The sequence below is a fragment of the Hyla sarda genome, chromosome 8 (assembly GCF_029499605.1).
Source record: "Hyla sarda isolate aHylSar1 chromosome 8, aHylSar1.hap1, whole genome shotgun sequence".
NCBI classification, from domain to species: Eukaryota; Metazoa; Chordata; class Amphibia; order Anura; family Hylidae; genus Hyla; species Hyla sarda.
This window is the reverse complement of record NC_079196.1, coordinates 198,547,465-198,619,553: the sequence shown is the minus strand read 5'-3', so window position 1 is coordinate 198,619,553 and position 72,089 is coordinate 198,547,465. Positions and strand designations below refer to the sequence as shown.

Genomic DNA, 72,089 nt, shown 5'->3' with positions numbered 1-72,089 from the left:
GATCGAGACCATCGCGGTGAAATCGCGATGTCCCGATCAGCTACAACAAGAGCAGAGGGTCAGTAACCTGCCTCCGGTATGTCTGATCGGCAATTGATTGCTCCAAGCCTGAAATCCCCGGCAGCAGAGACGGTCAGGAGCGGCGGGGACACCCCGAGGACGCGGCAACAGCGATGGAGAGCGACATCCAGGGCAGCAGAGATGGTCAGGAGCGGCGGGGACAGGCGAGTATAACTTCCTATACTTTACATTGCACAGATCCCTCAACATACAATGGTTTCAACTAACGATGGTTCATTTGTAACAAATTATCATCGTATGTTGAGGGATCACTGTATTTCCCAACCAGAGTGTATCCAGCTTTTGCAAAAACTACAACTCTCAGCATGCTGGGATTTGTAGTATTCCAACAGCAGGAGGCCCCCTGGTTGGGAAACATTGATATATACACACACATACATGCCAATCAGGATGCCCCCAGCTATTGCAAAACTAAAAAAAATCCCAGCATGCCCAAACAGTCTATACAGCTGGAGGCATCCTGGTTGGGAAGCTCTGATAATGATATATATATATATATCAAATGTTAGCGCCATGAGATTTTGCCACCGCTGTGATATTTGCTACACTAGGGTTGGGCCTTAGGTAGGTCTAGTGACAGATAGGAACAGATGCACCACTATATATCACATATATAAAAAAAAAAACTATACATATATACATGCATACATACAACACATACCTACTCACTCACACATATATCATACGTGTATATACATACCTGAATTACACACACATACAGCACACTATACACAAATACATGAAACGGATGAACTGTATACATCACACATGTACATTTACACATTGGGGGACATGTATCATCAGGTGTCTATTGTAGACACAGATCTCCCCCTTTACACTGCTTGTCTAATTTACACTCTTGCTCAAGATTTACTTAAGTTGTGCACATACTTTAATAAATTTTGTGCAAATATAGATACACCCCCCCTGGCTTTACCGTGCACTCCTTCTCTACCGCACACTCTACAGACCTGTGACATTTTCCCGCGGTACACTGCTCACATAGCTAGAAGTGCCGGAGCAGCAGTGTGCGCCGAACAAAACTCTGCACAATAGTAATATTTATAAAGTACTTTATAAAGTACACAGAGGGGGAGATTCTCAAAGAATTTTGCGCCAAAAAAAGAATAATAATTTGGTGCGAAAAGTAACGACCATATTTTCAAAGAGCTTTGTGCCGCGGTTTACACTGTTCACGTCAGTTTTGTAAAAGTGGGTGTGTCCACGTATATTGTCTGCTTTACATGATATTTTCAAAGGGGTGAGAGTCCAGTTTGCATCAAAAATTTCCCACTAGCTTTTTGATAGGGTAGAAATCACAGAAATGGTTGTAGTTTTATTTTTATTTTTTTTTTTTTTCCTTTTTTGGGGGGGAGGGGGGGGGGGGGGAGGTGTTATGTAAGTGATTATTAAAATAAGAAATAATTATTACTGAAAAATATTTTTATTTAAAAAAAATATAAATTCTTGGTCACTGCACCTGCAATCACATTTAAGCTCAGAAATGTATTATTTATACTGTTATCGCTTGTCTGGGCACTAGTAACCATGTTAAAAGTTGGCACAAAAATCAAAAATATGGCTGCAACAACATGGCTGCAAAAATGGCTGCAAAAATGAATTTTCACTTATTTTCAAAGCAGCAAAAGAGACCTTTGAAAATGTAAGGAGAAAAAAAAAAGGTGTCAATAATATCGCTGGAACAGAAATTACTGAAGTTTTTGAGAATCTCCCCCAGAATGTCTGGGTTTAAAAAATATGTAATTTGGCTGAACAATCTGTCCCCTTAACTCTATATCAGTGTTTACCAACCAGAATGCCTCCAAGTGTTGCAAAACTTGACATGCTGGGAGTTGCAGTTTTGCAAAAGCTGGAGGCACCCTTCTAGCAGAAATTAGTGTGTGGCATGGGTATGCAGCAGAGCTGAATGTGTGATTATGTGTAAGCATGACCATGCACACATTCAACTTTGCTACATACACCTGATCACACACTCAGCTCTGCTACATACACACACTCACACACTCAGCTCTGCTACATACACACACCCACACTCAACTCTGCTACATACACACTCACACACTCAGCTCTGCTACATACACACGTTTACATACTCAGCTCTGCTACATACACACATTCACACACTAAGTTCTGCTACATACACACACACTCAGCTCTGCTACATATACACACACACTCTTCTCTGCTACATACACACATTCACACATTCAGCTCTGCTACATATTCACACACTCATCTCTGCTACATACACACACTCAGCTCTACTACATATACACACACTTAGCTCTGCTACATACACACACCCACACATTCAGCTCTGCTACATATACACTTTCACACACTCAGCTCTGCTATATATACACACTCACACACTCAGCTATGCTACATACACACACTCTCACACTCAACTCTGCTACATACACAAGCTCACACACTCAACTCTGCTACATACACAAGCTCACACACTCAACTCTGCTACATACACACACTCACACACTCAACTCTTCTGCATACACACAATCACACATAAACATAGACCTAACAGCTGTACCTCCCTTCTCCCTCCCTGCACATACAGTGGTATAGTCTTAGCTGTACGGTCACCATGGTTACACTACACAGGTGCAATCTCCTGCTCTCATCAAAAACAGTGGGGAGTTTGAATTTTACACAGTTCGAAGTCTGAACCGTGTCGGGAAGTATTTCACCGCACTATAACCCGGTGTATTATCCCGGTGTATCTATAACCCGGTGTATTATCCCGATGTATCTATAACCCGGTGTATTAGCTCGGTGTATCTATACCCCGGTGTATTATCCCGGTATATTATCCTGGTGTATTAGTCCAGTGTATCTATAACCCGTTGTATTATCCCAATGTATCCATAACCCGGTGTATTATCCCGGTGTATCTATAACCCGGTGTATTATTCTGGTGTATTTATAACCCAGTGTATCTATAACCCGGTGTATTATCCCGATGTATATATAACCCGGTGTATTAGCTCGGTGTATCTATAACTCGGTGTATTATTCCGGTATATTACCCTGGTGTATTAGTCCAGTGTATCTATAACCTGTTGTATTATCCTGATGTATCCATAACCCGGTGTATTATCCCGGTGTATCTATAACCCGGTGTATTATCCTGGTGTATTATCTTGGTGTATCTATAACCCGCTATATTATCCCGGTGTATCTATAACCCGCTGTATTATCCCGGTGTATTATCTCGGTGTATCTATAACCCGGTGTATTATCCCGGTGTATTATCCCAGTGTATTATCTCGGTGTATCTATAACCCGCTATATTATCCCGGTGTATCTATAACCCGCTGTATTATGCCGGTGTATTATCTCAGTGTATCTATAACCCGGTGTATTATCCCGGTGTATTATCCCAGTGTATTATCCCGGTGTATTATCCCAGTGTATTATCCCGGTGTATGAGGTTAGACTGCGGGTGAAGGGGGATAACAAGCGGTCCATAAACATTGCATTGTTTTTCAAAAAAGTACATGGAAAGGTTTTAAGTATCCCAGATAATCTGACTGGTGGCAGAAGCATAGTAATCTCCTCAACCCACTCTCTGAAAAATGGAATCGATGATTTAGAGCACCTTGCTACGTGCAGTCCAAGATGGCTTATATTTTGCATTTAAAATATAAATAAAAATGAAATGTACGCAGTTAATAAAGTTGTGCATACTAAATAGGTCACTTCAAGGTACACGGAAACCTACACACCTGGAGGAAATGCTCCACCAGAATATGCGCAAAGAAAGATGCAAAAGAACAGCTTGCACAAAATTTCGCGCAAAAAATTTAACACAAAACAGGGCTAAAATCTTTAATACATGTCCCCCATTAAGTTTCCACTTGGATTTTTTTCTGGCAGTTTTTGGAATACGGCCACTACAGTTTTTGAGTTAAAGTCAGAAGTGGATCCATAAGGGAGGAGAAGTGTAAGTCCTTCCTTTATATGTCCTATTCCTTTTGAATACACTTATGGCTTTGGCTCAAAAACTGCAGTGGCAGTTTTCCAAAAACTGCCAGAGAAAAAGCCAAGTGGAAACTTAGCCTAAATCTAATTACTTTTATTGAAAGCTGGCTGATGCATTAAATACTTTAGGAGCTGCTAGATATTCATGCCTCCTGGTGCCTGCAGAATATCATCCTCATCGTCGGCTGACAGGCAGCTAAACTGTGCAACATCAGCAGCAGGATGAGGTGGAGGAGACAGGGGAAGGAAGGGGGTGGGGATTGTTAAAGGAGCCTCTCACTGCCAGCACTATGTAAATTAACTCTGTAGTGTGGCTCAATCCTGGATGCTGCTGGCTGCAGGGCTACACTGCTTCCCCCAGCTACAAACACTCTAGCAGCTACAGGGTGCCCTCTGGAGAATGGGGGGCCTGGGCAATTGCCCAGTTTGCCATGCCCTAATGCCGGCTCTGTGTGAGGGACATTGTCTGGGCACATTTTGGGCTCCATGCTACAAATCCAGAGCCTACCTACAATAAGTATTGTTACTGACCATCTCTCTCCCTTTATGACCACAGTGGACTCATCTTCTGATGATACTTCCAGAAGGATAATGAACCATAGTGGACAGCAGAAGGTAAGCATGAAATGGAGACTTCAGCTTCGCTTGCTAATATCACCTCCTATATTTTGTTTTGTTTAATCAATAGGAACCTGTGCTTACAGAAAGCCTATTACCCAGAAATAACACATATAGGATTATTTGGTAGATACAGTTCAGGCTGCGATTTCCTACGGCGCTCAGCTGTGAAAAATAAATGAAAGGCCGGGTGAGAAAGATTGTATGGGCTGTGAGAATGTCTGGGTAATGTTCTCCACCTCTGACCAAGACTGCTTAGTAAGTATCCCCCGGGAGGACGGTGCTACTGCATCGCCTCACACCTCATCTATAATTAGGGATTTACAGATTCCATCATGCCAATCCACAAGTGTGTGTACAAACATACATTGTGAGTAGATACCAAAGAGATACAATGAGCAAAGCTCTGGAGTGCCCATATATTACCTATAGTTGCCTAGACCACGTATACCACTCTATGTACTAAAAACACAAAAATAAAAAGCTACTGGGGCAACTTACAAGGTCGTGATCCCTCTAAAGGCCTTTTTAGACGGGCTGATGTATGTCCAAAACAAGCACCGATTTAGTAAATTGCAGCTCGTTTAAAGAAGATCTGTGGCTAACCCAAATAAATTGAGATTTCACTGCAATTATATTACTTATGGTGTCCTGATCATACACCTTTTTACAGATTTCTGATACCCCCTTTTGTCCCTGAGATGTGAGGGTTTATAGTTTGTCTGACAATTCAGGGAATCAGTCAGATGGGCGTGAATTTCATTATTAGTGTTGAGCGGCATAGGCCATATTCGAATTCGCGAATACTCGCGAATATATGGACGAATATTCGTCATATATTCGCGAATATTCGCATATGCGTAATATTTTCGTTTTATTTTCGCACATGCGAAAATTCACACATACGAAAATTTCGCATATGCGAAAATTAACACATACAAATTTTCGTATATGCGAAAAAACGCACACCAGTCTCACACAATAGTATTAGAGCCTTCTTTACACCACACAAGCTGGAAGCAGAGTGGGATGATCACTGTGATGTTTACTGTAAAAAACAAAAAACAAAAAAAAAATGAATATTCGTAATTACGAATATATAGCGCTATATTCGCGAATATTCGCGAATATGCGATATTCGCGAATAAAATTCGCATTGCGAATATTCGCGAGCAACACTATTAATTATAATAATAGGAGTGACTATCAGGTTGTTAATACAGTCAGGGGGTGTGAATGTTGCACACTGAGGGGTGTCTACCTAATACACACCCCATGACTGTATAATCCCACCCATCACCCGTCACTTGCATTATTTAATTAGGTTCACGTCCATCTGATCAGCAGGAGATTCAGCCCAGCAAGACTTTAGCAGCTTCATTGTGGAGATGTAACTAAGCCGAGGTTGTTCAGATAGCTGCTGGGTTTATAGTAGGCTGAATGCAGGCGCAAGCTTAATGTTGTCAGTATGGGTCATGCACATGAGAGTAAGTGAGGTACACAAGGGTCAGGCAATATTAGAAAAATGGGTGCAGGTCAGATGTGGGAGTACAGATCAGAAACAGATATATATTTGCTATGGATAAATCACAATAGGGCTCAGGCACAGATGAGTGGGCGGAGCAGACTTAAAGGGGTACTCCACTGCTCAGCGTTTTGAACAAACTGTTCTGAACACTGGAGCCGGCGCCGGGAGCTTGTGACATCATAGCCCTGCCCCATCTTGATGTCACGCCCCGCCCCCTCAAATGCAAGTCTACGGGAGGGGGCATGACTCTTATTTAGGGGGTGGAGCGTGACATCATTATGGGGTGGGGCTAGATGTCACTATGAGCAGCGGAGTAACCTTTCAAATATGTAGTGGCAGGCAACAATAAGTGGAGGACACTTTGGAGAAGCACGCATTGTTTTTTTTTTTTTGAGTTGCAGCCAGTGCATGAGCACCTAGAGGGCAGACCAGAAACTGAATTCATGGTGGAAGCATCAGGAGAGCAACCAGAGGAGGAAGCCCGGGCCAACGTTGAGGAGGGGGAGCACAGAACGCAGCTCGGCACTGGTGAGTGCCAGGACACACAATATTTAGGTGGACATTAACTGCAGGTTTTACAGTTAGCTTATGGATGGAATGTTGGGAGTTACATAGCCCTATAGTTATTGTGGTGTCCCGGTGTTGAGCTCGTTTGTCAACCTACTCTGTCAGGTAGATGTCTCTTTGCTGTGTATTCCATTGCCCACAGCTTAGGTTACATGTCATAGGTGTTACAATGTATTTTGATATATTACCATTCAGTTCATGTATTAGGCTGCATTCACACCTCTTTTTTTACATACATGTGCCGGATCCGACTGGGGAAGGGGCAAAGCGGCTCAGTTTTGACCTGTATGCGGTTTCCTGACTGGACCTAAAACCGTAGTATACTATGGTTTTAGGTCCGATCCAAAAGCCCTGGGTGGAGCTTCCTCTTCCTACTTGCTGAGCTACAGCAAGGTCAAGTTCTTAGAGAGTGTCTGTTGTCCTAAGAAGGCCCAAAGTCTACCACGCAGCCACGAATCCACAAGTCCACTACTCCACAGGTGAAAGTCAAAACCTGGTAAGCTACACAGGTGGTGAAGTCTAGTTAGTCTCAGTCAAGTCAGTCAAAGTCAATCTGTCTCAAGTCAGCATGGCCCTGCATCAAATTGTCCAAGTCCACCATAAGTCCCAGCAAGCCCTGTGGTCTCTGAAGTCACCGGTCACCTCCTTGGACCTAGCGAAGCCGTATAGACTGTCTGACTCAGTAAAGCTGACATGGTGGTGTAAATTGGTGTCGGAGTCATTATTTGCCCCCGTGCCTAGCCCAGGATCCAGCAGTATACCTTCGGGTATTGTAGAGGTAAAACCATGCCCTGGAATCACGAACACAAGGGGTTAATGCCATCTGCCCCTAGGGTAATTCCATCTGCCCTCATCACACCCTCACCACATGAATACTATGGTCAATCAGGGCCTCCTGCCCTGCTCCCCTAAATCTGTCTAGATGGGGAGGAGTTAGTCAGTTGTGTAGAGGAGTGGAGAGTGGGTGGAGGTCCAGTCCAGACATTTACTGTGTGACCTGTATCTTACCACATAAGCACAGTCCCAAGAGACCCAGTTGCAAAGATCCAGTACCTGAGCGACATCAACCATCAACAGGATCCTTCCAACTAGGTTGTCCATCAGCCAAGTCTGTACACCTCAAGTTCAGAAAAAGCTTTGGGGCGAGGTGTCAACAGAGTCAATGTGCCCCATAGACAAAGAAGAAGATAATGTAAGTGAAAGCCTCTGGCAGCTCCGGTCTATAGAAGTCCTCCCTAGCGGTAAGCCCTTACACTGGATTCTACAAGTGAAGTAGCAAGAGTTAGTGATGGTTAGTAATGAACGGCAGGGGCCATATTCGAATTTGCGATATTTTGCAAATATATGCACGAATATTCGTCATATGTTTGCGAAATTCGCATATTCGCTATGTTCGTTCTCTTTTTTTTCCATGCGAAAATTCATAATGAAATTTGCATAGTGCATATGCGCGATTATATCTTTCACCTAAAAGAAGGGAGGGATCAGTGCCCTCTGGAAGTGCCAATATTCGCAAATATTTTCATATTCGCATATACGAAATATTCACGCTCCTCACCAACTCACACAGTAAATTGTTACATCACCTGTTTTCGATTTCTGAAGTAGAGTTAAAAGTGGTTTCCCTAACCTTGCATTTGTGGTGTTTCTTACCTGGTGCTTGGCACTGGCAACCGCTTCATTCTTGGAAGTATGGTGGTTAATAGTAGAACACTTTGCCTTGTCGTAACACGCATAGGGAGTGTGCTGGGGTAGTGAAATCATACTGTTATTTAGTATGACATGCAGATTCTTTTGGAAATGTCCTTCATGCCATGAGAATGTAGTGACAAGAGTTACATTCCATTCTGGATAGCAATTATTTATTTAAATTATATTAAAAATTATTAAAAAATTTACAAGGCACTTTCCATAAATTATAAAACATCTTTAAACAGAGTCTGCACACTACAAAAGCTCTCGAAAGCTGAAACCGGAAACAAACACGATAAAATGTTTGAATGCTTTCTCATTATAAACACAAACCTTACTTAGAGTCAAATCAGCACTTTTATGAAATGATTTAATGGTTATGGACACCTATGATGTTTTTGTTATTGTGCATTGTTACATGATGTGCATTACAGAAAGAGCTGTAGCTAGCTCTTTTTGCTCCTGAGGAGAGAACAGAAAATCCCCCCCCCCTTTTTTTTTTTTTGCCTTGGGGCACCCCTTGGAAAAAAAATGTAATTAGCGGGACACCCTTACCGAATAATTTTTTATATGTTGGCTATATGTAGGACCTCCTGTAGGTAGGTAGATTGGCACCGGTTCCACCCCTTTTACAGGTGAAGAGGAGTACAGGGGTGAATAGGTGTACAGAAATGACAGAGGGGTGTACATGGGTGACAGTGAGGTAAACAGGAGTGACAGAAGGGTGTATATGGGTGACAGAGGGGAAACAGATGGGATGCACATGGGTGACAAAGGGGAAACAGATGGGGTGAACATGGGTGTCAGAGGGGTGTACAGGAGTGTCAGAGGGGTGTAGAGATGTAATAGAGGGGTGTACATGGATGACAGAGGTGTAGAGGGGTGAACATGGGTGACAAAGGGGCATACAGGGGTAATAAGGGTATAAAGGTATGTCAGGGGTGACAAAGGGGTGTAGAGAGGTGTACAGGGGTGACAGAGGGATGTACAGGGGTGACAAGGGGTGTAGAGGGGTGACAGAAGGGAGGGGGTTCAGTACCTGAAGCTGATTAGGCCTCTGTCAGTGTCGCCCCTGCTCCTTCCCTCCATCCCCATCATTCTGCTGAGGGACCAGGGAGAATCCAGAGTCCAGAGCTGCTCCACAGGAGACGGAGGATACACGAGGATTGGAGCTGCAGCATCACCCGTCCTGGCAATGCACACAGACTTCCCTCCCGCCCGACCTGCATGCCTGGGACTCACAGGTGCGCAGGCCTGGGCAGGAAAAGAAAGAAATGATAGCGCCATATTTCCAACCAGTGTGTCCTGGCACCCCAGTTGGGAATCAATGCGTCAGTGTAATGTGTGCTGGACTCCCTGAGCAAGCAGGTCCTGGCTGCTGTGCCCCCTTGCAACAGCGCACCTGAGGTGATCGCCTCATGAGAGCTACAGCCCTGATTACAGAACAAGCAAGTGCAAAAAATACAAACTTCCCAAAACACTAAAATCAGTGATAAAAGTGCTATAAAAAAAGAGGTAGTATTATATGTGACAAGGTCATCATGGGTGGTTTCAAAAAGGGAGCAGTTTAAGTTGTAGAAATTTCTGCAACAGTCCATTCCATAAACCTGAGTGAGGTTGTTTAACAAGGGGAAATCTGAGATTAAAGGGGTTATCCACCATAACGTGATTTTAGTATGTACCTGGAAGGCAGTAATGGACATGCTTAGGAAGGATCTGTGGTTTTCAATCTGGTGCCTACATCTATTGCATTAGTTGCAGATTGATCCCTCCACCCATTGAAGCAGACAGGCTCCCTGTCATCAGCTGACTAGTGATGTCAGGTCTCGGCCGCATTGCAAGCTGGGAAATATCTGAGACAACAGTCATTTTGTATGCTGTTAAAATAAATATTGGGGTGAAAATCACATAAGAATTGTGAGAAAACTGTCACACACAGGTACAGACACTATATTATGAACTACACTAACTTTACAGCCCCTGTAGTATAGTCAAATAAAAGAAATTCCTGGAATACCCCTTTAATGTTTTGCCACCAGTTGGTTTCAATTTTTTTCTTCCAGATTTGTAATTTTCTTCTACTTAAAAATCATAACACTTCTGTAGTGTCCCGGTACAGAACCTGGTCCTGTCCCTGTCTAAATTCCCCTCAGCCAGAGTCCCTTCATTCCCATAGGGCTCTCCTGCAGGGCTTACTCCTGGTCGCCTCATTTAAATTGTATATTGGTTAATATATATGAATAATATAAATGTATAGGATATATATGTGTAGGACCTTCCGTGGTCAAGTCATGTACAGTTGTAATGTATAATTGTTCAAGGACCTTCCAAGGTCATGTGATGTATCCAGAGTTCATAACTTACAGGTTTGCTGACCAATGAGCTTAGTCCAGGCCCTTATGATAAAAAGGGCTGTGGCCACTAAATTCTCTCTCTTAGCTTTCTTATCTCCTGGACACTAAAGAAGCACAAGCATCTCATCAGCATCAATTCAATTCATCTAGGCCCAAAGCCTCAGAGCCTGCAGCCACTAAACGTGAGTTACTCAAAGCTCCATCTATCAAATCCTGTGTGATTACTACCAGCTCAAATCTTCTAAATTAGTTGCACAGTAGCCTGCATAAAAAAAGCTCATTGCTTTCAAGTCCCAGCAAACCTGTGAGGAACCTGTATCCCGGTTCCCTCTTAAAAGACTGTTATGTTAAAGACTGTTTCATAAATTCCGCAAGTAAAGTTTCTTCAGTTTATTCTTGAAATCTGCGGTGGACTTTCCGTTATTTTCCCTGCCGTTTGTGGGACTGTTGGCGGTAGGAACATTACTGTTGAGGAACCCTCACCCTGGCGTCATGACATTCAAGGGTTAATACCACCAGACCCTACACTACCACTGCAACACCCCAGTCACCGTTACTCTCCCGGCACCACACTTCCACTACTTGGAGCTGGAATTACCGCGGCAGCTGGCACCAGACTTGCCCTCCAATGGGTCCTCAAAAAAGGATTTAAAAAAATTTAAATAAATTTAAATTAAATTTAAAAATCTCTTTAATCTCTTCAATTGTGTCAATATGGTCTCCCGACCCTGCTGCCACATCCAGACGCTCTGCAGCAGTGATTCTAATAGCGATGCCTGTAATCTGCATGTGACTTGTAAATTTTTAAATAATATTTAATATAATTTAAATAAATAATTGCTATACATAAAAGCCAGGTAAGGTAACTCTTGTCACTACATTCTCGTGGCATGAAGGACATGTTGCGTGGCTTGGAGAATCAACCAGACACCTACCAATCGGATGTGTTCCAGTCTTCACAATGCAAACAGGAACCGGTTGGTGATAGATTACTTTAGGTTGACAAGGAGTGACAATGTGAGAAATAGCTTGTGGATGTGTCATATTGGGCACTGGCTGCAGGCAGTATTGTGGAGTAGACAAGTATGGAGTAATTGCTGGAGGCTCATCACTCATATTAGCTGTGCTTGGGATCTTCTGGTAAATATTTTTTTTACATTATCGACTTTACATGTTCCTCAAATGGAACCCTTCTAACTTGCAAGATTTTAGCAATAAAGAGCATAGGACAGAGGCAGTTGGAGGTCAGGGACTGCTCCTGGGCCATGCCAACTGAGGGTTGTGTCTGAGGAACCCACCAACTGTTCTGGGGGTGTCAGATGTCACTTGGAATGAAGTGGATGACCATGTTAACCAATCAATGATGGCTGCTGGGTTGCTGGTCGAGACTAGCTGACACCGGGAGCTCAGGCCTCTCGTTGTAACTCCTGTTGCCATGCGCCCCTACTCTGCTGTGACCTCTGCCTGCGCCTGATGAATTTTAACCTCTGCCACTCCTCTGTGCACGTCCTGGCACTTCTCTACCTGACATACCTGTACAACAGCTGTGTGCGTATATGTTACACTTATGATGGGAAAATATGCCCCAGTACGTTACACCTTAATTAGGCGTTAAAAGCAGGTGACTAGGTTTAATGCTCACACTAACTGTCCCCTATTAGCTATAGAGTAATACATCCCAGTACAGTTGCAACAAAAAGTGTACTCACTCTCTCTACTGTCCCTGTCTATCTGCCTGCCTGCAGCAGGGATGTGCACACATAGGAGTGAAAGGGGGCTGGAGCCCCTGCCCTTTTCCTCACCTGCCCCTCTATTGCCCTCACAAAAGGAGCTGCAGACTTAGGGAGACAGATTCAGTAAAAAGGATCAATTGCTGGGGAAATTTGTGTGTGGTTTAATGGAGGGTGCTGTGCCCTCCCTGCAGCAAGGGGGCACCACTTACCCTTTCATTATCAGCTATTTCTCTGCTTCTCTCCACACAGAGGAGACAGGAGCAGAGGAGGCAGAGAGAAGCCCCGCCCACTGTCTGTCCCGGCCAGAAACTTCAGTCTATACAGAGGGGGATGGAGCCTTACTTACTGTAAGTGATTGTGTATAGATGTGAGTGATTTTATGTCAGTTTGTCTGTATGATGTGTATATGTGTGTGAGTGTGTGTGTGTATCTCTATGTATGTGCCTGTGCAGAGAGGGATGGTTGGGGACTTAGTGTAAGTGACTGTGTATATATTGAGTGACTGTATGTCAGTGTGATGTGTATATGTGTGTGTGTGTGTATCTCTATGTATGTGCCTATATATGTGAGCAAGAGAATCTTTGTATATGTGTATGTATGTATGTGTTTGTGTGTATATATATATATATATATATATATATATATATATGTATGAGCAATTGAATCTATGTATATATGTATATATATATTGTTACGCCGAGCGCTCCGGGTCCCTGCTCCTCCCTGGAGCGCTCGCGGAGTTCTCCTTTCTGCAGCGCCCCGGTCAGACCCGCTGACCGGGAGCGCTGCACTGACATTCATGATGGGGATGCGATTCGCATAGCGGGATGCGCCCGCTTGCGAATCGCATCCCAAACCACTTACCCGTCCCGGTCCCCGGCTGTCACGTTCTGGCACGCGCGGCTCCGCTCTCTAGGGCGCGCGCGCGCAAGCTAAGATTTAAAGGGCCAGTGCACCAATGAGTGGTGCCTGGCCCAATCAGCCTAATTAGCTTCCACCTGCTCCCTGTCCATATAACCTCACTTCCCCTTCACTTCCTTGCCGGATCTTGTTGCCTTGTGCCAGAGAAAGCGTTTAGTGTTGTCCAAAGCCTGTGTTCCAGATCTTCTGCTGTTGCCCCTGACTACGATCCTCGTTGCCTGGCCTGACCTTCTGCTACGTCCGACCTTGCTCTTGCCTAATCCCTTGTACCGCTCCTATCTCAGCAGTCATAGAGGTTGAGCCGTTGCCGGTGGATACGACCTGGTTGCTACCGCCGCTGCAAGACCATCCCGCTTGGCGGCGGGCTCTGGTGAATACCAGTAGCAACTTAGAACCGGTCCGCCGGCGCGGTCCACGCCAATCCCTCTCTGACACAGAGGATCCACCTCCAGCCAGCCGAATCCTAACATATATATGAGCAAGTGAATCTATGTATGTGTGTATATATCTGTGAGTGATTGTATGTGTGTACCTGTATGTATGATGTGCTTATTGGTTATATCTTTTAGTATATATTCCATGTTATATGTGTCTGTGTATTTATGCTTCTATATGTCTATTTGTACTTGTACGTTTGTGTCAAAGTGTCTCTTTGTATGTGTGTATATTACCTATGTACTAGGTAATAACTATGTAAGCACAGTATATAGGGAATTTATGGAAGCACAGTATATATTTCATTATATTGGAACATTATGTTTTTATGTATGCTGGCACTGTGTATAGATCCTTAGGGTGCGTTCACATGTGCCTATTTTTGCTGCAGATCTGCTGCAGATTTTGCTGCTGCAGATTTTGCTTCCCATTGACAATGGGAAGAGAAATCTGCTAAAGCAAATCTGCAGCAGATCTGTAGCAGAAAATACGCACGTGTGAACGCACCCTTAGGGGTGGCACAGTATAGTTAAATAATAGTGACACAGTATATAGTTCATTAATAGTGGCACAGTATATAGGGAATTAATAGATGAATGGTGGCACAGTATATAGTTCATTAATAGTGGCACAGTATATAGGGAATTAATAGATGAATGGTGGCACAGTATATAGGGAATTAATAGATGAATGGTGGCACAGTATATAGTTCATAAAGGGGGGTACGGTATATAATTAAAGGGAAACTGACAGGCTGTTTACTCGCACTAAACCCAATACACTAGGTTACAGTGCATGTATACAAAAATTGGTCTTCCTGTTTTCTAGGTATTGCCCAACATTGCTAGTATGCGAAGTCAGTCTTGTGCGCAATGGAGGTGGAGCTTCCCTGCCTCCATCCTGTATACTGTGCTATGCCTGGCCGTCTTTGTATATTTATTATTCTTTTTTTGCCACCTCTTGTATATTGTAGCATGTAAGCATATATTAGTGTGGTGTCCATCTCTTCAGTGTAAGAACCAGGGCTGTGTGCAGATTCCTGCATAAGGTGGGTGCTGGGTGATTGGTGCTGAGTGATTGGGGATGGGTGATTGGGGATGGGTGCTGTGTGATTGGTGATTGGGGATGGGGGCTGGGTGATTGGGGATGGGGGCTGGGTGATTGGGGATGGGGGCTGGGTGATGGGGGATGGGGGATGGGTGAGGCCAGATACAGTGCACGTTCTGTCATATAGAGGTCAGACCGGGGCATATAGGGGGAGATTTATTAAAACCTTTGCAGAGGAAAATCCTTCTGCAAAATGAAAGCAGTGATCTGATTGGTTACTATGGGGCGACAGCACTGCTCTTTCTCTGCACAGGTTTTGATGAATCTCCTCTATAACACAGTATATTATAGGGCAGCTGTCACATGTTTTCTGTAAATAAGACTGACAGCACAGCCAAAGTGTATATACACATGACAGACCTTCATAGAAACTGTTCTTGACTTTATTTTACAAAAGCACCAACTTTTATGGGGCTAGGAATGTCAAGGAGGCCTGGCGGGAGTCCACTGTGTCCCTGGGCCGCAGCACATCTGCCCATTAAGTGCCCTCTTTTTTTGCTTGAACCCCTGCCTTCCAAAATGTCTGTGCACGTCCCTGGCCTGCAGTGATGTGGGCTTCAGTTGAATAGATCCACTGCTGTAAAGATCTTTATTCTCAGTAACACACAGACAGACAGAAAAAATCCCAGAAATGCCTGTCTGCAGCAATGGCTGCCGATTATATAGGGTCGTGACATCACAGGGCTGGCTGACTGCTGATAGGCTGCATGCCGCATGTGATTCAGGGTGATCCCGCCTACCCGCCTTCCCAGAGTTCCTTGCCCCATGTCCTCACAGGTGTAGCCACCATTTTAGATCCCCTGGACCCCATTATATGAAGTAAAATGAAACAATAGGTTTTATCAAATCGCGGCAATATTCAGATTCATTACAAATCAAATTTTTCAGGAAATTCGTAATGGATTCGTTTATCTCTAGTGGATAACACTCCTGGCATCACAAACTTTGATCACTGTCGCAACACCCCACAGTATATACAAGCCCTTAACCCCAACTTACCACACCACAATCCAGAATGTTACCCAATTTTTGGGTTCTAGCGAATGACAATAAAATAAACATAAGACATAATTGTGGCTGAAATAGTATATTTTTGTCTTGGCTAAGGGTATACATGGGGAGCATTCCCCAATGTATACCTCCAATGTAAATCTATGACGGATGCAACTAAAGATGCCCATACACCTTCAATAACTGCCAGACAAACATTCATTATCTTAACAGCTATCTCTCCCATTAACCCATCATACATAGGATCCAATATTTGGGAAACATATGCAATTTTTTACTGTATGCTCTATGGAATATATAAAATAACACCCCATGTACTATTCCATATAGAAAATAAATGGCCTCTATTGGGTAATGTGTGTGTGTGTGGGGGGATATCCATTTACTGTATCAGTTGGGGGATTATATGATACATAACGTAAAGAGGTAAGGGTGTAGATAAGTACAGGCTGAGCACGTCTGTTGTTTTGAGTGACATGTGCATCCTCAGCCTACAATTCCTGTCAAAGCAAGTGAAAAGTCTTAATAGTCATCACAGTTTAATCAATCACAAAAAGCTTCTTGGAAATGTCCTTGAAAAGCTGAAAGAGACATCTGGGATTTCATTCATACACAGTCACCCAGAGGAAAATATGAATTTATAAATTCATGTCTAGAACAACATTAAGGCCATATAGATGGTTTTAGGGGCCAAAACTCACCAGTGGGGCTGCCACCTACCCACTACCCAACAGTTAGGATAGATGCCACCTGGTTCCCAACATGGTGCCCTTCACCTCACAAAAGGGAAAATGTACAGGTCTCAGTTCATATTCTGTTCATTCTTCCCCTTGGGTCCACAAAATAAATGGGGCGGGAATGAAGGAACGAGGCTCAAAAAGATGACATAGTTGACATCTGTCTATGAGGATAAGTCCCAGATTTGGGCAGTAAGAATAGTTCTGTGTGTGGTGAGGTCTGTAAGGTGCTGGTGCCATCCATCTCCTGCAGTGCATAAGGCACTGTATTCATAAACAGAAACCATAACGCAAATGTGAACAGAGCCTTATATTTTTCATTTCACAGGCACTTTAGCGACAAAACATGTATCAGATTAACTTATTACCGTATTTATCGGCGTATAACACGCACTTTTTAGGCTAAAATTTTTAGCCTAAAGTCTGTGTGCGTGTTATACGCCGATACACCCCCAGGAAAGGCAGGGGGAGAGAGGCCGTCGCTGCCCGCTTCTCTCCCCCTGCCTTCCCTGGGGTCTAGAGCGCTGCTGTCGGCCCTTTTCACCCCCTGGTTATCGGCGCCGCTGCCCCGTTGCCTCCCCCCATCCCCGGTGGCATAATTACCTGAGTCGGGTCCGCGCTGCTCCAGGCCTCCGTCGTGCGTCCCCGGCGTCATTGCTATGCGCTGAACGGCGCAGCGCATGACGTCAGAGCGCCGCGCCATGCATAGCAACGACGCTGGGGACGCACGACGGAGGCCTGGAGCAGCGCGGACCCGACTCAGGTAATTATGCCACCGGGGATGGGGGGAGGCAACGAGGCAGCGGCGCCGGCAATGGGTGCCGCTGCCCCTTCTCTCTCCCTGGCTATCGGCGCCGGCACCAATAGTCAGGGGGACAGAACGGGCAGTGGCGCCGATAACCAGGGGGTGAAAAGGGCCGGCAGCACCGCTCTAGACCCCAGGGAAGGCAGGGGGAGAGAAGCGGGCAGCGACGGCCTCTCTCCCCCTGCCTTTCCTGGGGGTATATCGGGGTATACACGCGCACACACGCACCCTCATTTTATCATGGATATCTGGGTAAAAAACTTTTTTTACCCAAATATCCTTGGTAAAATGAGGGTGCGTGTTATAGGCCGGTGCGTGGTATACCCCGATAAATACGGTAGTTAATGGGGTCCCTGCTCACCACAAACAATCAAACCTACAACTGAAGGACATATACATATAGATTAAAACATTATTAAAGGGGCACTCTCTAAAACAAAAATAGTTTCTATGTTGTACATCTTTGCAAAACATTAACCTTCTTAATATACTTCATAAGAAATATTCTCTCCTTTCATAGAAATCATGGCTTGTAAAAAAAAAAAGACCACTAGGGGTCCCCATATCATCCAGAACATAATCCTGTCCAGTTGCAGCATCATCTGTGTCCCAGCTAAAGCACAGCGGGGAGAAAGTCCAGTAAGTGAGGGTGAGACTAACACTCCTCTGTGCTCACTCCTGTCTCATCAGACTTCAACATAAAAACAAAGTGGAGGGAGTTACAGAGCAGCCTGCAGTGATTGAATGAAGAGACCCAGCACAGCACAGGAGACTCAGGGAGGAAATGAATCCATGATGAGTGAGGGCAGGCTCAGTGCTTGCCTCGGAAATGCCCCTTCCCTAGCAGTGGATGTTAGAATAAGTGAGCAGCAGAACAGGGGGATTTGTGAGCCAAATACAGTAGGTATACACACATACAGTATAAGGATGATGAGTATACAAAAGTAAATAACATTGGGATGACAGCTAGGTGCAAATCACATTCATAGCAGTACAAGACAGCATCTAATGCAGGAGGGTGTGCAAAAATATATAGTGATGGCCACCTATTCTAGATAATTACCACACCACAGGACCCGGCTGGGTGCACATATTTAACAAAAAACGGCATCAAACATTCACTCACTGCTTACTTTATTAGGTACACCTTGCTTGTCTGTGGTTGTGCCCTACTATCTACAAGATGCTTGAAACATTTCTCAGAGATTTCCTTCTATATAGACATGATGACATCACACGGTTCCTTTATATTAACATGATGACATCACACCGTCCCTCCATGTGGACATGATGACATCACACAGTTCCTCCATACAGACATGATGACATCACACAGTTCCTCCATATGGACATGATGACATCACACAGTTCCTCCATATGGACGTGATGACATCACACAGTCCCTTCATATGGACATGATGACATCACACAGTTCCTCCATATGGACATGACATCACACATTTCCTCCATATGGACATGATGACATCACACAGTCCCTCCATATGGACATGATGACATCTGACAGTTCCTCCATATGGACATGATGACCTCACACAGTTCCTCCATATGGACATGATGACATCTGACAGTTCCTCCACATGGATATGATGACATCACACAGTTCCTCCATATGGACATGATGACATCACACAGTTCCTCCATATATACATGATGACATCACACAGTTCCTCCATATGGACATGATGACTTCCCACAGTTCTTCCATATAGACATGATGACATCACACAGTTCCTCCATATGGACATGATGACATCACACAGTCCATCCATATGGACATGATGACATCACACAGTTCCTCCATATAGACATAATGACATCACACAGTTCCTCCATATGGACATGATGACATCACACAGTTCCTCCATATGGACATGATGACATCACACAGTTCCTCCATATGGACATGATGACATCACACAGTTCCTCTGTACGGACATGATGACATCACACAGTTCCTCCATATGGACATGATGACATCACACAGTTCTTCCATATGGACATGATGACATCACACAGTTCCTCCATATGGACATGATGACATCTGACAGTTCCTCCATATGGACATGATGACATCACACAGTTCCTCCATATAGACATGATGACATCACACAGTTCCTCCATATGGACATGATGACATCACACAGTTCCTCCATATGGACATGATGACATCACACAGTTCCTCCATATGGACATGATGACATCACACAGTTCCTCCATATGGACATGATGAAATCACACAGTTCCTCCAGATGGACATGATGACATCACACAGTTCTTCCATATGGACATGATGACATCATACAGTTCCTCCATATAGACATAATGACACCACACAGTTCCTCCATATGGACATGATGATATCACACAGTTCCTCCATATAGACATAATGACACCACACAGTTCCTCCATATGGACATGATGACATCACACAGTTCCTCCATATGGACATGATGAAATCACACTGTTCCTCCAGATGGACATGATGACATCACACAGTTCCTCCATATGGACATGATGACATCATACAGTTCCTCCATATAGACATAATGACATCACACACTTTCTTCAAATGTTCATGATGACATCACACAATTCCTCCATATGGACATGATGACATCTGACAATTCCTCCATATGGACATGATGACATCACACAGTTCCTCCATATGGACATGATGAAATCACACAGTTCCTCCAGATGGACATGATGACATCACACAGTTCTTCCATATGGACATGATGACATCATACAGTTCCTCCATATAGACATAATGACACCACACAGTTCCTCCATATGGACATGATGACATCACACAGTTCCTCCATATGGACATGATGACATCACACACTTTCTTCAAATGTACATGATGACATCACACAATTCCTCCATATGGACATGATGACATCTGACAATTCCTCCATATGGACATGATGACATCACACACTTTCTTCAAATGTACATGATGACATCACACAATTCCTCCATATGGACATGATGACATCTGACAATTCCTCCATATGGACATGATGACATCACACAGCTCTCCTATATGGACATGATGACATCACACAGTTGCTGTAGATTTGTCGGATCCATGAGGAGAATCACTGGTTCCACCACATCCCAGCAGTGATCTATTGGATGAGATCTGGTGACTGTGGAGGCCATTGGAGTCCAATGACCTCATTGTCCTGTATGAGATGATGTCATGTGACCTCATTGTTCTGTATGAGATGATATCATGTGACATGGGGCATTATCCTGATGGAAGTATCATCAGAACAGGGATGGACATGGTCAGTAACAATACTCAGGTAGGCTGTCTTGTTTATACCAGGATCAACTGGTACTAAGGGGCCCAAAGTGCCCAGAAATGTCCCTCACACAATTACACCACCACCAGCCTGAACCGCTGATACAAGGCAGGAGGGATCCATGCTTTCATGTTGTCTATACCAAATGCTGACCCTGCCTTCTGAATGTCACAGATGGAATCAAGACTCAGACAAGATAACGTTCTTCCAGTTTTCCATTGTCCAATTTTGGTGCCTGTGCAAATTGTAGTTGACCGAAGTGGCCTCGGTGTGTTCTTCTGCTGCTGTACCCCAACTGCTTCAAGGTTGGACGTGTTGTGCTGTCAGAGATGGTGTTCTGCATACCAGTGGTTATTTGAGTAACTGTTTCTTTTCTGCTATCTAGAACCAGTCTGCCCATTCTTCTTTGGGCTCTGATATAAAAAAAAAAAAAAAAAAAACAAGACCAGTGTTTTAGTGATTAGTTTGTGGGGTATCAAACAGAGACTAGTGTACTGTTTGGAAAGGGACTCAGACAAGCCACTCCGTGTTTACCAGGGTATTTCAATACAGGGATAGAGCATTAAACACAATCTTTGCTTCGGGTGAAATGAAGCCTAGCTACAACGCATCCCCTGGACATTGTTGCTTGTCTATTGGTTATATATTCTTCCTTTCTCATAAGTCCTCAAACGTTTTGATTAAAACAATGTTTTACGCTGCCAGGAGACATTGACAATTATATCAGAGTCATATCCTCACAATGTGAACCCACTTCACACTATATTTCTGCCATTATAATAAAGCTGCTGTCATCAGATACATATTACATTTATAAATCACTGTATAGTAATAATGTGGAACTCCAACTTCCGTCACACCATCAAGTCAATTGTTTCCTGACGGGCCGGGGCATCTTTTATTCCATTATAATTATTTGGATATATAAATCACTTTTAGGACTATAATGTGTTGATACAAACAATGAAATCAACTTGGCAAAGAAATGGTAACATAGGAATTAAACTTAGACAAACCCTACTTAGAATATATAGGGGATAAGATGTCTGATTGCGGGGGTCCCGCTGCTGGGCCCCCTCTTGATCTCCCGCAACACCCAACGTTCTAAACAAACGTGACATCACGCCCCCTCCATTCATGTCTATGGGAGGGGGCGTGTCTGCTGATAAGTAGTCTAAAGACAATGATACATGTCGCCCCATGTGCCTGTAGATTGCGCTTTTTTTTGCATTTGTGCTGCATTTTTTTGGGTGGATGATTTTCTAAAGTTGTCACCTGTTTGGTGTACTGTACACCCCTTTATCCAGTGGACTGGTATGTATCATTTGCGGGGGGAAAAAATGTGGATGTTTTTTTTCTGTGCAATTGCGCTTTTTTGCAAAAAATCTGAGTGGTAGCAAGGACACGTAAAAAATGTTGGACGCTGGATGTTGCAGTAGCCAGCCCTCAGCACTGCAATACTACAACTACTCCCATCATGGTAAAGAATGGGAGTAGTTGTAGTACCGCATTGCTGAGGGACAGCTCCTGCATCCCCCGGCTGTGGGACTCTATTGGGACTGTTAGGACAACTGCTCCCATCATGGGCAGACTCCATTCATGATGAGAGTTATAGTCCAGGGGCTGAGGGGCAGATCACAGCAGGTCATGTCTGTCCATGATGGGAGTAGTAGTCCTAACAGTCCCACTAGAGCCGGAGGATGTGCAAGAGCCGTCCCTCAGCACTGCGGTGCTACAACTACTCCTATGATGGGAGTAGTAGTTCAAGGGACAGATCAGCAGAGGGACAGATCACACTGGGTCTCACTTCTGAAACCCCCTGCGTCCTTTACTACTCTGCCCCCTAGTGATGGCATCATTAGGGGCGGAGCTACACAGTCCAGGCCTGAAGCCAGGGTGGTAAGTATGGCTCTCTTCTCATTATGCGTTTTGCATTATGGGAACAGAGCCTTTCTGGCATTGTGTTCCCAAACAGGGAGACTCCAGCTGTTATTAAACTACAGCTCCCATGATGGGAGTTGTAGTTTAGCAACAATTGGAGGCTCCCTGTTTAGGAACACACTGCATTATGTGTGCTCTCCCCAGGGGAGAGCACAAAAAATGTACTAACCCATTTTTCGTGTTTTTCTTTTTTTCTCATTTCAGATACGTGAATGCGAAGGACTACATCAGATTCGGTGGACTGCGACGATGACCAGTGGTTTTTTAATGTCAATAAAAGGGTTAAAGATGGCTTTTTTTTTTTAAATTTTATTCAATGTGTCGTCTTTTTTATATTTGAATGTTCAGGTTTAGTAGGGGAAGCCATCTTGTAGACGGAATCCATTACTAAGCCGGGGCTTAGCGCTAACCCCCAATTATTACCCCAGTACCCACCGCCACAGAGGTGCCGGGAAGAGCCGGTACCAACAGGCCCGGAGTGTCAAATATGGCGCTCCTGGGCCTAGGTGATAACAGGCTGCCATTATTTAGCTTGAGGAGGGCCAGTAACAGTGGTCCTCACCCACCCTGGTAACGTCAGGCTGAATGAAAATACAGGGAACCCTATGCATTTTTATTTTTTTTATAAATAAATAAAAACGCATATGGTTCTCCCTATTTTCAGTATCAGACAGATACCAACCAAGCAGCAACAGCCTGACATTACCAGGGTGGGCAAAGACAATCGTTACTGGCCCTCCCCAGCCTAAATAATGCCAGCCTGTGACCGCCTAGGCCCAGGAGCGCCATTTTTGACACTCTGGGCCTGTTGGTACAGCTCTTCCCGGCACTCCTGTGGTGGTGGGTACCGGGATAATCATTGGGGGTTAGCACTAGCTTGTTTGTGGCTAACACTAAGCCCCGACTTAGTAATGGTTTCCGACTACAACATGGCTTCTACTACTAAGCCTGAAAATTAAAGTATAAAATACACGACACATTGAAAAAAAAATGTATTTAAAAAAACATTCCCCCACAGCCTTCATTAACCCTTTTATTGACATAAAAAAAACGCTGGTCTTTGTCGCAATCCACCAAATCTGGCGTTATCCTCCACATTCACGTATCTGAAATGAGAAGAAAAGAAAAAAAAAGTTATTACATTTTTGTCGCTCTCCCCTGGGGAGTGTGCCCATACTGCAGTGTAACAGGGAGCCTCCAATTGTTGACGTCTGCCTACTGTATCCTGTATATACAGTCATCTATAGACAGCTGTATATACAGGATAGCGCACAAAGACTTAACCCAGAACTGCTCAGCAGCAATGTGGGTTAACACTTTCCTTGCTGGGCTCCTGTATAGTATACATGGGTACACTATGCACTCCTGTATACTATACAGCAGGCAGAGGTAAGTAGTGATGCTCTCCACCCTGTATATGTATATACTATGCATCACTCATTACGCCCTTACACTCTGTGGACCGGGCGCTCTGCATCTGACCCACAGAGTGGTACCTGAAGGCAGTGAAAAAAATCACCACAGGGTACAAAAATGATTGTTTCCACACACCAGCAAAAATGCCAGAAAAACTGACAAAACTCAGGAGAAAGCTGTGACAGTTTTTCTGGCGTTTTTGCTGGTGGACAAAAAACAATGGAAGCAAGCCTCAAAGCAATAGAGCAAAAACCCTGTGTCCACTTTTCCTGTGAGGTGCAGATCAGGTGAACAAATAGAACTGTGTGGAAATTTAGAACTTTGCACGAAATTTATCATGTGTCTTGCACAAGTATGGTAAATTTGGTGCAAATGCACCAAATTTAGACCAACCAAAATGATCTACAAAAGAACGTCTACCTACAACAACATTGAGTAAAGCAAAATAACACACTGCCTAAAGTAGTCCTACCAAAATATCAAGTACCCTGATACAGGTAACAATGTAAAACAAGGTGAACTGGGAAGGTAAGGGGCTTCATATATGACCTCCAGAATAGAATACACTAAGAAGACATTGGCATCATTTGTAAAGATTATTAAAATGCAAATTTTTATTAAATTAAAAAATAAAAAATGATGGTGAGGGGAAACAAACACAGCAGGGGAACAAGGACAACAAGAGGCGTCACTGCTGCCACAGTTATAATCTAGTGTTGCTCGCGAATATTCGCAATTCGAATATTATTCGCGAATATCGCATATTCGCGAATTTGCGAATTTCGCGAATATAGCGCTGTATATTCGTAATTACGAATATTCGTTTTTTTTTTTTTTTTCTTCACAGTACACATCACAGTGATCACCCCTCTCTGCTTCCAGCTTGTGTGGTGTAAAGAAGGCTGTAATACTACTGTGTGAGACTGGCGTGCGAAAATTCGCATATGCGAAAATTCGCATATGCTAATTTTCGCATATGCGAAAATTCGCATATGTTAATTTTCGCACACGCGAAAATAAAACGAGAATATAACGAATATGCGAATATTCGCGAATATATTACGAATATTCGTCCATATATTCGCGAATATTCGCGAATTCGAATATGGCCTATGCCGCTCAACACTATTATAATCATATCAACATATAAGTTACAAGGTAAATGTACATGGTTGATAACAAGAGACTAACGTCTTAACATGAGTGCAGGGATACAAGTTCAATATATAATTGTAAACAATGTACAATACCGACCTTAATACAAAGTAAAGTGGCTAATGCAGCGGGGTGGCGTCACTCCTGTGGCACTAGCCACTTTACTTTGTATTAAAGTCGGTATTGTACATTGTTTACAATTATATATTGAACTTGTATCCCTGCACTCATGTTAAGACGTTAGTCTCTTGTTATCAACCATGTACATTTACCTTGTAACTTATATGTTGATATGATTATAACTGTGGCAGCAGTGACGCCTCTTGTTGTCCTTGTTCCCCTGCTGTGTTTGTTTTCCCTCTTCATCATTTTTACATTTTTATTTAATAAAAATTTGCATTTTAATAATCTTTACAAATGACTCCATTGTCTTCTTGGTCTACACCAACATCAACACCAACTTTGCTTTCCCCCTAGTGCTAAGTAGAAAGATTGCATTAGCCATAAGGAAGAGTTGTGTCATGGTCAGGTTTGGACAACCCCCTGTAGTTGTCGGTGTATAGCACAGTGCATGCCACAGTACATAGTTGGAGTAGTAGCTATGGCCAGGGTCAGCAAAACATGATTCACAATTTTAAAAAGCAATTTCTCTAGTGTGTACAGGTTTTTCAACATCTCCCAAAAACTGAGAATTTTGTCAATTTTTTTCAAAATTTTAAGAAGCAACTGTGTAAAGGTTCTGTTGTTGATGTCCTGTTGCACTTCCCAAAATAGGGAATTTTGTATTATTCTTTTAAATTTTCAAAATGTAAAAAACACTTCTTTACAGTAAAGGTTCTGTTGTTAATGTCCTGTTGCAATTCCCAAAAAAGGGAATTTTGTATTATTCTTTTAAATTTTCAAAATGTAAAAAACACTTCTTAAAATTCTCATTTTGGTAGTTGCAAAAGAATTGTAATGTAATTTTTTCAAATTTTCAAAAAAGATTTTTTCACTGTCAACAGGTTCTTCCCTATTTTGAGGCACCATCACAAATCGTGTTGCAACTCACGAAAATGGGATCTTTTTTTGGAATGCTTGAAAAAAAAAAAAGCATTGTCTTTCCATACCTTTGTGTGTATTTTAAGACCAGCAGGCATCTGCCAACAGTTAGGGATACTTATATCCACCCTCCAGTGAAGCATCAGAGAGAGTGTTCAGCGCAGCAGGCAGCGTCATCACCTTGAAGCAAACAAGATTGCTTTTCAGCAATATGGAAAAACTCCCATTTGTTAAAATGCATAAGGCATGAAGCTGTGAGAAATGTAGACCTCCTGTGCCAGATGCCACTTATAAGGAATAAAGTAGAACATTTAGGACTTCTTGGGTGGCGCCTTCCCAGGTAGGAAAATCTGCCACAGTAGGTTAAAATGGCAATCTTTTATTGGTAATTCAGGTGCAACTTAAAAGTTTCAAACCCGGACCGGGCTCTTCATCAGGCAATGTGTGTTACAGGAATGGGAGCCTGCCAACTTAAATATACAGACATTGGATTACTTCCGGGTCACAAGGTCAAGGTCATGGAAACAGGCATTTTTCAGGGAAACAAAAACACATTTTTTTATGTACAAAATATAGTGGTAAAAAGTCAAAACTCAGTGTATTTAACATGGAAAAATGATAACCTTGGTATGGGAGATGGTGGCTTGTGAGCCATTCGGTAGTGATTATTCTGCAGCGCTGGAGACTCAAACTTTTTTGCCCACTATGTTTGAAAGGATCAATAACATTTAACTTGGGTGAATTTCTATATGTCCAGTTCTTTTTTATATTTCATATGTTCTTATAGTGCTTCGTATCCTGTGTGTGAAGTATAGTCTTGTTACAGTATTCACTTGGGATCCATTTGTTGTATTCTTCTCGTTGCAAGCCGGGGCCACTTCACATCCTGGACTGGGATCCCTTGTGGGGAGCACATTACTAGATAAGAATATGAAACTTTATTAAGTATTTTTTGTGGTAAACAGGCCATGAATAAGATGCATTCTATGGTGGACTAGGATAAGTGATGCCACTAATTAGACCCTACTACTCTGCCTACTACATCTTTCACCAGCCCACTGTTGCCTGCTGTCCTGTCTGCTGTCTACTACAACTCCCACCAGTCCACCACCTCCTACTGCACACTAGCAACTACAACTCTCACCAGTTCGCCACCTCCTGCTGTACGCTCTTCTCTAGTAAAAAATATGATACAAAGTAAAGTGCATAGAAATGCCAAATGTGCAAATCAGTTAATAAAGTGTCAGTGCCTATACTTCACATACATCAACATATACAGCATTGGTGCAAGTGTTTTAAAAACATGTATAAAGTTAATTACTGCATTAAAAATTCATTAGGTACAAATCCACAAATCCATAGTACTGGAGTTTGATAAGCCCCCCCCCAGGAGAAACATACAAAGCAATCATCAACTCATAAACAGTAGTAAATTAATCTGTGTGTGTACATACATAACCCCTTTTCACTGCCGTCAACCACATAGATACTCCATGATGGACACTAGCCTAAGGGAAGTAGAAAGTTATGCACTCATAATGTTTAAGAATAAATAAAGCTGAACCTTAGCCATCACGCTAGTGTTAATCCATGTACAATCACACTATAGGCCAGTGTTTCCCAACCAGTGTGCCTCCAGCTGATGCAAAACTTCCAGCAGAGGCAAAGGCTAAGATAAGGATGATGTCATCTATGTATTGGCACTACTTACTACCTCATCACCTATCTCTCATATGTCATAAATATCTATTTATCTATCTATTTCTAGACGTATCTCATGAAGATGTTGTCTCTGTATTGATACCACCTACTACCTCATCACCTCTATATCTATGTAATATCTATCTATCTATCTCATATCTATCTATGTATCTATCTATCTATCAAGCTATCTAATATCTATCTATCTCTTTATCTATCTATCTCATATCTATCTAATATTTATCTATCTCATATCGCTCTATCTAATATTTATCTATCTCATATCTATCTATCCATCCCATATCTTTCTAACTCTCACATATATCATAGGCTGGGTTCATACTATTTTTCTTACATACGGGGACCGGATCCGGCTGGGTGATGGGAAAAATGGGCGCTCCCGTATGCCAGCCGTTATCTCATTCATTTGAATGAGCTGACCGGAGTCACTATCTGCTCATTTTTACCCCGTATCCGGTTTTGTAACCAGACCTAAATCCGTGGCATACTGTGGTATGTGATAAATGTGGTGTGAACCTAGCCATATCTATCTATTTCCAGACTTATGTCATGAAACCATTAAAGGGGTACTCCCGCAGAAAACTTTTTTTTTTTATCAACTGGTGCCAGAAAGTTAAACAGATTTGTATATTACTTCTATTAAAAAAATTCTTAATACTTCCAGTACTTTTTAGGGGCTGTATACTACAGAGGAAATGCTTTTCTTTTTGGATTTCTATTCTGTCACGACCACAGTGTTCTCTGCTGACCTCTGCTGTCTAATTTAGGAACTGTCCAGAGCAGGAGAAAATCCCCATGGCAAACATATGCTGTTCTGGTCAGTTCCTAAAATGGACAGAGGTGTCAGCAGAGAGCGCTGTGGTCATGACACAAGAGAAATCCAAGATAGAAAAGCATTTTCTCTGTATTATACAGCCCCTAAAAAGTACAGGAAGGATTAAGATTTTTAATAGAAGTAATTTACAAATCTGTTTAACTTTCTGGCACCAGTTGATAAAAAAAAAAAAAAAAAAAAGTTTTCCATGGGAGTACCTCTTTAAGAGTGCATTTAGCCTACTTCATACCAAGCTTCACCCAGCTGCTTTCAGTAGCCAAGGGCTGCCGCTAGTAGCCAGAATGGAGTGATCTCCGTTACTGGTTACTAATCATTTATTTTCTCATTGCCAAAAAATAAATAAGTAAACATATTTGTATTACTGTATGTGGAATTGTATTATCTATAATAAAAAAAAAAAAACTGAAAAGGGGGCTTGGTCCCAACAGTTTTGAAAAATCCCAACATATTTACTAAGATTTCCACAGAAAATGTGGGGGATTTGAATTGGGAAAAACCAGACAGATCAGAAAAGTTGTAAAAAAAAAAAAGCAAAGCATAGGGAAAAGTGCAAAATGTAGGGAAACCTTAGTAAATACCTTGGGAAAATACCTGTCGGGAATCAAAACCCACAAAGAAAACTACACAATACTCTAAGTAAATAAGGGCCATTGTATTGTTGATCCTGCACATTGAATGGCATGAACAAAAATAAATACCAAAAGCCAGAATTGTGTGTTTTTTGGTCACATCAAATCCCAGAAAAAAATGAATAAAAAGCAATCAAAAAGTCCATCTACCCTCAATGGTAAAGGTAAAAGCTACAAATCACTGCAAAAAAGTAAACCACAAAACAGCTCCATAGATGGTAAAATAAAAAAGTTATGAAAAGGCAAATAATTATGTTTGTAAAAATAGCGAAAACTATACAAATAGGGAATAGGGATTGTACCAACTTGAGGGATACAGATAACATGTCAATTGTATCTTACAGTAAATGAGGAGGGGGGGACCACCGGACTTTGCTTTCTGCTTCTCAGTATATTTTATGGTAAAATTAGGGGTGGCAAGTACAATTGGTCCCACAAAAAACAAGCCCTCATATGGCCCTGTAGATGCTAAAATAAGAGTTGTGTCTCTTGGAAGAAGAGAAGATATAACAAAGCTTTGTATCAGATAACATAACTACAAGTAACATGAATGGAACGTTTATTCCCTGTGGATACCTCCAGCTGTGTAAGACCACGAAAGAAGCTAATAAAAATGTCATATTATGTTGCACTCCTTTACTGATCGTGTTTGTCAGTGTCTTTTATATAATGTATTGGATGTGTAAGCTTTATCTAAAAGGAGAAAGCTAAATAATTGACTACTTAGGTCCAGCAGTCAAGAAGTATGAAACAAACACATGGTAGGTCACATAGGGAAGAGTGAGATCTTCAAATCTAAAGTGTGAAACCAAGATCAGACAAGCCCATGTTATTTTCTGTTTTTCTGTACAGATATGAAAGCTGCGGGAGCTGCGTCTTCAGTTTCGGAATCCTCCGGGTTTCTGGGATTGGGGATGTGACGTCACGCCACACCCCTCTATTCATGTCTATGGGAGGGGACGTGATGGCCGTCCCCAGTCCCGGAAACCCAGAGGTTTCCGAAACTGGAGACGCAGCTCCCGCATAGTATGCGGGTGCTACAGGGAGATTGCAGGGGGTCCCAGTGGCGGGCCCCCGGGATCAGACATCTTATCCCCTATCCAAAGGAAATGCTTTTGCCCGGAATACCCCTTTAACCCCTTAAGGACACATGACGTACTGGAACGTCATGTGTCCACTCCCGATCTATAACGCGGGGCCACGGCGTGGCCCCGCGTCATAGCGGTTCGGGCCCGGCCTCTAACAACGGCCGGGACCCGTGGCTAATAGCGCGCGGCATTGATCGCTGTGCCGCGCGCTATTAACCCTTTAGACGCGGCGTTCAAAGTTGAACGCCGCGTCTAAAGTGAAACCGAAAGCATGCCGGCTAGCTCAGTGGGCTGTTCGGGATAGCCGCGGTGAAATCGCGGCATCCCGAACAGCTGACAGGACAGCGGGAGGGCCCCTACCTGCCTCCTCGCTGTCCGATCGCCGAATGACTGCTCAGTGCCTGAGATCCAGGCATGAGCAGTCATGCGGCAGAATCATCGATCACTGGTTTCTTATGAGAAACCAGTGATCAATGTAAAAGATCAGTGTGTGCAGTGTTATAGGTCCCTATGGGACCTATAACACTGCAAAAAAAAAGTGCAAAAAAAAAGTGAATAAACATCATTTAACCCCTTCCCTATTAAAAGTTTGAATCACCCCCCTTTTCCCATAAAAGAAAAAACACAGTGTAAATAAAAATAAAAATAAACATAAATGGTATCGCCGCGTGCGGAAATGTCCGAATTATAAAAATATATCGTTAATTAAACCGCACGGTCAATGGCGTGCGCGCAAAAAAATTCCAAAGTCCAAAATAGTGCATTTTTGGTCACTTTTTATATCATGAAAAAATGAATAAAAAGCGATCAATAAGTCCTATCAATGCAAAAATGGTACCGTTAAAAACTTCAGATCACGGCGCAAAAAATGAGCCCTCATACCGCCCCATACACGGAAAAATAAAAAAGTTATAGGGGTCAGAAGATGACAATTTTAAACGTATTCATTTTCCTGCATGTAGTTATGATTTTTTCCAGAAGTCCGACAAAATCAAACCTATACAAGTAGGGTATCATTTTAATCGTATGGACCTACAGAATACATATCAGGTGTCATTTTTACCGAAAAATGTACTACGTAGAAACGGAAGCCCCCAAAAGTTACAAAACAGCGTTTTTTTTTAAATTTTGTCGCACAATGATTTTTTTTCCCGCTTCACCATAGATTTTTGGGCAAAATGACTGACATCATTACAAAGTAGAATTGGTGGCGCAAAAAATAAGCCATCATATGGATTTTTAGGTGTAAATTTGAAAGAGTTATGATTTTTTAAAGGCAAGGAGCAAAAAACGAAAATGCAAAAACGGAAAAACCTCCGGTCCTTAAGGGGTTAAGGGAGTTATGGAAATAGCTAAGAAAGCTTGCCCTCCCCCCACTACATAACATGGACTGTCCCACAGTTTTTATGACCAATTATCACTTATCCGCAGGGTAGGTGATCAATGTATGATTGCTGTATGTCAGACTTCTGGGACCCCCAACAATTAAGAGAGAGGTGGTCTCCAAGTCTCTCTTGTAATTGAAACAGTAATATGCCTGCTTGACCCCCAGCCCGTTCACTGTCCATGGTGCTGATAGCAATAACCGAGTGCTGTCCTTGGTTTTCGCTGTTAGGCTGCTTTCACACTGCCGTTTTTGTCTCCGGCAGTGTGAAGTCTGCTATTTTAGGATCGCGAATAGCGGGAGAATCATTTGTGCTTGCACAAATTTTTCTCCTGCTACTTGCCGCTAAAAAATAATGGGTCTGTCGGGACCCATCATAGTGAATGGGGGTCCATCAGGACCCGTCGGCACCCATTGGGACCCATCAGGCAACAGGTCCGTTTTCGGCCAAAAAAAGAAAAGAAAATGGAGTCTGAAAGACTTGTTAGTGATGGGTAACAAAGGCATTGTGAAAGGAGCCTCAGTCCCACTGATGTTGAAGGAATGTTGGTCATGCATATGCACAAAGGTGCACTCAGAGACCACTGCTCTCTTGATTGGTAAGGATCGGTCAAACTCCCAACAATACCTAGGGATAGATTAAAGTGCCAACCCTTTAAACCTATGCATGAATGCAGCTACCACTGGCCAACTTGCCTAAGGATTTTTAAATTAGAGGATCTCCCATTCTTCCTATAGGTAGGGGCCAAGATGTATTAGACACTTATGGATATGTTATGGATAGGCCATAAATGTCTACAATATTCCTCTTACCTTACAATGTCGCCCCTTTACGATCACTTATTAGGTGGATATATACTTGAGACAACTAAGCTAAATGCTTCAGAGCGTGCAAATTTTTTCAATGGTGAATGGGGGGGGGGGGGGGGGATGTATTGTGGTGAAAAGCACCTGGCAGACCCATTAAAGAGATGGTAGACCACTATACATATTACATACAAGGATGGTTTCCCTAAAATCAGTGGGTTTGACTGACATTTGTCTATGACTTCAAAATATGATATCAAAAATGCTAGCAACATTTTGTGTCCTTCAGAAAAAGAGACTAAGGACCCTTGACGGGGGTTGCGAGCTTGCGTACCTCATGTTTATCATGTTTAGTATATATTTTTATAATAAGGTCAGGCCTTTTGATGCTGGGGGAACCCGGGGTGCCAGTGCTTTGTCGGGTACACATAAAGTAATAGTACAAATAGTATGGAAGTAACTAATAGGATGTAAGCCAGGATGGTGCACTACACTGTAACTATGTATTTATATACAGTGACCCCCCCCCCCCCCGACCTACGATGGCCCCGACATCTCAGAGGCCATCGCATGTTGAAGGCAGCATCAACATACAATGCTTTTGTATGTCGGGGCCATCGCATAAACGGCTATCCGGCAGCGCAGACTGCTTCAGCTGCCACCGGATAGCCGTTTACGGTGCCCCGTGTGGTCCGCTGACGATCACTTACCTGTCCTTGGGGCTCCGGCGCGTCCTCTTCGGGATCCTCTGCATCGTCGGCGCTCTCCATCGTTGTCATCACGTCATCCAATAGGAGCATGCTGGCTGTCCGGGCATGCTGGGTGTTGTAGTTTTGCAGGTTGTAGACCACTGTCCTATACTTTACATTGCACGGATCCCTCAATATACGATGGTTTCAACAAACGATGGTCCATTTGGAACGGATTGCCATCGTATGTTGAGGGACCACTGTACTTTGTATGCCTTACCTGTGAGTACCTATAATACTAAGCAGCTACTCCCCTCATGAATAGTAGGCGCGTGAGGGTGAAGTATTGTTCATCAGTATCCTGCAACTGTGCGACCTCCCCTTATATAGCATTGTGGGTGATCAGCATCATAATGGAAATAGGTGTCTAACCTGCATGTTCACACGGGCGAATGTCTGCATGGAAAATTTCCATGTGGCCATTCCCCCGACAGCAGAGAAGACTCGGGCACTAGGACTGCTCGTTAATGCATCTCCTTGCGGACTCCACAGGAAGAATAGACGTGTATACTGTATTCTTTCTGCAGACTCCGAAATCGGGGTTTCCAAGGCAGAAACATCTGTCGCTGAAATCCCACAGTGGGCACAGTGCGGCAGAATCCCAGTGAAATCAATGGGGATCTGCTGCAGTGGAATGTCCATCATGTGCACATGGCCCTAGTGTGGCCTCATTTCTGATTTTTTTTTTGTCCCATTTTACTGTGACATTTTTTTAACACACTACCACACCACAAGGGAATGGGCAACCTTATAAAACAACATGGCTAGGCCCAGTCCACAAGATCAGGAAGAACTCTTCAGTGGCTTCCGGCTCTGGAGGTCGGGTCCCTTCATAATGGCATCAACATGTTGCATTATCAGTCCAAGGCAAACCCCCTTGAGGACTGTGTTTGTGACATATTGTGGTGTCCCAGTACCAAAGGCTGTTCTGTGGGCTTCGGACTTCCTCGGGCAGACCTGCGGCACAAGTGTTGGGCCCACTAAAGGACTGGTTGCTATAGTTTTTAAGTTCAAGCACCTTATCAAATGGTTAATATATTTTGCATAAGTACTGTGTTATATGTTATTTATATGTGTTATACCTTTAAGAGAGTGGAGCAGTGCAAGCCCATGTGACCCTGCCGGCCAATGGGAACCCCTAAATTGCTAGCTATATAGAGTAGTGGGGGAGGAGTTACCCCATGTCTTAGGGTGCTGAGCACAAGTGTGGTAAAGGTGGGAGCTGTATGCCAGCCTTTCTGCAAGGATCCCCGCGCAGAGGATTTTCAATGGCAGCAGAAAATACGTTCGTGTAAACTGATACTTAGGGTAGGGTCACACCTGCCATATTTTGCTGAGTATTTTCTGCTGCGCATTTTACTACCCATTAAAGTCAATGGATAACAAAATCAGCTGCAGAAAATAAACGGCAACATATGCAAAATGCGCCACGTGTGACCCTACCCATATAAAGTAAAAAGTGCCAGAAGGGGATAGTATGATGAAAACTCCACAAACTTTATCCCATTATTTTATAATAACATAATATATTTTCGGATCCACTCCAATTTTATCATAACTCCCGGCGATGATTCAGAATTCAGACGTCATCTCGTCCACAAATATCATTTTACATTTCGATTCATTAAACATTAAATGGCCGTTCTCCGTCGAGTACAATAGACTGCTGGCCTTTCCCAAATGCCAACCTGATGATATACATCGCATGTTTAAAATGTACATTTTGGATGAGCCTGAAAAGCAGAATAAATGATTACATGGAGAAGGCAGCACAATAGAGAAAATGAGAAAAAGTTTATTTATTTTTTTGTTTTGTTTTTTTGGAATGAAGTGTCATAAGGGGTAAAAGGAGAAAAAAGACCCCAAAATTTGTAATGCAATTTCTCCCGAATACGGAAATACCCCATATGTGGCCCTAAACTGTTGCCTTGAAATACAACAGGGCTCCGGAGTGAGAGAGCGCCATGCGCATTTGAGGCCTAGATTAGAGGGACGGACCCGGATGCAAGCATGGTGTTTGCCTCCTCCACCAAAAATACCCTACGGCAGTGTTTCCCGAACAGCTGTTGCAAAACTCCCAGCATGCCTGGACAGTCAATGGCTGTCCGGCAATACTGGGAGTTGTTGTTTTTGCAACAGCTGGAGGCTCCATTTAGGAGACACTGCCATACGATCCATTTTTTTATTTTTAAGGGGGGGAGGGGGTTGAGAGTGTAAGGAAGTGTTCGTTTAGTGTAGTGTAGCGTAGTGTTTTTAGGGTACATGCACACGGTCTGGGTGGCATTGAGCCGCATCGGCTTAGGTGGCACAGACTGTGGGCATGGGGAGCATCAATAAGGGGCAGTAAAGAGGTTACAGCTAGGTCCCTCCCCCCCTTTCACCAGCGGTGTGATTGGCCAGAGAGCGAAGGACTGCGCCTCGCTGTTATTTTCATAGTCCCACCTCCTTTTAGACAGCTCCCCACCCTCCTGCCCCTTTTTCTTTGTGTTACATTTTTTTTCTGTAACTATTTTGTGTTTCTTTGTAACCCCCTGTTTACAGTGACCCCCCCGACCTACGATGGCCCCGACATGCGAACATTTCAACATACGATCACTCTCAGAGGCCATCACATGTTGAAGGCAGCATCAACATACGATGCTTTTGTTTGTCGGGCCCATCGCATAAACGGCTATCCGGCAGCGCAGACTGCATCAGCTGCCACCAGATAGCTGTTTACGGTGCCCCGTGTGGTCCGCTGACGATCACTTACCTGTCCTCGGGGCTCCGGCGCGTCCTCTTCGGGATCCCCTCCATCGTCAGCGCTCTCCATCGTCGTCATCACGTTGCTGCGCACCCCGTCCCGTCATCCAATAGGAGCGGCGTGCCTAGCGACGTGATGGCGGTGACAGAGAGCGAGGAAGCAGAGGCCTTGCCGGAGCGTCGGGGACACCCCGGGGACGCGGCGACAGCGATGGACGGCGACATCCAGGGCAACGGTGACGAGCGGTGACGGTCCGGAGCGGCGGGGACACGTGAGTAATAGTATAACCTCCAATACCAGTGGTCTTCAACCTACGGACCTCCAGATGTTGCAAAACAACAACTCCCAGCATGCCCGGACAGCCGTTGGCTGTCCGGGCATGCTGGGTGTTGTAGTTTTGCAACATCTGGAGGTCTGCAGGTTGTAGACCACTGTCCTATACTTTACATTGCACGGATCCCTCAACATACGATGGTTTCAACAAACGATGGTCCATTTGGAACGGATTACCATCGTATGTTGAGGGACCACTGTATATATAAAAAATAAATAAAAAATATGGCCATTATCCTTGATTACCCTATTGGGTTTTTGATTGCTGAGTGTGGATAAAAAAAGAAGTGTGAAGAGAAGAGCTGGGATTCCTTTTGTGCTTGCGTTTTGTGTTATCTCTTGTTGTTTGCCTTGTTATCTAAGTCACAGCTGGCGGTACAGGAGGGAAAATCAATAAGAACGGAGGTTCAAGGTTGATTTGCCCGTCGGCTAAGGCCGACATCTGGTGTGAGCTTCCCCTGATTGTCAACCTACGGGAGGTTGAATATGTTGAGGTATTTACAAGCATGTTACGTTATCGTTAAAATAAAGCTGTGGCCGACCCCCATGTCCATCAAAACCTTAACCGCTTAAGGACTACGGATGTATATTTACTTCCGTGGCCGGCTACCGATCTGTGAAGCTGCGGGGTACTGGTTGCTATCAACCACCTTCCGGCCAGCGGCCATTTTCCCAAAGAAACAGCGCTGCTGGACCTCTTCACTTTGCTGGAAGTCTGTGAGGTGAGCACTATGGCAGAGCAGGCAAGCAGGGGTCGTAGAGTCCCAAGATGATGCCGGAGGCCCGGAAAGTCACCATGGCGCACATGTTTCAAGAGGTGGTGGGTCTGTAGAGAATCTCCATCGGGGCCAAAGTGGCCTACCTCAAAGTCCCACTGCCCGAGGGAGATGGAGAGTGGCCAGCAAACCCCGGTGGAAGGTATATTTTCCATCGGATGAATGGGACACAGATCCCTTCGGTTTATTGGTTCCCAACACCAATGAGCCTTGTCAGGAAGAAGAGGAGACCAATTTGCCCGAGGCACCTGTCATGGCACCAAAGTACCTACACAAGTCGTCGGCGGATGTGCCCAGGCCAAGGAGGTTTGGCCTAACCAGCGGGCACCAACTAAAGTGCCTCGGCCTTCTCCTGCTGAGGAGGAGGTTTGGCCGGCCCAACCAGGGCCGCCATAAGGGGGGTTCAACCAGTACCCCAGTTAGGGACCCAACTGGGCCCAAACCTTTTTTTTTTGTGAATCAGTGAGTGAGGCACTCATTGACCACTGGGGGGGGGGGGGGGCGCTACTATGGACTGACTGACTTACTGACCGTACTCTGTACAGGCAGTCAGTAAATCACAGCAGAGAGGGAGCCCATAGCTATCATGACGTCCATTTTTATTTTTTTTTTATTACTGCCCAACCAGCCCGTCCAAGCCCAGTCTGCGGCTGTGGTCCAGATCGGGGGCTCGACCGAAAGGGAGCCCCGTCCGGAGGGCAACACACTGACACTTTTTGGCTGCAGCTGGTATAAGACGTACCTGCGCACGGCAGTTACCAGCAGGCCAGTGATGTTGGCCCACGTGTCCCTCCTCTTCCTGCCTGGTGCCCGCAATAGAGGAGCAGAGCAACTGACTACACTGCAAAAAGGTACTAACTTGTATAGGGACAGTGTATGTGTGTATGATGGCTGTGTGTGTGTGTGTGTGTGAGTGTGTATATAGGGACAGTGTATGTGAATGGGGGCAGAGTATGTGTATGGGGGCTTTGTATATGGGAGCTGTGTATGTGTGTATGGGGACTGTGCATGTGTGTATGGAGGGCTGTTTATGTGTGTATGGGGGTCTGCGTGGGGGGGCTGTGTATGTGTGTATATGGGAGCTGTGTATGTGTTTATGGGGGGCTGTGTATGTGTGTATGGGGGGCTGCGTATGTGTGTACGGGGGGCTGTGTATGGGGGCTGTGTGTATGTGTGTATATGGGAGCTGTGTATGTGGACTGTGTATGTGTGTATGGGGGGCTGTGTGTGTGTATGGGGGCTGCGTGGGGGGGCTGTGTATGTGTGTATATGGGAGCTGTGCATGTGTGTATGGGGGGCTGCGTGGGGAGCTGTGTATGTGTGTATATGGGAGCTGTGTATGTGTGTATATGGGAGCTGTGTATGTGTGTATGGGGACTGTGTATGTGTGTATATGGGAGCTGTGCATGTGTGTATGGGGGGCTGCGTGGGGGGCTGTGTATGTGTCTATATGGGAGCTGTGTATGTGTCTATATGGGAGCTGTGTATGTGTGTATGGAGGACTGTGTATGTGTGTATGGAGGGCTGTGAATGTGTGTATGGGGGACTGTGTATGGGGGCTGTGTATGTGTGTATATGGGGGCTGTGTGTGTGTGGGGGGGCTGTGTATGTGTGTGTGGTGGCTCAGTAGGGGATGGTGTGTCCCCATACATTTCTCCTGCCCTGTCAGACAGAGTCCCTCCATGTCCCCAGGGCCCCCCTACAGTGTAACCCCTATTGTATATATGTTTGTATTACTAGTCTACTGTTGCTTTAAATATTATACCATGTGATTGTTACCCAGGAGGCACTAGTGACCAGGTGACCCCCCCCCCCTCCAAGTGACCTATGGGCGCCTTGCTAAGCTCCCCTATAAAACCAGGGGTGGAGCTACAGTCTCTCTCTCTCTTAGGTCATTGCTATTCCTGCTGAGGTCCAGTGCAGTCGTCTCAGAGTGTGTCCAGAGCATTGGAGGCCTCAAGCTTAAAGCCTAAAGTCTGCAGCTACAAGTCAGCTCAAGTAAGCTCAAAGTCATCCTTTGTCACGTCTCCTATATAGTCACTGTGGCCTGCACTAAAGTGTCTTACATACTGCAAGTCCCGGCAAGCCTGCAAGGTCCCCCTGTGTCACTGGTCATCTCCTTGAGTCCTGGCTGTGCTGCATAGACTGTATCACCTGTCTACCCTCAGTAAAGCTACCGTTTTCCGTAACTTGGCGTTGGTGTCTTCATTTCCCCCATGCCTAGCCCAGGACCAGCGGTATTACCTTCGGGTGGTTAAGGCTAAACCATGCCCTGGCGTCACGACAAGAAGGGGTTAATGACATCTGACCCCAGGGTAGTAACATCTGCCCTGCACCTTACACCCCGACACCACAACTTTTGGCATCACGAACAGGATACGGGTGTGTGCACCATATGTCACAAGTCTTCCCTCCTAGTCTGAACTGTGTACAATATTGTTTGCAAATATTGCATGCCGATGCGACAGAAGTTTGCACCAGAAAGTGTACAGGACTTTGTCATTGAGAAGTGTTTTACTAGTGGCACTTGTGAAATAGAGGGGGAGGTGAAGGAAAGACTGTTTGCCGCTGTGGAGTGTAAAAAGTTGGTTCCTGATAGGGTTAAATTGGTCCAGTGTTTTCTGCGCGCACGAGTGGTCGCAGCTCCACCCCATCAGTCCCCAGCAGTCACGCCTCTTCAGCGTTGCGAGGAGGAATCAAATATCCACCCTGTTTTGCACAGGGGAAGACTTTACCGGCCAGACCGAAACAGGAAGTTCCCTGGGCTCAGCCACATTGAAGGTTCCGGCGGTTGCGTCCGACTTTGCTGTCTAATATCTGGCACTTGCTGCAGCGCAGACCCTGCAAATACCTGCGGGCATCAGTATCTCAGTCTCCGGTAACTAGCCACGTTAACCCCCTAGTGCCCAACAGTATTTCTGGCTACCTGCAAAATAGAGGGGAAGCACCTCCCAGAGTGCTCCCACCAGCCAAGACTAGCACCTCAACCAGCATCTTAAAGTGACAGCGCACTCAATGCTTCTTAAAGTGACAGTGCACTCAATTCATTTTAAAGTGACAGCGCACTCAAACAGTCTACAGGATGTCAGCACCCAGCTCTCCTGATCAACCAGGTGACAGTAACCCTTCATCACCAGCAGCTGGATCATCTGCTGCCCCAGCCGCAGGAATGCTACCGTCAGCACTGGAATTTATGGGGAACCCTGTCCTCCCTACCTACAATGGAGACCCCTTCACCCTGAGGGATTTCAAGGAAAGGATCCAGAGTCTGTTTGTCTTTTATTCTTTCCCTCCTAATCAACAGGTGCAATTGCTCACAGGACAACTACAGGGATCAGCACTAGAGGAAGTACTCACCTGGCCAGCCTCCGAGAAGGACACTGTAGAGTAGATCTTTGAAGGCCTGTACCAGGTATTTGAGTCACATTCTCCATCAGAGGTACGTCTATGGCTATATGAAAGGCGACAGAAACCAGGTGAGACTTTAAGAGCTTATGCCCCAGCCCTACATAATGCCCTAGAGACTGTCCAAAAACAAGATGGTATAACTCCCGAGCAGGGCAACAAGGTGTTATTGGACAGATTTATCAATGGGGCTCATAATAAGTGGGACAAAGCCCAGTTGAGAATGTTAGCGGTCCAAACCCCTAATTTGTCCTTCCCCGCTTTTAAGAGACTGGCTATTCAGGTGATTGAGTCCAGGGCTGAGTTAGAGGAAGTTTTTACTTCTGTCCAAGAGCCACTAGGGGCGGTAGTTAGGTCCATACCACCACCATCACCAGCCCCCGCCCCAGTATCATCTGCTTTGCCCGTCATCACAGCCTCTGACCTACAAAGTGTTAAGCAGGACATTGAAAAGTTGACTAAGGCGGTGAAAGGAGCTTGCCACCCGGACCGCTTCATCTGTCCGTGAATAGCATCCACATAGAAAACCTGTCCCTGTTCCTTCTCCCTGCAATTTCAACCCCCGCAACCCTCTGCCCAATAGGCCCTTGGGGGCTCAAAGACCCTTTTGTACTTACTGCAATAAGTCAGGACAGTGGAAGATGCAGTGTTGGGATTTAAATGGATTTCCCCTGAGGTTCCTTCTCCCTGCAATTTCAACCCCCGCAACCCTTCGCCCAATAGGCCCTCGATGGCTCAAAGGCCCTTTTGTACTTACTGCAATAAGTCAGGACAGTGGAAGATGCAGTGTTGGGATTTAAATGGATTTCTCCTGAGGTTGCGGACCAGCCCTCAGGAAAACAGTCACCAGGTCCAATCCCCGAATGACCTTAGTCAGGACTCAAACTTTATGTTGCTTCCTGCCCCTATGTAAAAATTATTGTAGAGAGTGTAGAGTTGGAGGCGCTGATATATACAGGGACGCAAATGTCTACCATACCAAAAAAAAATTTCTATCAGCATTGGAATGCTAGTTTATTGTGTGAGCCTGATGATGTTGACTTTAGAGTAGTGGCGGGTAATGGTCAACCAATACCCAGACATGGATACTGGGAGCCAACTATTCAGTTGGGGAAGCATGTACTTACCGGGCAGGGAGTAATTGTAACTAATGTGTCAGATAATGGGTCTGCTGAGTTTAGGATGGGGATGAACATTTTGAAAAACTGTTTTGCAGAAATAGTATATTCCTTGCATGACTCTCTCCCCTACATGTCCCCTTCAGGCCAGCGAGCTGCGCAGCACCACTTGAAAGCTCTACAGACCGAGCAGAAGTTTGACAAAAAGCAAGGTGAAATCTGCAGAGTGCGAGTACAAGACATCAGGTCGGTGACCTTGCAACCCAACACAGAGACCATCATCTGGTCCTGTGCACGTCCTGGAATAAGGAACAAGGACTATCAAGCCCTGCTGTAGCCTATGCAACTGGAAGATCATCCTCTTGTCCGAGCTGCGAGAAGCCTTGTCACAGTCACCAACGGGAGAGTACCAGTCCGATTAGTCAATCTGTCTGATGCTGCTACTGTGTTACCTAAATACACCCCAGTCGCCCAGCTGTATCTCATAGCGTCAAGGGACATCCTAACAGAATGCAAGGTGGCTCGACAGTGTGCAGCCAAAGTGGCTGAAGGATCCTGTACGAGTTTTCCTGAGCCCTGGTGGACGCAACTCCAGGTAGGAAACGATACTACCCCAAGGGATCAAGTCAAGGGAGTCGTCAACGTCGCCAAAAGGTACCACAAAGCTTTTAGTAAACACCCTACAGACATTGGACATACGTCCATGATCCAACACAGAATCCTCAACGGCGATACCCCACCTATTAAAGAAAGGCATGTATCAGACTGTCAAGAAGATGCTGACTGACATGAAAGAGGCGGACGTCGTTCAAGAAAGTCAGAGTCTCTGGGGGGCGCCTCTTGTTCTGGTCAAGAAAAAAGACGGAACTTTCCGCTTTTGTGTTGACTACAGGAAGTTGAACAATCTCACAGGACGCTTATCCTCTACCCAGAATCGAAGAGTCACTCACAGCCCTCAGGTCGGCTGCTTACTCCTCCACCCTGGACTTAACCAGTGGATATTGGCAAGTGCCTATGGCCGTGTAGGACCGAGAGAAGACAGCTACATTCCAGCGTCTGATGGAACAGTGCCTGGGCCATCTGAATTTTTAAAGTGTCCTATTGTACCTGGACAATGTCATCGTGTATTCCAAGTCCTACCAAGAGCACCTGAGGCATCTGTCAGACGTCTTCCAAGTCCTGATCAAACATGTGTTGAAGATAAAGCCTTTGAAATGTAATTTGCTTAAACCCCAGGTAAACTACCTAAGTCATGTTGTCAGTGCCGAGGGAGTCCAGGTTGTTAAGAACTGGCCTACCCTGCGCACGGTGAAAGATGTCAGAAGCTTCCTGCGATTTGCCGGCCGCTTAATTCCCCACTTCGCCCAGATTGCAGAACCCCTCACAGCTCTCCTGCAGGGTACGGTGAAAGAGAACTTCATTGGAATACAACCTGTTGAATGGGCCAAAGAGCAAGAGACAGCGTTCCGAGCTCTTAAACGTCTGCTGACAGAACCACCCATCCTGGCATATCCAGACTACAGTCAGCCGTTCCAGCTATAAACTGATGCCAGCTTCGAAGGTCTGGGAGCTGTCCTGTCCCAAGTGCAAAAAGGGCCAGAGTGTGTGATAGCCTATGCCAGTCGTAACCTGCAAGGAGCAGAAAAAAACTATGCAAACTACAACTCCTTCAAGCTGGAACTTCTCGCCCTCATGTGGGCTGGGACTGAAAAGTTTAAGGACTACTTTTGGCTGCCACACCATTCACTGTCTACACGGATAATAACCCATTGGCCCATCTGAATACTGCCAAGTTGGGTTCCATTGAGCAGTGTTGGGCCTCAAGATTGGCCAATTACAGTTTCACCATCAAGTACAGGAGTGGCAAGTCTAATGTCAACGCCGATGTACTGTCTCAGATGACCCCCGGCGAAGAACCACCTGTCGAAGATGTAGAGAGGCCTCCATTTTACCAGAAGTTCATGAATCAGAATGTTGTGACCGCCCTTGAGGACGGTGAACCCAGGTCCGAGAAGGTCCAAGAAGACCTATACACCTGGAAGACACTACAAGAGGAAAGTTGAGTCATGGGGGATCTCTTGGACTACCTTTTGATGAAAAAGATACCAACCTGTTCACAACGGGCCCATTGTGACTACGAGTTGAACGTCTGTGGCTACAGAGGAAGCGACTGTTGATGCACAAGGGACTGTTGTACCAAAATTCTTTGGATCCAGTCTCTGGTGATCGACTTCATCAGATTCTGGTTCCCCAAAGAGATGTGGCGATGGTCCTCAATGCATATCATGATCAGTCGGGACACTTTGGAGTCCCCACGACCGAGGCTACTGTTAGGCGAAGATTCTACTAGATTGTAATGCGGAGCAACATTGAGAAATGGTGCAGTGAGTGTGCAGTCTGCAACATCACCAAGAATGTGCGCAAGGATGCAAGAGCACCCCTCCATTCCATCCAGAGTGAAAGGCCTAATCAGTTGGTCGCGCTAGACCATGTCAAGTTGTCTCCTACCCGGTCTGGGTACACTTATGCTCTCACCATGGTGGATCACTACTCCAAATGTGTTGTTGTGGTACCCGTTAAAGACCTCACAGGCAAGACAGTTGCCCAGATGTTCTACTCCATTTGGGTGCAAACCTTTGGGTGTCCGGAGTCTGTCCTAACGGACTGTGGAACGGCCTTTGAGGCCCAACTCTTCCAGGAGCTGTGTCAGTCCCACGCCTGTAGAAAACATCGGACTACTGCTTACCACCCTCAAGGGAACGGGCTCTGTGAATGCGTTAATCAAGTCTTCATCCACATGTTGCAAGCAGCTTCTGCATCCAAGCATAAAGATTGGCCCCGATTGTTGCCCGAATTGTTGGAGATTTATAACAACAAGGTCCATTGTTCTACAGGGTACACCCCTTTCTACCTGATGATGGGGAGGCATGGGCTGCTGCCTAAGGACCGGACGTTTGGGCTTCAGGCCCTATTCAATACCTCCCCACAAGCCTCCATGGAGAAGGATAGAAGAAGCAAAAGAGAATGTTGGCAAAAAGATGGACTAGGCTCAACAAAGACAACTTCAAGATTATAAGTGTCACGCCTCCGCCAAACCCCTACAGCTAGGTGACAAATTCTGGCTGCGGAAGTTCCCGAGAACTCATAAACTGGACTCTATCTGGGAGACAGAACCATACACAGTGACGGCTGTACCATATCCAGACTCTGACGTGTCCGAGGTACAAAAACTTGGGTACGAGCCGCAAGTTGTCCATCGTAACAGAATCAAGCTGTGTCTCAAGGAAGACCTACCCATGCTCCCAGCACCTTGTCCACCAGCTGTCGGACCTGCGAGGGAGTATGTGCCGGGCGAGGGATTCCACCCATCCATGAATGTCCCTATGTTTTTCCCAAGTCAACATGCGGTCTTCTGTATCTCGCCAAACCCGGGACCGGTTCAACCAACCTTAGTCGCCACACCAGTCCCAGTCCTGTCGCCGTTGGCGCCAGTCTATATCCCAATCTCGAGATCACCTGTTTAACCAATGTCTCTGCTAACAAGTCCAAGTCTTGCCAGTCCCGAACCGCTACCTACTCCAACATTTGATGAGGGAGAGCCTGTTGCAATTCCAATCGAGTCAAGAGCTCCCGAAGAAGTTGGCGTTCCTGAATCCCGACGGTCCACTCAAGCTCAAATCCCTCCCAGGTATAAGGATTAAAATGCCACATAAAGACATGTACTACACATAGTCCACTGACACCACCAGAAGTCATGCACATATGTTTATAATCACATTAGGGCTGCAGCATTTATCATAGTACCAGTCCACAAAATGTTTATAATGTCTAATGTCTAACATTGTTCTTATGTCCACATGCCCAGGATATGTTACTGGCCAGAAGGTATTCCTGTTAACCCACAGCACACGTACAAAAATAAGGTAACAAATGTCTAATGGTGTCTAGCAATGCATAGAGTTCTGGAGAGAAGTGTGTCCACCGAGGGACCTCAGTAGCCAAGACATTGAGTGGAAAGCCTGCGGCAGCCCAATCCGTTCAAGTTGTGTCTATTGTCACGTATAATGTTTTAGAGTCATACACTTAAAACAGTTATAAGGTTAACAGGTCTTCATATAGTCAGAGCGTGTATGAACATTTTATGTTACAAGGACTCTTTATATGCCTCAAATTACAAATTTCAGACCTGGATATGGATGTTGTTGTCATTCCGGTCCTCCGCCTTCCAGCCCTGTCATTTCAATTGCCCCCTCTGAGAACCCCCCCCCTATCCATTTTTATGCCTTTCTGACCCTGTGCCATTACGTGATGAGACGTGTATGGGCATGGGTGAAGCTTCCTGTAATGTCAGGTATATATAATTAATTATGCAAATTACCATGGCCGGTATTTTTTTGCAAAAAAGATGGCAACCCTATGTGTATGTGTGTAGTGGGGGCTGTAAATGTGTATATGGGGGCTGTAAATATGTGTGTGTGGGGGGGGGGATGTGTATAGGGGCTGTGTACACATGTGTGAGGGCTGTATCTGTGTATGGGGACACAAAGTGAACACTATTACTGTGTGAGGCAATACTGATGGGGAGTTTGTATAGAGGTGGGAATGGTGCTTTAGAAAGGAGCCTAAAATGTGTTTCCATCAGGTTCTGCAGAGACAAGTCAGAGCTGGGAGAACTCTTCATGAAGGTCCAGACCAGATGGAGAAGGAAAGGAAACATGAACAACTCCGATCAGAGAAGACGTCGCCTGTGAGTCCTGTCATTGTAATCACCTATACTGTCAGCAGACACTTACCTGTATGGTCAGTTAGGGAGATTTTTCAGAACCTGTAGAGAGGAAAAGTGATGCAGTTGCCCATAGCAACAATCAGATATTTTCTAATTGTTTTAAAAAGGCTTTCTTAATAATTAAAGAAGCCACCTGATTGGTTGCTATGGACAACTTCTCCACTTTTTCTCTCACAGGTTTTCATAAATCTCCCCCAGTATATGGGAATATTCTAAAATTTTTTGGGCAGTTTTACAGTAACCAGAATAGGGTATATATGATTATAGCAGAGTGCAGCGCAGTTACATTCTTTGCAGCACAGTGTTTTACTGCACTGCCCTCTGCTGTAATCTAATCTAATTAAAAATACATAATTAGAAAAAGGAATTGGGTGGGTGGTGGGGGTGGTTCCTGGGGGCAGGCCACCTATGGGGAAGGGAGCCCAAAATCTATTCCCCCAGTGGCGCAAGCTGCTGCTGTGCAGATGGTGGTTACCATGAGTCTACCCTGTTCAGGGTAAATTGGAACACACAAGTGGGTCCTTTAGAGGGGGCACAGTCCCGTGGTCCCCGTTATATGTCCCAGCCAAGGAAGCAGTCTGATAGGCGAGGCTGGGGTGGAAAATTCCCAGGCTGAAGAATTTGTGTGTGATATCTTTGCTATTCAGTCAAAAGACTAACTTTGTTTTGGTGAAGCACCATTGTTGTTTTCTAGGTTCCTGCAATGTTAAAGAAAAGTGCCTGGTGGACTCACCAAGAACTCTTGTGACCATTTGCGTAAGTTCATGTGCCCGGCTTATAGCTGAGATCCTTTACTGAGAACTCTAATATACCAGAACTGTGGAGCAGAACTCCAAATCTAATTACAAGAGTAATATATTGTTTATTCTTTTTGCACAAGTGAATGCAATTATTGTCATTGTTGTAAGATTATATTGTTTAAGGCACATTGTAATAAAGTGTATAAAAAGTGCATATACAAATTGTCTAAGGTGTCTAATGTCCTTTCTAGTTATGGCAATTGTATAGGAGGTATCCTGACCTTGTCAGGAGAAGTGTATTCACTTACCTCACTGCCAGGGACAGTTACCAGCCAGGTACAGAGAGTAGTGGTACCTCTGTATAAAAGTTATCGATAAATAGCTATACTAATATCTAGTCAGTATAGAATAAATAATTCTAGTGACGTTTCATGTACAGTTAGTCAGTAATGTACATATCCCCCCTTAAACGTCTCTTCTCAAGACTAAACAATTGTAACTCCTTTAATCGCTCCTCATAGCTAAGATGTTCCATGCCCCATATTAGTTTAGTCGCGCGTCTCTGCACCCTTTCCAACTCCGCAGTGTCCCTTTTATGGACAGGTGCCCAAAACTGAACAGCATATTCCAGGTGAGGCCGTACCAATGCTTTATAAAGGGGGAGTATTATGTCCCTGTCCCTTGAGTCCATGCCTCTTTTGATACATGACAATATCCTGCTGGCTTTGGAAGCAGCAGCCTGACATTGCATGCTATTCTGTCGTCTGTTATCTACAAGTACACCCAGATCCTTCTCTACCAGTGACTCTGACAGTTTAATCCCCCCTAAGACATACGACACATACAGGTTATTAGTACCCAGATGCATAACTTTACATTTATCCACATTGAACCTCATTTGCCAAGTGGATGCCCAGACACTTAGTCTATCCAAGTCATCTTGTAACTTATGCACATCCTCTATAGACTGTACCGTGCTACAAAGCTTGGTGTCATCTGCAAAGATAGAAACAGAGCTGTTAATACCATCCTCTATATCATTGATAAATAAATTAAACAACAGCGGGCCCAGTACTGAACCTTGGGGTACACCACTAATAACCGGGAACCAATCAGAGTACGAATCATTGACCACCACTCTCTGGGTACGATCCATGAGCCAGTGTTCAATCCAGTTACAAACTAAAATTTCCAAACCCAAAGACCTTAACTTACCTGTCAGACGTCTGTGAGGGACAGTATCAAACGCTTTAGCAAAATCCAGAAACACTATATCCACAGCCATTCCTCTGTCAAGGCTTCTACTCACCTCTTCATAAAAGCAAATTAGATTGGTTTGACAACTTCTATCCTTAGTAAACCCATGCTGGCTATCACTTATAATACAATTATCCCCTATGTATTCCTGTATGTAATCCCTTATAAGTCCTTCAAACAATTTACCCACAATGCACGTTAAACTTACCGGTCTATAGTTTCCTGGGGAAGACCTAGAGCCCTTTTTGAAGATTGGCACCACATTCGCCTTGCGCCAGTCCCTTGGCACAATACCAGACACCAGAGAATCTCTAAATATCATGAACAGGGGTACAGATATTACTGAACTTACCTCTCTAAGAACTCTTGGGTGTAGTCCATCCGGCCCTGGGGATTTGCTTACATTTATGTCACTTAACTTACCTTGTACCATCTCTACATTAAGCCAGTTCAGTACATTACATGATGTGTTACCAGCACTGACCTGTACATGATGTGTTACCAGCACTGACCTGGCCAATGTCAGCTCCTTCTTCCATAGTGTATACAGAACTAAAGAACCCATTCAGTAGCTCCGCCTTCTCTTGATCGCCTGTGACAACCTCCCCATTATCATTAATAAGGGGTCCTACATGCTCTGTCCTTGTTTTTTTTGCATTTATATATCTAAAAAAATATTTAGGATTAGTTTTGCTTTCTTTGGCCACCTGTCTCTCATTTTGAATTTTTGCTGTTTTTATTACATTTTTACAGATTTTATTAAGCTCTTTGTACTGTTTAAATGTTATAGCTGACCCATCAGATTTGTATTTTTTGAAGGCTTTTTTTTTTGTTGTTTATTGCTCTTTTAACATAATTTGTCAGCCATGTAGGATTTAGTTTTAATCGTTTATATTTGTTCCCCTTTGGTATATATTTAGCTGTATAGTTATTTAGAGTTGATTGAAAGATGTCTCATTTACCTTCTGTATCAGTATTTGAGAACCCCTCCCCCCAGTCTATGTCCTGTAGTGCAGCCCTCAGCCCAGGGAAATTTGCCTTTTTAAAGTTATATGTTTTTGCTTTCCCCGTCTGTCTTTGTTTTCTACATTTTAAGTCAAAAGTAACTATATTGTGGTCGCTATTACCAAGGTTTTCCCGCACAGTTACATTACCAACCAGCTCTGCGTTGTTGGAAATGATCAGATCCAACAAGGCATCACTTCTTGTTGGGTCCTCCACAAACTGGCCCATAAAATTATCCTGCAATAAATTTAGGAATTGTCACCCCTTTGTAGTTTTAGCCAACCCCGGACCCCAATCTATATCTGGATAGTTAAAATCTCCCATTATTACCACTGTACCTGCCCGGGCGGCCCTCTCTATTTGTTTATGAAGCCGAACTTCTATCTCTTCAGTGATATTAGGGGGTCTGTAGATTACCCCAAATATTATTTTTTCAGTATTTCCCTCCTTTTGTAATTCTACCCACAGTGATTCCACCTCCTCAAAATCATCACACACCATGGCATCGTTCACACTGACTTTCATACCACTTCTTACATACAGACAGACTCCACCACCTTTTCTGTTCATTCTATCCTTGCGAAACAATGTAAACCCCTGCAGATTAACAGCCCAGTCATGCGAGGAGTCCAGCCATGTCTCAGTGACCCCAACTATATCAATATGTTCCTCCAGTATCAAGGCCTCAAGCTCCCCCATTTTATTTGCTAGGCTTCTGGCATTTGTGAACATACACTTTACATTTCCATCCTTTATGTTATTGGGGTTAATGGGATTCAAGGGTGTAAGTTTTATTTTCCTATGAAGCCTATTCCTATTAACTATTCTAACCCCTCCCTCCGCTCCACCCCCAGGTACATTTATAATTCCCACCTCTCTATCTACACTATCTTCCCCCTCTTTGCTGTAGGTTCCCTCCCCCAAGTCCCTAGTTTAAACACTCCTCCACCCTTCTAGCCATCTTCTCCCCAAGCAAAGCTGCACCCTCCCCATTGAGGTGCAGCCCGTCCCTACGGTAGAGACGGTAACCGACAGCGAAGTCAGCCCAGTTCTCCATGAACCCAAACCCCTCCTTCCTACACCAGCTTCTGAGCCACTTGTTTACCTCCCTGATCTTCTCTCTGGTGTGGCTCGTGGTACAGGTAATATTTCAGAAAATACTACCTTGGAGGTCCTTGCCTTAAGCTTGCGGCCTAAGTCCCTGAAATCATTTTTAAGGACACTCCACCTACCTCTTACTTTGTCATTGGTGCCAATATGTACCATGACTTCTGGGTCCTCTCCAGCCCCGCCCAGCAACCTGTCAACCCGATCCGCGATGTGCCGAACTCGTGCGCCAGGCAGACAACACACTGTTTGGCGATCCCGGTCTTTGTGACAGATTGCCCTGTCTGTCCCCCTAATAATTGAGTCCCCCACCACTAGTACCTGTCTGGCCTGCCCTGTACTCCTCCCTCCCTCCTTACTGGAGCAGACACCCCCCTGGCGGTCAGAGGCGGTATCCTGCTGCAGTTCTGCTAGCTCTGTAATGGCATCCCCCTCATCTGCCAAGCGGGCAAACTTGTTGGGGTGTGCCAGTTCAGGACTAGCCTCCCTGACACTTTTTCCCCTACCCCTCTTTCTAACTGTAACCCAGCTAACTGCCTGACTGTCCTGCAACTCCATCCCACTGTCCTCCCCCACCTCTATTCCCGGGAGTGCCTGCTCAGTGAGCAGGAGACTCCTCTCCATGTTGTTAATGCTTCTCATTGTTGCCAGTCGCCCCTCTAGATGCAGGATCTGGGCTTCCAAACGGACAACTAGCACACATCTCGCACAACAATATGCACCCTCAAACTGTTGTTCAAGGATTGCATACATTGAACAGGATGTACATTGGACTGCATTTTCCAACATGGAGGCCATCTAGTTATGGGGATTTCACAAATGTATAGGAAAAAACAGACAGTCAAAATTACACTTAAAATTTTTTGTAGACCTTTGTGGGTTCAGAAATTAACACTCACAGCGATCTCAACCTCCTGCTTTCAACCTCCTGTTTTTGTAACTCCTCTTTCACGCCCCCTCTTACACAGCAACACTCAGAAGAGCAAGCTCTCAATAAGAGTCCCAAGCTAAGATTTATACACCTGTGCCCAATCTACTCCTCCTCCCCCTAGAGGTGGAACAGAGAAAAAAAAAAAAAAAAATGAAAAAGGGTGTTTAAACTCTAACAGTTATCCCACTATGTGCAAAAGAGAAAAACTTACCCAAAATATGAATGTGGGCTATAGGCAGTCGCACCCACTCCACAGATTCACTCCGCACAACAGATAATCACAGTTTTTGAAACTCCTCTTTCACGCCCCCCCTTACACAACAACACTCAGAAGCAAGCATTTTGTGTCCTAAAAATCTCACATATTTCATTATCCCAGTTCTAAACACCCTCATCAATTGAGCATGCAAGGAAATTAAGAGCAATGCCACATGGACTCTTCCACAGTTTGTTTGTTCACCAGCCCTGAGAAGGACATTTGTTAAATGCCCCAGAAACTGTTCAGTTCTATCACCAGGCCCCAGTGGCCACTTCATGTCTTCTGCCCTCCAGGACTGGGCGCTGAGGACAGATGTTGTTTAGAGGGGGAGTTTGTGGTGGCCCAATACAGGAGTTGCACCCCTGTACCCTTGCTGCTCTGTCAGGCAGACTCCATGTCAGTGACCTCTGCCCTCCCCCCCCTGCACTATTGTATCATCGTAAATGCCTATGTTATTTAGTCTAATGTACATGTATTGTTGTATGCCTTTAAGTATTATTGTCATGTGATTGCAACCAGGGAAGGTACAAGTGACCATGTGACCTACAGGGTGACTGATGGGACCCCTCCAGAGTCTCCCCCATATAAGCCCTGGGTATAGCTTCCTCTTTTTTTGAGTCTTTGCTGAGCTACAGTGAGGTCAAGTCCTGAGAGAGTGTCTGGTGTTCTAAGAAAGCCCAAAGTCTACCTTGCAGCCACGAATCCAGGGGTGAAAGTCAAAACCTGGTAAGCTACAAATGGGGTGAAGTCTGTCATAGTCAGTCTCAGTCAAGTCAGTCCAAGTCAAATCTGTCTCAAGTCAGCGTGATCCTGCATCAAATTGTCCAAGTACACTATAAGACCCAGCAAGCTCTAAAGTCTTTGAAGTCACTGGTCACCTCCTTGGGCCTAGCCAAGCTGTATAGAATGTTACATCTGTCTGACTCAGTAAAGATATCGTTGTTCCATAACTTGGCGTCAGAGTCATTATTTGCCCCCGTGCCTAGCCCAGGATACCTTCGGGTGATATTGAAAATAAACCAGGCCCTGGCATCACGAACACAAGGATTTAATGACATCTGCCCCTAGGGTAATTCCATCTGCCCTCGTCACACCCTCACCACAACTTAAAAAGCTTTTATGTTATAAAGGTAGCACTATATGTGACCTGCTCGCAAATTCCTTTTTTTCCAAAATGTAGGGTCATTCCAATAATGTATAGGAAGAACATTTGCAAAGAAACATTATAATCTATATCTGGTACTATGTTTTGGGGCTGAATAAAGAAAGTGCTGGATTACGGTATTTCCAAACCCATCAGATCCCCTGTGCCGGTAAACACACACGTGAATATTTATTTTAAATATCCAGAATGGAGTTCTGCATAGCTGCTGGAACAATGTGATGGGTTGGTCACTTATAATATGCTATTTTGTATAGTACTTGAAATAAATGTATCCCTTTACACCTTTATCATTAGAAAAGAGTAAAGGAATGATCAATGTGTTCTAGAATACCCTGAAATTAAAGGCTAGCAAACCCTAAAACAGTGTTTTCCAACGAGGGTGCCTCCATCTGTTGCAAAGTTACAACATCCAGCCCCGACTGCCAAAGCCAGAAGAAACCTGATCAGGAATTACTGCTATAGAAGCAGACGATTCAGCATTGGGGCCCTTGTAGACAGGCCTGGTGCAGGGATTTTTGCCACCCTAGGCAAAAGCTAATATTGCTGCCCCTTGACTCTGCCCATTGGCTCCTCCCTTTGACATTCCCCACCTTACTGCTGGGGTGACACACTGTAACAAACCTCCTCTTCATATAATCACCTACTACTGGTGTGGCAGGGTTTGGCTGGATGGGCAGGTGCATTGGATTCTGGCTTACTTAATTGCTGCAGGCAGAGCAGAGCATAAAAAGTGCGCTCTAGGTTGTTGCCTATTTTGCCTATAGGAAGAGCTGGCCCTGCTTGTTGAGTGTTAGGGTATGTTCACACTGCAGAATTCTGCGAGTGGAATTCCACGCACTGAACATTACGATCAGTGTGAATGGGTCTTCCATGAGACCCGTTAACACTGAGGAATTTCAAATTGATCCGCACAGAGAATGAACATGTTCATTCTTTGTGTGGAATTCCGCGAGCACAGCAAAGCCGTCAATGGTGACGGCCCAGTGCCGCGTGGTCCTACCGCCAAAGTATTTTCGGCGGCGGCCACCAGAATTTAACGAGTGGAGATTCCACAGTCTGAACAAAACCTTAAAGGAGAATTCATCAAGCTGTTTAGAAACGTTTTTTTTTTAATCTAAAATTGTTGCACAAAAAGTCTCAGTCACTTCCCATGCGACTTTTGTGAGACTTTTGCTTTTGATCCTATTTGAAAGTGAACCACCATTTGCAGTGCTTTAGACTAGTTTTATGCATTGGGCACTGATTCATTATGTGGGATTTTTCTCTGAAAGTCTAAGAAAAAGTCTAAAAAAGAGTTGCATCACCGTGATTTGCGCACAAACTCACACCATGTCACTTCAGCCCTGAAATGCAGTCTAAACGAGTAGCATGGGTGTCAGTACCAGGGACAGGTGAAACATATCCCCCCGATGAACTGACACGGTGTTGGTCCTCTGATGGCCTTTTTAGAAAACATGGGAGAGAGGACTTAACCCAAAGATTATGGAAGGTGGTAAAGGTGAAAACAACAAAGGGGCCCTCTGGTCTTTCTTCATAATGGGCCCAATAATGACCACATAAAACGGCTTGCCTTAAAGGGTGCATACCCTGGCTTAAATAAATGGCCTACATACCATAGAAGAAGACAATGCAGGCACTTGGAGAGAGAGACCTTAGTCCTGGTTGTCCCATTTCCTTAGCTAACAGGTGACAACAACTTCAAGACTTTACTCTCCTGCAGAGCTGTGTTTTTTAGCAAATATGGGCAAGAAGAATTAGCCCAAAGGTCATGAAAAGGTAATGATGGTGGAAACAAAAACAGGCCCCTTCTGGTCTGTCTTCATAATGAGCACAATAATGAACACTTGAGGTACACAAGTGGAAACAGATACCACATCTGGAAACAGATACCTCTAGATGGAACCCATTGGCCACTCTACCACATAGGTGAACACTAGTACTATACATGTGTGTCGCACCAGAAGCTGTCCCATGGTTTTGGACTGTCTTGGGCAGCTTGGCAGCACAAGGTGTTGGGCCCACTAGAATGCTACAGTTATATTAATTATGTGCTAATGATAACTACAGATAATATTTTTTCCTAAATTAATTTTGATATTCTTGAAAGTACATATGTTTTCCTGTTACTGTGCCTTTAATTGTGAGCAGTGAACCCCATGTGACCCTGCTGAGCAATGAGAACCCCAAAGTCTCTCCTGTATAGTGCGGTTCAGGGTGAGGAGTTAGTCAGTCTAGTTCCAACAAGGCTCCTGAGCAACAGCTTAGCTCCGGTGTGCTGTGTGTCATGTGCTCTGAGGAGAGCCCCAGCTCAAATCTAATCTCTCAACTGGTCATAATGCAAGGATTGCTCACAAGGAAGAAGTTCATGCCTCAGCGGAATGGTCTTCAGTACCTTGACAGGACCCTAGCTACCAGGAATCAATCTTCTGTTTCACAAGTCAGTATACATTTTTCAGGAAGGCAACATGGCTCCCAAGGGGTTACGCTGCACAATCCCACCTAGGCCAGCTGTTTGTGTATTACCATCTGCACCAGCTCAGTAAAGACAGTTATCCATAAACTGACGTCGATATGTTCATTAACTAACCAGTGTCTGGCCCAGGAGAAGCTGTCTCAAACCTTGGACCGTTTATAGGTGTCACAAAGTGATCAGGTATTTCCACCAACACCATCCTGTGTCACCACACATGGCATATCATGATTGGGGAACCCTGTATTTGCATTTTGTGGGGTCAAGGAGCTTTAAATTAAGCCTCTGACAATGCTATCCAAACATTATGTATCAAAATAAATATGTGACATTGACCACCACATGGAAAACCACAAATATTCAACTCTTCCATTTATCATAAGGAAAGAGTGAGTGAATGACCAATTTGCTAATAACAGGTAAACACTTCAGAATTCAGAATTTAAGCCTGAATTTAAAGGCTTACATACAGTAGAAGAGACAATGCAGCATTGGGGCCCTTGGAGAGAGGGGTCTTAGCCTTGGTTGTCCCTTTCCCTTTGCTACTGCGTGACAAGAACCTGGGCAAGACTCCATTCTCCAGAAGAGCTGCCATTTTAGCAAACATGGGGGAGAAGAATTAGCCCAAAGGTCATGGAAAGGTGTTGGAGGTAAAAACAAACAACAGGCCCTTCTGGTCTTTCTTCATAATGGTCACCATAATGACCACTTAAAAAGGTGACCTAGAAGAAGGACTTGCCCCAGATGGTGCACGGGTTGCAGTCACACATGGACACAGGTACCTCCAGATGGAACCCAATGGCCACTTTACCACATAGCTGGACATTTGTATTATACATTGCATATCATGGTTTTGAAACTCTACATTTTGTGGGGTCAAGTTAAGCCATTGACACTGCCATCCCAATCTGGTGCCTTATGTTCAATGCTAACACCCTATCCTGAAAACATCATATATCAAAATACTTATATGACATTAAAGGGGTACTCTGGTGAAAAGCTTTTTTCTTTTAAATCAACTAGTGGCAGAAAGTTAAACATATTTGTAAATTACTTCTATTAAAAAATCTTAATCCTTCCTGTACTTATTAGCTGCTGAATACTACAGAGGAAATTCTTTTCTTTTTGGAATGCTCTCTGATGACATTACGAGCACGGTTCTCTCTGCTGACGTTATTATAATAATAATAATGCTTTATTTATTGTTATCCTTACTGGGATTTGAACCCAAGTCCCCAGCACTGCTAACCACTGAGCCACCATGCTGCCCTTAGCATACATCTACTATGCATGGTTGCTAAAATGGACAGAGATGTCAGCAGAGAGCACTGTGCTCGTGATGTCATCAGTGTTCCAAAAAGAAAGGAATTTCCTCTGTAGCATTCAACAGCTAATAAGTACTGGAAGGATTAAGATTTTTTTTATATAAGTAATTTATAAATATGTTTAACTTTCTGCCCCCAGTTGATTTAAAAGAAAAAAGGTTTTCACCGGAGTACCCCTTTAACTATTACATCGGTTTTAGGGTCCCTTTAGGTGACTGAAGACTATCAATCGGCTTTTTGCTTTTATTAGGCATCCAGTAACTAGGCAGTGCATTTACTCATCGACAGAGAATGTTTCATACAGAACATTCTGCTATATTTCCTCTTGTAGTTGATTATTGGTATTCACCACCATTGAGGGTCCACGTGATGGGACATTCTCTGAAAGTAGCTGTAATTGCATTTTGTTCTTCCATTTCCGTCGAGTCTGTGTGGGAGCCGCTATCATGAATTCTCTCGAGTGGTTGGATCGGGGCTGTATATACTGAAAGCAGAGAGTTTTCTATAGCCCGGGAAATGATCCACTCTCAATAAGAGTTATTTAGGAAAATAATTAAAAGACATTTCATTGGTATAATATCAAAGTAATAAGCCCATTAACATGTATAAATCTAACCAGATAAGAGTGAAACAACCACCAATCAGCCACAACATGAAAACAACATAAAAATGTAGGTCCCACAAGATAGTGTCCTGTGGTATCTGGCACAAAGACATTAGCAGAAGATCCTATAAGTTGTGAGGTGCGGTCTCGATGGATCAGACTTGTTTTTTCAGCACGTCTCACGGATGCTAGGTTGGATAGGATTGGGTTTTGGTAAAAGTGGTCTGAACCCAACCAGAGGTCTACCGAGGTCACGAACCGCTACGAGGACTTGGAAAGAGACTTGATGTTGGTCTTCCTTTTAAAAGCAGTAGAAAATATGTACCTCAGGTCAGGGCCAGGTGACTGGGGTATTAATTGTGGTGCCTTGCAGAAACCACCTTAGTCCCAAGCGACTTGACAGCTAACTTCTGATAGGCTTCTCTTGTTCATGCTCTTGCTCTCTGTCCCTACTCTACCCTCTCTCTGATTATTTCTAATAAACAGGTGATTGCTTCAACCTATGTGACTGCCCATCATAGCTCTGATGGCGCATCAGCTGTTTTCGGCACCACCAGTTTCGCATCAATGGCCCTGATTTATCAAAATGTGCAAGAGAAAACTGAAGAAATTTTTTCCACAGCAGCCAATCACAGCCCAGCTTTCCCATCTTAACCCTCCATGTCTTCCCTTGCTCAGGATTGCTGAAGGCTGCCTTAGGCTGCCCTTAGCAAGGAAGTGCCAATTACATGGATCAATATAATACGGTACCATTACATTGATCTATGTAAGCCATTTGATGGCTTATAATAGGCTCCTATGGGCAACAAATGTGTAAACATTTTTAAATCACACTCCTTTTCCCATTTTTCAAATAAAACAAACTTTCATGAAAATTTTGAAAATTTAGCATTTTTTACACACGCATGTTCTTGTAGAGCCTTTTTTTTTTTTTTTTACAAGAGGTAAAAGGAGAGAAATCCCCCCCAAAATCTGTAACCCAATTTCTCTCAAGTAAGAAACTACCTTATATGTGGATGTAAAGTGTTCGGCGGGCGCAGTAGAGGGCTCAGAAGGGAAGGAGCGACAGTGGGATTTTGGAGAGTGAATTTTGCTGAAATGGTTTTTGGGGGCCATGCAGCATTTAGGAAGCCCCTATGGTGCCAGAAAAGCAAAAAAAAAAACAAAAACAAAAAAAACAAAAACAAACACATGGCATACTATTTTGGAAACTACACCCCTCAAGGAACGTAAAAAGAGGTACAGTGAGCCTTAACACCCCACAGGTGTTTGACGACTTTTCGTTAAAGTCAGATGTGTAAATACATTTTTTTTTTCACTAAGATGCTGATTTTTCCCCAAATTTTAAATTTTTACAAGGGGTAATAGGAGAATATGACTCCAAAATGTGTAATCGCATTTCTTCTGAGTATGGAATTACCCAATATGTGGAAGTCAAGTGCTCTGCGGGCGCACTACAATAAGAGAAGGAGTCACATTTGGCTTTTGGAAATGTTTTTTTTTTTAGGGGGGGGGGATGTCGCATTTAGGAAGCCCTATGGTGCCAGAACAGCAAAAAAAAAAAAAAAAAAACACATGGCATACTATTTTGGACACTACACACCTAAAGGAACGTAACAAGGGGTACAGTGAGCCTTAACACCCCACAGGTGTTTGTTAAATGTTCATTAAAGTGGGATGTGTAGATGAGAATTTTTTTTTTCCACTACAATGGAAAAGACTTTTCCACAGATTTTACACTTTTACAAGGGGTAATAGGAAAAAATTTCCCCCAAAATTTGTAACACCATTTCTTCTGAGTATGGAAATACCCCATATGTTGATGTAAAGTGCTCTGCAGGCAAACTACAATGCTTAGAAGAGAAGGAGCGCCATTGAGCTTTTGGAGAGAGAATTTGTTTGGAATGGAAGTCGGGGGGCCATGTGCGTTTACAAAGCCCCATGGTGCCACAACAGTGGACCCCCCCACATGTGACCCCATTTTGGAAACTATACCCTCATAGAATTTAATAAGGGGTGCAGTGAGCATTTACACCCCACTGGCATTTAACAGATCTTTGGAACAGTGGGCTGTGCAATAGAAAAATTTAATTTTTAATTTTCACAGACCACTGTTCCAAACATCCGCCAGACACCAGTGGGGTGAAAAAGCTCACTGTACCCCTTATTATATTATGTGAGGGGTGTTGTTTCCAAAATGAGGTCAATGTGGGGGGGGGGTCCATTGTTCTGGCACCATGGGGGCTTTGTAAACACACGTGGCCTTCAATTCCGGACAAATTTTCTCTCCAAAAGCCCAATGGCTTAACATCCACATATGGGGTATGTTATTACTCAGAATAAATGGTGTTACACATTTTGTGGGGCTTTTTTCCTATTTTCCTTTATGAAAATGAAAAATTTTGGGTAACACCAGCATTTTAGTGAAAATGTTTTTTTTTCATTTTCCCATCCAACTTTAACGAAAATCGTCAAACACCTGTGGAGTGTTAATGCTCACTATAGCCCTTGTTACGTTCCGTGAGGGGTTTAGTTTCCAAAATGGGGTCACATGTGGGTATTAAATTTTTTGCGTTTATGTCAGAACCTCTCTAAAATCAGCCACCCCTGTGCAAATCACCAATTTAGGCCTCCAATGTACATAGTGCGCCCACAGATCATTTTACGTCCACATATGGGGTATTTTTGTGTTCAGGAGAAATTGCATTATAAATTTTGGGGGTCTTTTTGTATGGGGCAACACAATAACATGCAAGTGTAGACCCCAATTTTACTTTTTCAAAAGGGGTAAAAGGAGAAAAAGACCCCCAAAATTTGTTAGACAATTTCTCCCGATGACAGAAATAGTCCATATGTAGCACAAAATTTTTGCCTTGAAATACGACAGGGCTCTGAAGTAAGAGAGCGCCATGCGCATTTGAAGCCTAAATTGGGGATTTGCATAGGGACGGACCCAGATGCAAGAATTAATTACACTCCAATACCAAAATTACCATACTGCAGTGTTTCCCAAACAGGGTGCCTCCAGCTGTTGCAAAACTCCCAGCATGCCTGGACAGTCAATGACTGTCTGGCAATACTGGAAGTTGTTGTTTTGCAACAGCTGGAGGGTCCGTTTTGGAAACGGTGCCATACCAGATATTTTTTATTTGTGAGGAACTGCGTAGGGGTGTATGTATATGTAGTGTTTTACTTTTTATTTTGTGTAGTGTAGTGTTTTTTGGGTACATTCACATGGGCGGGGGTTTACAGCAAGTCTCCCGCTGGGAGTTTAAGCTGCAGCTAAAAATTCACTGTAACCCCCCGCCCATGTGAATGTACCCTGTACATTCACATGGGGGGGGGGGGGGGTAAACCCCCAGCTGTTGCAAAACTAAAACTCCCTGCATGCCCCTTGGCTGTCGTGCATGCTGTGGGTTGTAGTTATGCTACAGCTGGAGGCACACTGGTTGCAAAGCACACTGAGAGTTTGTAACTTAACTCAGTGTTTCACAATCAGTGTGCCTCCAGCTTTGCAAAACTACTATTCCCAGCAGTCTATCAGTGCATGCTGGGAGTTTTAGTTTGCAACAGCTAGAGGGACACTGGTTGCGAAACACTGATTTAGGTAACAAACTCAGTGTTTTGCAACTAGTGTGCATTCAGCTGTTGCAAAAAGCTACAACTCTCAGCATGCACGGACAGCCAAAGGGCATGCTGGGACTTGTAGTTATGCAACAGCTGGAGGCATACTACTAAAACTCCCAGCATGCCCTTTGGCTGCCCGTGCATGCTTGAGGTTGTAGTTATGCAACAGCTGGAGGCACACTGGTTGCCAAACACTGGGAGTTTGTTACTTAACTCAGTGTTTCGCAAACCAGTGTGCCTCCAGCTGTTGCAAAACTACTATTCCCAGCATGTACAGTCTATCAGTGCATGGTGGGAGTTTTAGTTTGCAACAGCTGGAGGGACACTGGTTGTGAAACACTCATTTAGGTAGCAAACTCAGTGTTTTGCAACCAGTGTGCATTTAGCTGTTGCAAAAAGCTACAACTCTCAGCATGCATGGACAGCCAAATGGCATGCTGGGACTTGTAGTTATGCAACAGCTGAAGGCATACTACTAAAACTCCAAGCATGCCATTTGGCTGCCCTTGCATACTGGGGGTTGTAGTTTTGCAACAGCTAAAGGCACAAAAATGTGCCTCCAGCTGTTGCATAACTACAACCCCCCGCATGCACAAACTACCTAAGGGCATGCTGGGAGTTGAGTTGTGCCTTCTGCTGTTGCACAACATCAGCTCCGAGCATGCCCTTTTGTGCATGCTGTGAGTTGTTGCGAAGCAACAGCAGGAGGCCAGCCGTGCCTTCTGCTGCTGCACTGGGTACTCATTTTACCCAGAATCAGCAGCAATCTGGGGGGGTGGGGCTCAGGACCCCCCAAGGCGTTGGCACGGGATGCCTGCTGAATGATTTCAGCAGGCATCTCGGTCCGGTCCCCGCCCGGCGAGCAGTAGGGACCGGAAATACTCAGCGTGCACAGGTACGCCCTGGTGTATGCATACGCCCTGCGTCCCCAAGAGGTTAAATATCTTTTCTGTCTGACCACAGTGCTCTCTGCTGACACCTCTGTCTGTTTGCAGAAGCAAATCCCCATAGAAAACCTCTCCTGCGCTGGACAGTTCCTGACATAATAAAGGTCTGTGCATCGCTCCCATTTACCCTTATACAGCACATTACAAGGTTTACCAAACTACTATCTGACATTCTTCATCATCAGGCCCCCTCTCCTACATAGAACAACATGGATAAACTGCCCAATCCCTGACACAGTAAAACATAGAATCAGACTGACTTAAATTTAACAAAGAACAAAAATAATGGGTTTTTTTTGTTATTTTTTTTTTATTTTCAGGTTTAAGTCATATTCGGTAATAAAGTCACATTCGATTAATTAGTCACATCCGGTTAATAAGTCATATCCAGTAATAAAGTCACATCCGATTAATTAGTCACATCCGGTTAATAAGTCATATCAGGTAATAAAGTCACATCCGATAAGTCATGTCCGGTATTTTCTGTTATAGACAATTTTTCAGTGGTTCTCCCAGTCTGTGCATCTATCTCAGCTGTCAAGAATTTCCTGCATTTCTGGGTGGATAAAAGAGAACCCGCAGAATTCTGTGTTGTTCGTTGAATCCACTTGGTCTTCATTGCAGGAGATGAGATCATTCTTGTTGAGATCCTTCTGATCAAAACTTCTGATTTCACTTGGAGATTGCACTTTTGGCTTGTAAGGAGGCTCCACTTCTCTCCTCTCTAGCGCCGTCCAGTTAATGGTATTAAAAAAGGGATGACGCCTGATATTGTCTGCCACACCCAATCTTTTGGTTGGATCTTTCTCCAGCAGCTGTTGTAGGATGTCCCTTGATTCCTCAGTTATCCAGCTTGGATAGTTGGGCGTATGTTCTTTAATCAAATTATAGGTCTCACGTTTGTTACGCCCAAGGAATGGCAGCTCTCCTATCAGCATAGTGTAGAGAAGAACGCCGAAGGCCCACCAGTCCACAGTAAAAGTGTAGCTTTGCTTCAGCACCATCTCTGGAGCCTTGTACACTGGAGTCCCACCGAATGAGTTGGCTTTTCTACCGTTGGAAATGTTCTCTATGCTCAGTCCAAAATCTGTGATTTTGATGTGGCCGTCCTTATCTAACATTACGTTCTGCAATTTCAGATCCCCATGAATGATGTTCTTGGAATGCAAAAACTGTAGGCCAGATGATATTTCAGCTGCATAGAAAGTAGCCCTGGGAAGATCAAATCTTCTCTGGTCATTCAGGTGACCGAGCAGGTCTCCGCCATTCAGCAGTTCCATCACAAAAAATAGATGTTTCTTGGTCTGAAAACTGCAATATAGGCGAGTGAGAAAGGGGTGTTCCCAGGCCAACGCAAGAATACGTTTCTCTATCATTGGAGCCTCCTTCTTTTTAACCCTTCTCTTCTTCAGGGCCTTTATAGCAAAAAACTCATTTTTGCCTTTCAGTTGAGATAAAACAACCGTCCCATAGCCGCCTTTCCCGAGTACCTTATGAAAGATGAAGTCATCTTTGCTGACACATTTTTCGGAGGCGCTGTCCTTCTGGTTGTCTGCTGGTTTCTCAACGAGAACTTCTATGTTCTGGTCTTCTGCAGGTTGGTCTTCTGCAGGTTGGTCTTCTGCAGGTTGGTTTTCCTTGTTTGGTGTTTCTACTACAACTTCCTTCAAGTCATCTTCTGCAGATTGTTTTTTATTCTTTGGTGTCTCTATAACAACTTCCGTCAAGTTGCCATCTTCTGTAGCTTTATATTTCTTTTTAATGCAGATGTACAATATGACCCCGATCACTAACAGGGCCAATAATACAATCGGTAGAGCAATAAGATAAAGCTCCATGATCACTCTCAATCACAGTCACAGTCTGATGAGAGGATGAGTAAAACTGAACATTTCAGTATGTCCAGCATTGTGACATCATCGATGACCCGTTCAGAACAGGGACAATTTTCTTTGGTGCATTTTAGTTTTCCATCCACAGGGCTTTTTTGCACAACCGATTGTACTTTGTAATGACACCTTCTATTTTACCATAAAATGTACAGCAAAACCAAGAAAAATGTCATTTGTGGAGTAGGAATTAAAGAGAAAAAAAAAAATTTGCAACTTTTGGGGTTTTTTGTTTTTACACAATGCAGTTCATGGTAAACCTGGCATGGTCTCTTTATTTTGTCATTTTATATGATTTCAGCTCATATTTACATGGGTTTTATACAATCACACTACTTAAAAAAAAGTAATTTTTTTATAACAAAATAAATATACTTACAATGACTCTATTCTGACCCTTATGACTTTTGCCATCTTCCATGTACAGGACTGTTTGTGGGGCGGGTTGCACTGTGATCTACAGTTTATAATGGTAACATTTGCCATTTTGCTTTAGAATGGACTCATTGGGAGAGATTCATCCAATCCCGTGCAGAGGAAGAGTGAAGCAGCCGCCCACAGCGACCAGTCAGGCCGCATATCCCATCTTTTAAAAGGCCTATGAAAAATGAAAGTAGCGATCTGACTGGTCTTCATGGGCGACTTATCCACTCCTCCTCCACACGGGTCCCGATAAACCTCTCCCATGACAGCATATTTATACAGCATATTTATACAGCATATTTTTTCGTATTATAATGTAAGTCAATGGCAAAAAGATTCTATAGTAAGGTATACCGCAGAATCTGTTTTAGCATCTAACGTTTATGTTTTTGTCCTTTTTAACACGTTAATGACCATGGATGTGTATACATGTCCAGGCAGGATGCACTTTCCCGCACCAGGACGAGTATACACATCCATGGTTCTCGTGGGTGCTGCCCAGTGCACCCACAAGATCATGGCAGGTACTCGGCTGTAACACACAGCCGGGAACCTGCCGCACTGCCAGGACTGAAGTAAACTTAGGTCCTGGCAGTTTAACCCTTACAGCCGCGGTTGGAAGCAACCGTGAGCTGTAAGGAGTTTTGACAGAGGGAGGGGGCTCCCTCTGTCTCTCTCCTGTAGTACCCGACAATGATCGCAGGGTGCTGCTAATTACCTGGGCAGCTGGGGGTCTTTACAAGGACCCCCAGGCACATCCTGATATGCAGCCTGCCAGTGTAAAATTGGCAGGCAGAATTTAACTGCAATGCTTTGGAACACCAAGTATTCCAAAGCATTAAAAAGAGTGTAAAAAAATAATATAAAATAAATAAAAGTGTAAAAAAGGTGTAAAAAAAATAAAATAAAACCTAAAAAAACATTTATTAAATAAATATAATGAAAAATAGTAATGCATAATGTGTAGGATCACACGGCGCACATCTGCAGCATGATGAGCTCCCTGCTGCAGCTGGGTAGCTTTGTGTGTCCACTTATAGTGGCGAATTTCTCTCTGGCAGTCATGAGAGGACACACTGAGCTACCCAGCCGCAGCAGGGATCTCGCTCTTGTGACTGCCGGGGGCATCCGCAGTGTGAAATATGCTGCGGATGCTCTCCATGTGACACTACACTGTGTCCCATTCATACTGCATTTCAGCAGTATGTTAGAGGTATTAGTCAGCATCAAGTCAAAAAAAAAGTGATGCTGATGTATACTGTATAGTGAGATGGCTACAGTATACATTGGCATCCCTTTTTTGACATGACAACGGACACCTATACTGCAGAAATGCAGTATGAAGGGGGCTATCACCCAACTCCCCCTTCCCCCTCCAACAAATAAAAAACATATTTTCAAGATTTTTATTTTTTTTTTATGCCCAGTGATGGATATATTGGCCATGAGTGGGTGCTTATTCCCACAACATGACGGATATATCCATCAGGAACTTTAACTGTCACTGCTAGCCGACCAAGGAGGGATCAGCCAAATGGGGCTCCTCTCCTTTTGGGTCCCACCATGTGACCAGGCAACCAAATATGGCCTAAGCGGGGTATTACTGAACACGGGACGAACAGTGTAATAAAATATGGGGGCATTTTCTACTTTTCAGATGCAATTTACAAAAGATATGTCCCACAAATGATGCATTTGTGGAAAAAAAAGAAAATCAAATTTTTTCCTGACTGTAACCATTCTAGCCACGTACTCACATTTGGTCTAGGTGAATACTTTAGAGGGGTGTAGTTTCCAAAATGGGGTCACTTGTGGGGGTTCTACATGGTTCTGGTAGCTAAAACCCTTTGCAGGCATGAAGTGCGGCCTATAATCCATTCAGCGTAAAATGATGCCCAGAAAGCCAAATGGCGCTCCTCTCCTTCTGGGTCCTACTACGCGGCCAAGGAACCAAAAATGACCTAAGCGGGGGTATTTCCAAACACGGGCCGAGCAGCTCAATAAAATATAGTGTGCGTTTTTTTCAATATCACAAGCGAAGCGATGTACAAAAAATATGTCCCACAAATGATGCATTTGTGAAAAAAAGCAAATTTCAAATTTTTAACACTGACTTTGTAATAATTCCTGTCAACAAACTATGGTATTAAAATACTCACTGTACCCCCTAGGGAATACCTTGAGGGGTCTAGTTTTTACAATTGTGGTCATTTGGGGGGGGGGGGGAGGGGGGAGGGGGTCCTATGTTCTACCACCTACAAATTTCTGCAAACACATAGCACATAGAAAACAGATGTACTTTTAAAATGTTCTAAATTTTCTAAATGTCTAGTTAATTTGTTAGGCTTTTAATTCATTTAAAATGTTAGTTAAAAACAAAAGAAATGCTTTCAAAGTAAAGTAGACATCTGACAGTATAAGTTTCATAAACTATTTGGTCAGAAAGTATAAATATATGCAACCTATTAGTGTTAAAATGGCAAAAAAGCTTTAGTTTTTTGTTTTTGTTTTTCATGATTTTTTGCATTGTAAAAAAAAAACTACAAATGATATCGGCGTACTTTTACTATGTACATGAAGGACAACTTGTGACAAAAAAACAAGAACAACAACAAAGACGTGGCCTCAAATGGCAGGAGGTGCTCAACCCCTAATGCAGTTGTGCAAATACATTGGTGGAGCAATTTTAACATCAGTGTTGAGGGATAGCCAATGTCATTGTATACATCTACCACAATAGTGCACCCATATTCCTGTATTGTATTATTCTAAGTATTATACATCCATACTGTCTATCTGGTGTAGGATGCCATTATGGTACTTGTGGTCTGTTGCAGGTATCCTCCATTGTATGCATTTTTATGCTAGGAATCACCCTTACCAACGGACCACAAGTGTAGGATCTGCTCCCCCAGTATATATGCACTACTGCATTAGGGGTTGAGCACCTCCTGCCATTTGAGGCCACGTCTTTGTTGTCAAATTTATACTAATGCGCCTGTATCATCACTATAGGTAGCATTCGTTTGCACCTGTGAGGCCGGCAACATATCAGCCAACTTGGGTGGGCCTTTCTCCCTCCTCCCATTGTACGTGTGCCTAGCCACACTGGAGGTTACTGGGAGGACGCTGTGAGCCGGACTTAATGCTGCCGTAATTGCCCACTGGCCCCTGGTTTTGCTTATCATGCACAGGTAGGTTAGTGTTAGGTCCCGTGCCACTTGAAAAACCTTGGTTTTGGTGTGTGGGCTCAGGTGTGTCCTTCATACAAGGATAAACTGGCTAATGTCTCAATCTTAACATCAGTGTTGAGGGATTAGCCAATGTAATAGTATACATCTACCACAATAGTGACCTAAATTCCTGTTTTGTATGGACAAAAAAACGATGTCAGAATTATCGTTATTCTCTAATAAAGTCAGACATCCCCGATTTTAAAAAACAGGCCTGGTCTTTCAGGGGCACACAGGTTTACTTGTATTGGTCCTTAAGGTATTAAAGGTTTATGCTAAATGTAAACACAAACACAGTGTGACTCTAGCCCTACTGTAGACAATAAAACAACGAAAAACCATGTCTGCTGTTTCACAATACGAATATGTTCCCACTACCGTATGGTTTTTTGACCATTTCTTGAATAGAAAATGCCCCAATATAGGCTGTTTTACAGCTCAAATATATGGCCCAACAGGGCAATATTTTTCCTATTGAATTCCAATAAATGTAATGGGTAAATGGCTTTTTGTGCACACAGTTTAAAGGGGTACTCCGGTGGAAAACTTTTTTTTTTTTTAAATCAACTGGTGCCAGAAAGTTATACAGATTTGTAAATTACTTCTATTAAAAAATCTTAATCCTTCCAGTACTTGCTGAATACTACAGAGGAAATTATTTTCTTTTTGGAACACAGTGCTCTCTGCTGACATCATGACCACAGTGCTCTCTGCTGACATCTCTGTCCATTTTAGGAACTGTCCAGAGCAGCATATGTTTGCTATGGGGATTTTCTCCTACTCTGGACAGTTCCTAAAATGGATAGAGATGTCAGCAGAGAGCACTGTGGTTATGATGTCAGCAGAGAGTTCCAAAAAGAAAATTATTTCCTCTGTAGTATTCAGCAGCTCATAAGCACTGGAAGGATTAAGATTTTTTAATAGAAGTAATTTAGAAATCTGTTTAACTTTCTGGCATCAGTTGATTAACCCCTTAAGGACCCGGGGTTTTTCCGTTTTTGCATTTTCATTTTTTTCCCTCCTTACCTAAAATCATAACCCTTTCAATTTTGCACCTAAAAATCCATATGATGGCTTACTTTTTGCGCCACTAATTCTGCTTTGTAATGACATCAGTAATTTTACCCAAAAATCTACGGCAAAACGAAAAAAAAAATCATAGTGAGACAAATTTGAAAAAATAAATGCCATTTTGTAACTTTTGCGTGCTTCCATTTCTACGCAGTACATTTTTCGGTAAAAATGAGTTATGTAGGTTTGATTTTGTCGGACTTCTGGAAAAAATCATAACTACATGCAGGAAAATGTATATGTTTAAAATTGTCATATTCTGACACCTATAACTTTTTATTTTTCCGCGTATGGGGCGGTATGAGGGCTAATTTTTTGCGCCGTGATCTGAAGTTTTTAGCGGTATCATTTTTGCATTGATAGGACTTATTGATCGCTTTTTTTCAAGATATAAAAAGTGACCAAAAATGCACTATTTTGGACTTTGGATTAACAATATATTTTTATAATTCAGACATTTCCATACGTGGCGATACCACATATGTTTATTTTTATTTACACTGTTTTTTTTTTTTTGGGAAAAGGGGGGTGATTCAAACTTTTATTAGGGGAGTTGTTAAATGATCTTTATTCACTTTTTTTTTTCCACTTTTTTTTTGCAATGTTATATCTCCCATAGGGACCTATAACACTGCACACACTGATCTTTTACATTGATCACTGGTTTCTCATAAGAAACCACTGATTGAAGATTCTGCCGCTTGACTGCTCATGCCTGGATCTCAGGCACTGAGCAGTCATTCGGCGATCGTACAGCGAGGAGGCAGGTAGGGGTCCTCCAGCTGTCTTGTAAGCTGTTGGGGATGCCGCGATTTCGCTGCGGCTATCCCGAACAGCTCCCTGAGCTAACCAGCATGGTTTTCACTTTCACTTTAGACGCGGCGTTCAACTTTGAACGCCGCGTCTAAAGGGTTAATAGCGTGCGGCACCACGATCAATGCCGCGTGCTATTACCCACGGGTCCCGGACGTTGTTAGAGGCCGGGCCCGACCCGCCGTAGCCCCGCGTTAAAGATCGGGAGCTGACTCATGACGTACGCGTATGTCATGGGTCCTTAAGAGGTTAAAAAAAAAAGTTTACCACCGGATTACCCCTTTAACCTCTTAGGGACTCAGCCCTTTTTTGCAATTCTGACCACTGTCACGTTATGCTTTAATACTTTTACCTTTCATTCTGATTCCGAGATAGTTTTTTCGTGACATATTCTACATTATGCTAGTGCTAAAATTTCATCGATACTTGCATCATTTCTTAGTGAACAATTCCAAAATTTGATGAAAAAATTGAAAATTTAGCATTTTTCTAACTTTGAAGCTCTCTGATTGATTCACAAATACAATATGTCTACTTTATGTTAACATCATAAAAGCAATTTTCAAAATTTTCACGAAAATTTCAAAATCTGAAATTTTCAGGGACCAGTTAAGTTTGAAGTGGATTTGAGTCGTGTTTCTGTGAGAAATACCCCATATATGACCCCATTATAGAAACTACACCCCTCACAGTATTCAAAAGGACATTCAGAAAGTTTGTTAACCCTTTAGGTGTTTCACAAGAATAGCAGCAAAGCGGAGGAGAAAAATCAAAATCAGCTTTTTTATACACTAACATGTTCTTGTAACCCCATTTTTTTCATTTTTAAAAGTGGTATTAGGAGAAAAAGCCTACCAAAATTTGTAGCCCAATTTCTCTTGAGTATGGAAATACCTCATATGTTCACATAAAGTGCTCTGTGGGTTCACAACATGGCTCAAGAGGGAAAGAGCAACTGTGGGATTTTTGAAAGCGAATTTTGCTGTCATGGTTTTTGGGGGCCATGTTGTAATTAGGAAGCCCCCATGGTGCCAGTACAGCAAAAAACAAAACAAAACACATAGCATTGTATTTTGGAAACTAAACCCCTCAAGGAACGTAACAAGGGGTATAGTGAGCCTTAACACCTCACAGGTATTTGACGACTTTACATTGAAAATTAAATGATGGTGTTAAACCAAATTTTTCATTTTCACATGGGGTAATAGTAAAAATTGGACCCCATGATTTGAAACCCAATTTTTCCCGATTAAGAAAACGCCCCATATGTGGACGTTAAGTGCTCTGCTGGCGCACTACAGGTCTCAGAACAGAAAGAGCGCCATTGGATTTTTGGAAAGAGAATTTTGCTGAAATTGAAGTCGGGGGCTATGTGCATTTACAAACCTCCCATGGTGCCAGAACAGCAGAAACCCCCAACATGGGAAACTATTTTGGAAACTAGACCCCTCCAGGAACATAACAAGGGTTACAGTGAGTACTTACACCTCACAGGTTTTGTGAACATTGTGCCGTAAAAGTGAAAAATTAGATTTTTAACACTAAAATGATGGTGTTACTCCAAATTTTTCATTTTCACATGGGGTAATAGTAAAAATGGACCACAAAATTTGAAGCCCAATTTCTCCCGATTAAGAAAACACCCCATATGTGGACGTTAAGTGCTCTGCTGGCGCACTACAGGTCTCAGAACAGAAGGAGCGCCATTGGATTTTTGGAAAGAGAATTTTGCTGAAATTGAAGTCGGGGGCCATGTGCATTTACAAACCTCCCATGGTGCTAGAACAGCAGTAACCCCCACATGGTACACCATTTTGGAAACTAGACCCCTCAAGGAACATAACAAGGGTTATAGTGAGTATTTACACCTCACATGTTTTTTAAACAGTGTGCCGTAAAAGTGAAAAAATAGATTTTTAAGACTGAATTGTTGGTATTAACCACATTTTTAGTAGTAGTGAGAGAAAAAAAATCTCCACAAAATTTGTAGCCCAATTTCTCCAGAATAAGAAAATACCCCATATAAGGTGGAAAAGCACTATGCGGGTGCAAAACAGGGCTTAGGAGTGAGACAGCACCGATGAGATTTGAGGCCTAAATTGGTGATTTGCACTGCAATGGTTGAGGTTCTGACGTAAAATCTATAAAAAAAAAAAAAAAACGCAAGTGACCACAATTTTGAAACTACACCCCTCAAGGAAGGTAACAAGGGGTACTGTGAGTACTTACACCTCACAGGTTTTTTGAACAGTGGGCCGTAAATTTTAATTTTTTTTTTTTTACACTAAAATGCTGGGGTTGCCCAATTTTTTACATTTTCACAAGGAATAATGGGAGAAATTGAGTTA

The 72,089-nt window shown here is 43.8% G+C and overlaps 1 protein-coding gene across 1 annotated transcript; it reads right to left on the bottom strand.

Moving 5' to 3' along the window:
• Positions 1-62,607: 62,607 nt before the first annotated feature.
• LOC130284180 (protein kinase C delta type-like) lies at positions 62,608-64,203 on the bottom strand. The gene has a single exon (XM_056534274.1). The coding sequence runs from the start codon at positions 64,148-64,150 to the stop codon at positions 62,843-62,845; it is 1,308 nt and encodes a 435-aa protein (XP_056390249.1). The 5' UTR covers positions 64,151-64,203; the 3' UTR covers positions 62,608-62,842.
• Between the last annotated feature and the right edge of the window lie 7,886 nt (positions 64,204-72,089).

Excerpts from the sequence above, each read along its gene's own strand:
- LOC130284180 (XM_056534274.1), bottom strand. The coding sequence starts at position 64,150 with ATGGAGCTTTATCTTATTGCTCTACCGATTGTATTATTGGCCCTGTTA.